We start from the raw sequence: 56,844 nt of genomic DNA on the forward strand, positions 1-56,844 counted from the left end.
GAGCTGGGGGGCTGTAGTGAGCAAAGAGGCTGAGGCTGGGGGGCACCCACCCTCGTTCTCTTGGCCACCGTGGCACAGTAAGGCTGGAAAGGAGAGCTACGGAACGAACGCATGCTTTCTAACGGCCACCTGGTTGACCCTGCAAGGCCCCGGTGCAACGACGCCCCAGGTCCCTGAAGCCTCGGCCTAGCTGCACCGACAGCCCGCGAGCGAGCGAGCCGCAGCGCCGCCGGAAGCCGGCCACCGTCCGGCCGGAAGCGAGGCGCGGTGCACCCCGGGGCGCGGCAAGCCCGGACGCCTCACGGGGATGCGTCGCTTCTCATTGGCCGGCACCGCTGCCAGTCACGGTGAGCTTCGTTCCGCTCGGCCCAATCGGCGCCGGCGCTCAGCCAGCCGTGGGCGGGAACTTCCGGTCAGGTGCCAAGTTGAACGAGGGAGGGGCCGCGAAGAGGAGGAAGAGGCCAGGGCGGCGGCGGCGGCGGCGGCGGTTCTCCCCGGGTGGACGATGGACAGCCAGGGCAGGAAGGTGGTGGTGTGCGACAACGGCACCGGGGTAGGTAACCCCGCGAGGGCGATGCGGCGGGCACCGGGGTGTGCGGGCCCTCGGTTCCCAGGGCAGCTCTTCCGGGCCCTCGGGGCGGCTGGGCGCGAGCACGGGCGGGGAGGATCCGGGGCGCCCCTGACCCTGCCCCCCCAAGGCTGCACCCCACCGGCTTAGGTCCCGTCTGCTGCCCTGCGGGGGGTGGGGGAGTGTCGGCTCTGGGTATGATGATGAGGGTGCGAGGTGGGCCCCCAAAGCGATGGAGCAGGGAAAGACTGGGTCGATGTGGGTCCATGTCCTGGACTCGCTGGTGTGGAGGAGGAGGAAGGCCCGGAAGCCTTCCTCTTCCCTGTAGAGCTGAAGATGCCGAAGGGAGGCAGGAAACAGATTTGCAGAAGGGGGTGGGGGGAAAGGGGAAGTGCTCTCATGCAGTGGGGCCACAGACCTTGCACAGGGTGCTTATCTGCCAATCAGGAGGGCTTGTTGGCTTGCCCTACCTGTTTCTTGGTGGGGAGAAAAAGAGGGTCGACAGCTCATCGTTTTACTTTTTTTTTTTTTTTTTTTCGGGGTAGGGGTTTCGCTTTAGCCCAGGCTGACCTGGAATTCACTATGGAGTCTCAGGGTGGCCTCGAACTCACTGTGATCTCCTACCTCTGCCTCCCGAGTGCTAGAATTAAAGGCGTGTGTCTCCACAACTGGCTTGTCGTTTTACTTGAAAAGAAAATGTTTTATTCACTTATTTATTTGAGAGACAGGGTGATAAAGGCAGATAGAGAGAATGGGCATGCTAAGGCCTCCAGCCACTGCAAAGGAACTCCAGACACCTGTGCCACCTTGTGCATCTTTCTTACGTGGGTACTGGGGGAACCGGACCTGGGTCCTGAGGCTTTGCAGGCATGTGCCTGAGCCGCTAAGACATCTCTGTCCAGCCCTCGTTTTACTTTTGGTTCTATATGCTGGTAGTTTGGCCCAGAAGTAACCCCTCTTAGGACCATTGAGCTCCGTGGGATGATTTGGGCAGATCTAGGAGTTCTCCAAGTGTTACTTTACTGACGTTGGAGGAAAGATAGTTTTTTTTTTTTTTTTAAATCTTTTTGGTTCATTATTTATTTATTTATTTGAGAGCGACAGACATAGAGAGAAAGACAGATAGAGGGAGAGAGAGAGAATGGGCGCGCCAGGGCTTCCAGCCTCTGCAAACGAACTCCAGACGCATGCGCCCCTTGTGCATCTGGCTAACGTGGGACCTGGGGAACCGAGCCTTGAACCGGGGTCCTTAGGCTTCACAGGCGAGCGCTTAACCGCTAAGCCATCTCTCCAGCCCGGAAAGATAGTTTTGCCTCCTCTCGTCTGTGTCCTTTTTATTTTCAAGTGCAGGATAACACATTTCTTTTGAAAATTGTCAGAATCAAGTTGAAGTTCGAAAATTGTCTCTTGCCACCCTTCCTCATTGAAAAATGTATTTTGGAGCTAGGCATGGTGGTGCATGCTTTTAATCTGAGCACTCAGGAGGGAGAGGTGGGTAGAATAAGTTCAAGGCCAACCTGACACTGCATAGTGAATTCCAGGTCAGCCTGGGCTAGAGTGAGATCCTACCTTGAGAAATTTAAAAAAGAAAAAGGAAAAAAAAGGTATTTTGGGATACAAAGTCACAAATTTGAATATAAACATGCTGCAAATGAACTCCAGGCTCATGGGCTACTTTCTGCATCCGACCTATGTGGGTACTGGGGGATTAAACCCGGGCCAGCAAGCTTTTGCAAGCAAGCACTTTAACTGCTAAAACAATCTCTCCAGCCCTATTTTTTTGTTTTTGCTTTTTGTTTTTGATTTTGCTTTTGATTTTGTTTTTTGAGGTAGGGTCTCAGTCTAGCTCAGGCTGACCTGGAATTCACTATGGAATCTCAGGGTGCCTCAAACTCACAGTGATCCTAAAACTTAGCTCTGCCTCCTGAGTGCTGGGATTAAAGGCATGTGACACCACACTTGGCTTGTTTGCTCTTTATTAAAGGTATTAGGTGTTTTCAAACTTCATGTGGGGAATTTTTTTGAACCCAGGACTTCATATGTTCTCCCTTTCTTTCCTGAGAAGTTTATTTCTATAAATCCTCTAGCAGGTCCACAATTGCATATTGTAAGAGTAGGTTCAATCTTTTTTAAAAAATTTCATTTATTTATTTGCAAGCAGAGAGTAAAGACAAGAGATAATGGGGTGCCAGGGCCTCTGGTCACCACAAACTAACTCCAGAGTCATGTGCCACTTTGTGCATCTGGTTTTACATGGGTACTGGGAATTTGAACCCAGGCTACCAGGCTTTGCAAGCAAGCACCTTTAACCACTGAGCCACATCCTCTGTTGATATTTATTTGAGAGAGGAAGAAAGAGTGAGAGAATATGGTGTGCCAGGTCCTCTTGTTGCTGCAAAGGAATTCCAGGTGCATGCATCACTTTGTGCATCTGGCTTTACATGGATCCTGGGGGATGAGACCTGGGTTGTCAGGCTTTGCAGGCAAGTGCCTTAACCACTGAACCATCTCTCCAGCCCAGGCATGTTCTGCTGATTGCATACCACATACTGGTCTTGCTCTGTTTCTTCATTCCCAGATGGACCCATCTAGCCTAGGGGAGGAAATACTGAAATGTGTTTGCTTCTGCTTCTTAACTGTTCTAATTTGCTTTCTGGAAAAGAAGCTACTCAGAGTGGCTGGGTAGGCAAAAGTCTGGCTATCTGTTAAGCTGTAGGCTTTGGTTTCATTCAGATTGGGTCCAGGCCCTGGTCTGTGTATGGTGTCAGCCAACTTTACTGATTTAGTCAACAGTGTGTTTATTAAGCAGCAAAATGAAGATTTCCCTAGTGACTACTGGGTTGCTGGCTCAGAGCTTAATAATGTTTAGTGTCATAAAGAAGCTTGCAGTGCTGAGCGTGGTGATACACGTCTTTAATTCCAATAATGGGGAGGCAGAGGTAGGAGGATCACCGTGAGTTCAAGGCCACCCTGAGACTCCATAGTGAATTCCAGGTCAGCCTGAGCTAGAGTGAGACCCTACCTCGAAAAAAAAAAAACAAAAAAAGGGTGAAGAGATGGCTTAGTGGATAGGCGTTTGCCTGTGAAACCTAAGGACCCTGGTTTGAGGCTTGATTCCTCAGGACCCACGTAAGCCAGGTGCCCAAGGGGCCGCATGCATCTGGAGTTCATTTGCAGTCTCAGGATCAGTAATGCCGGACTGAGAGCAGAAAGACCACAGCTTCAAGGCCAGCTTAGGCACGCTGTGTGTCAGGGTAGTTGGGCTTCTCCCTCCGACCCCTCCTTGAGGAAAGAGTTCCATGGAGTGGCCATAGCAAGGCCTTTCTTCCTTGTTGCTTCAAGGAACACCGTGCCTCTTACCATCCAATGACTCAGTGGGAAGAAAGTTTGCTCAAACCACAGTGCTACCGAGAGGAAAGGAAGCTATATATGGTAAAGTCTTAAATACAGCCGGTTACACCCAATCAGAGAACTATGTTACCAAGTCTTAAAATGATTGACGTGGGGGGGGGATTTTAGGAATTGATACTAAATGAGTCTAGAAAAGAATTTTCTTTGTATTTTGTCACACTGTGGCTTCTTAAAAAAATATTTTATTTTTATTTATTTACTTATTTAACAGAGAAAGAGGGAGAGAGAAGGAGAGAGAGAGAATGGGCGCACCAGGGCCTCTAGCCACTGCAAACAAACTCCAGACGCCTTTGCCCCCTTGTGCATCTGGCTAACGTGGGTTCTGGGGAATCGAACCAGGGTCCTTTGGCCTTGCAGGCAAATGCCTTAACCGTTAAGCCATCCCTCCAGTCCCCCCCCTTTTTTTTTGAAAGAGTGATATGACTCCTTAGTAGTGTGCTTCTGTAGCATGCAGGAGACCCTGAGTTCTGTCCCCAGCACCCCATAACCCTGTGTGAGCACGAATGTCCTAACCTAGCACTTGGGAGGATCAGAAGGGCCTGGTCTTGCTAAGCTACATGGGGCGTTTTGAGACCAACCTCACTCACTACTGAATACCTTGTCTCCAGAAAGAGGAGGGGCACAAAAACACAGCAACAAAAGAAAACCATACTTTAATCCCAGCACTTGGGAGGCTGAAGTAGGATTGCTGTGACTTCAAGGCCAGTTTTAGAGTACATAGTGAATTCCAGGTCAGCCTGAACCAGAACAAGAAGCTACCTCAAAAAACAAATAAAATTAAAAAAAAAAAAGCACCTAAGTTGGACTTCATCAGAATTTAAAAGTGTCTGCTACAAAAGATGACGATGTGAAGCCGGGAGATTGCTGGTAGTTTCAAGGCCCACCTGGGCTACATGATAGAGTCCCATTTTCAAAAAATAATAATAAGCCAGGTGTGGTAGTGCACGCCTTTAATCCCAGCACTTGGGAGGCAGAGGTAGGAGGATCGCCATGAGTTCGAGGCCACCCTGAGACTACATAGTGAATTCCAGGTCAGCCTGGGCCAGAGTGAGACTCTACCTTGAAAAATTGGAAAAAAAAAAATCTATTTATTTGAGAGAGAAGGGACACACCAGGGCCTTGCTACAAACTCCAAATACATGTGCCATGTTGTGCTTCTGGCTTTATGTGGATGCTGGGGAGTCAAACCCAGGCTGGCAGGCTTTGCAAGCAAGTGCCCTTAACTGCCAAGCCGTCTCCCCAGCACCTAATTTTATATTGTTGAAATGGGTTAGTTTTTTATTATTATTATTATTATTATTATTATTATAACAGAATGCATTCACATTTGGAATAGGGTAAATGGTCCGGTTTTCACTGGTTTAGTGGAGTATCTACCACAGAATTCTAAGACAGCATGTGCTTGCCAGCAAGCTACTGCTTGGGCACAGTAAGAGTAAATAGTTTTAGCTTGAGTTGGCTTCTTGTGTGTTTTTTTAAATAGTGTCTCGTGTAGCCCAGGCTGGCCGCAGACTTGCCAGGTAGACAAAGGTACCCTTCAATTCCTGATCCTCCCATCTCTACTTCCCAAGTGATGAAGCTATGGGCGCTTTTCCATACAGCGCCAGGAGCGGAGTCCAGGGCCTGCTAGACAGGCCCTCTGCCACTGCAGCTATAACCCCGGGCCCAAGAGTAGGGTTTTTTTTTTAATTTTTAAGTTTTTATTTGAGAGAGTCAGATAGAGAGAACTGGCATATCAGGGCCTTCAGCCACTGCAACAAATGCCAGATGCATGCACCACCTTGTGCAGCTGGCTTTACGTGGGTACTGGGGAATCGAACTTGGGTCCTTTGCCTTCATAGGCAAGCGCCATAACCACTAAGCCATCTTTCCAGCCCAAGGGTAGTTTTATTAGTAAATAGTTGCATTACTATTTTCTTTTCCTGCTAATAGTAGCTTCAGTTTTTTTATTAATTTTTATTTTTTTAATTTTTATTAGCATTTTCCATGATTATAAAAAAATCCTGTGTTAATTCCCTCCCCCCCCCACTTTCTCCTTTGAAATTCCATTCTCCATCATATTACCTCCCCATAACAATCATTGTACTTACATATATACAATATCAACCTATTAAGTACCCTCCTCCCTTCCTTTCCCTTCCCTTTATGTCTCCTTTTTAACTTACTGGCCTCTGCTACTAAGTATTTTCATTCTCACACATAAGCCCAGTCATCTGTAGCTAGGATCCACATATGAGAGAGAACATGTGGCATTTGGCTTTCTGGGCCTGGGTTACCTGACTTAGTATAATCCTTTCCAGGTCCATCCATTTTTCTGCAAATTTCATAACTTCATTTTTATTTACCGCTGAGTAGAACTCCATTGTATAAATGTGCCACATCTTCATTATCCACTCATCATAGTGGCTTCAGTTTTAAAAGCCTAGGTTTTTTTTTTTTTACCTCCTCCACTTTAGTAAAGCAGTAATAGTGATGCAAGATTTTGGGGGTTCGGGGAGGACTTATGAACTCCAACTTTTGGTCCCTTGTCTATTTTAACAAAACTAAAAAAACAGACTCTGGGAAGGATTAATTATGAATTACTGAGTTTATTTAAGGGAGAATTAAGATATAGGGAGAAGCTAGGCATGGTGGCACACACCTTTAGTCCCAGCACTCGGGAAGCAGAGGTAGGAGGATTGCCGTGAGTTCGAGGTCACCCTGAGACTCCATCATGAAGGGTCACTCTGGGCTAGAGTCAGACCCTACCTCGAAAAAAAAAACAAACAAAAGACCCAGGGAGAAGACTGGCTGAAAAGCTCTAGGCAGGGGAGGATTCTTGTCCTGCTGGAAAGGGAGAGGAGAGAGGACCAAAGACACAGTTCAAGTAAAAGAGCAGAGGGGCTAAGAAACAGTGACGAATGATCAGACAGGGAATGGAAGACAGAAGGGACCCCAGAGCACCGCGCAGAAGTCCAGCAGGAAGTACCGAGCTCGAGAGAAAGCTCTCCTGCCCTCGGGGTTCTCCTAGAGGCTGAGCAGAGGGAGAAACAGCAGGTTCCTGCTGGCCTGGGCGGGGGACGTCTCTGCAGCCATCTTGGATGGGACAGGAGCAGACGCACGTTCCAGCTCTGTCAAGGCCAGCGGGGTGACATCTGGCTCTCTGTGCTCCTGCCCCCGACTTAGCAGCCTGAAAGAATCTAGCTTCCCATCTCCTCCTTTTTTTAAAATTTTTTTAAATGTTTCATTTATTTGAGAACAACTGACAGAGAGAAAGAGACAGGTACATGTATAGAGAGAATGGGCGCGCCAGGGCCTCCAGCCACTTCAGACGAACTCCAGACGCGTGCGCCCCCTTGTGCATCTGGCTAACGTGGGTCCTGGGGAAGTGAGCCTCGAACCGGGGTCCTTAGGCTTCACAGGCAAGCGCTTAACCACTAAGCCATCTCTCCAGCCCTCCCATCTCCTTCAGTGGCAGCTCCTGGTTTTTTTATGGCTTTAGTCATGGCAGATGTTGTTCTGAGGCACTTGGCATGTTTGGAACCTAGAGGGCCACTGAAGGGTTGAAGATGTGAACTGTCGTCTGCACAGCTGTAATTAGAAGACGACGTCGTTTCCCGTTTCACCACATCCGGAGTTGCCACTGTGCGGCTGTGGCTCAACATGACGGGCACCTACCAGCCTGGGGGCCGGCCCAGCTCCTGCCTGCTCTTGTAATAAAGTCACTTACGTACATGGCACAGGCAGAAAATGGTCATTTTAAAGTTTGTAGTTTTGTTCATTTTGATTCCTTTTTCCTTATGTCCCTCCGCCAGTGATAGGGTTTGAGCCTGGGTTTTTGTGCATGCTAGGCAGGTATTCCACCACTGAGCCGTGTCCTCTCTTCAGTTCCTGTGAGAGAATATTTTTTGTGGGCTGGAGAGATGGCTTAGCGGTTAAGCGCTTGCCTGTGAAGCCTAAGGACCCCGGTTCGAGGCTCGGTTCCCCAGGTCCCACGTTAGCCAGATGCACAAGGGGGCGCACGCGTCTGGAGTTCGTTTGCAGTGGCTGGAGGCCCTGGTGCGCCCATTCTCTCTCTCTCTCTTTCTGTCTGTCTCTCTCCCTCTCCTCTTCCCTGTCTGTTGCTCTCAAATAAGTGAATTAAAATTTTTTTTAAAAATATTGTTGCCAGGGATATAGTAGTAGAGAGCTTGCCTAACGTGCACAAAAGCTTGTCTGTAAAAGTAGTGTTGGGTGTGCCCTCCTTGGAGACGTGCTCCATCTGAGTGTGAGTTTGTTATCTGAGATTACTGCATAAATTCTCAAAATATAAAAAGTAGGTGAAAATGACTAGAAGATACTTCTTTTCATATGCTATTAGTCAAAATTTTTCCATTTTTGTAACATGAGGTTGCTTAAGTAAAGTGCCTAAAATAATAGAAAGCCTGCTTTAGATTCAAACCCTTGTTTTGTTCATTTTCTAAGCCCCACCCCCTTTCGAGGCCGGGCTTCAGTCTTGTCCATGCTGACCTAGAGCTCATTCCGTAGCCCAAGCAGGCCTTGAACTCACAGCAGTCCTCCTTCCTCAGCCTCCCGAGTGTGGAGATTAGAGGTGTCAGGCACCGCGCCCAGCTCACACTTCTCGTTTTTAAAATTACTGAGCATTTGTCAAGTGACCATACCCATGCCAGCACTGCCTGAGTGGCCACTGTGTGCTGAGGCCTCTGACAGGCGACAGGCTCCGGTGCGAGCTGCTGTGCCCAGCCCGTGCCAAGTGTGGCTTTCCCTTCAGCAGGCTTCACCAGGAGGTGAACGTGTGTTCTGAAAGTACGTGCTACCATTGGGCAGTGAAAGCAGATGAGTCTACAAAAAGTCGTGTGACTACTCTGGTGGTTTGAAAGCACAAGTTTGTTTTGTTTTGTTTCCCCGAGGTAGGGTCTCACTCTGGCCCAGGCTGACCTGGAATTCACTATGTAGTCTCAGGGTGGCTTCGAACTCTTGGCGATCTTCCTACCTCTGCCTCCTGAGTGCTGGGATTAAAGGCGTGCGCCACCACGCCCGGCTCAGATACTGTTTTTTTTAATATTTTTATTTATTTGACAGAGAAAAAGAAAGAGAGGGAATGGGTGTGCCAGGGCCTCCAGCCACTGCAAATGAACTCCAGATGCTTGGGCCCTCTTGTGCATCAGATACCATTTTTATTGTATTTTATTTTAAAATTTTATTTATTTATTTACGGTTTTTCAAGGTAGGGTATTACTCTGGCCCAGGCTGACCTGGAATTCACTATGTAGTTTCAGGCTGGCCTTGAACTCACAGTAATCCTCCTACCTCTGCCTTCCAAGTGCTGGGATTAAAGGCATGTGCCACCACCCCAGGCCTTATCTTATTTTTTGTTGTTTTTGAGGTAGGGTCTCACTGTACCCCAGGCTGACCTGGAATTCACAATGTAGTCACAGGGTGGCCTCAAACTCATGGCGATCCTCCTACATCTGCCCCCTGAGTTCTGGGATTAAAGGCGTGCACCTGTCCAGCTAGCGTTTTTAAATGACGGTAGTAAATACATGGATACTAACCTACTTTCGCTGTTTTCTTCCAGTTTGTGAAGTGTGGATATGCTGGCTCTAATTTTCCAGAACACATCTTCCCAGCTTTGGTTGGAAGACCTATTATCAGATCAACCACCAAAGTGGGAAACATTGAAATCAAGGTAATGTTTTATTTATTATTAAAATGACCATTGAGGCATGTGAAATTAAGCAGTTTTAAATTACAATGGCAGGAAAAGCAAAAGGGAGGGCCGAATTTCTCATAATTTAATTTGTATTAACACCTCAGCAGAGGCACAAAAACTGAAGGTAATTTCATCTAATGTTTTATGCATGGCTTGATGCCACTGCTATCTGGAGTACAATACTTGAGGTCTTTACACAAATACAGAGTACTGTTTAAGCTAGTGACTTAAGGTCCATTTCATAATTTGAGTTAAAAAATTTCAGAGGTTGGGGTTTAGCCCAGTGGTAGAAGATTTTGGGTTGGCCCCCAGCATGCATGCGTGCGCATACACAAAACCAAAAAGCCATAAAAAGAAATCAGACTAGCAAGTTTATGTCTTTGATATATGTTTCATTATATCTTAGTGGCACTTTGAGACTTTGGACTTTTCCTCCATATTTTTATAGGCCTACTTTTTAATATAGTCAAGTTAGGAAAACGCAGAAATGTAGGTATGGATTTCTCTTTTCCCTGAGAACACTTGATTTCCACAATGTACTGAAAAAAGCCTTCCGAACCATACGGGGAGAGAAGGGAATGTTGTGATCCCTTGCCAGGAGCCAAGCTGTGCTTTTCGTGGGAGAGTCTACATTAACTTTGATAGATTTCTCTCCCACAGGACTAGAAATCAAGCCAGAATTACTTTAGAAGAAAGAAAGAAACCGAACAATTTTAAGAACAGTGATCACCTATGGACTATCAGCCAGACCTCAAATTATACAGAATGCAGTAGAAATAGGCCTTCTGGTGAATAGTTTCTGAATCACTTCCCACTGTTGGTCCTGTGTGGGCAGTGTTGCCAGGCATTTCTTGAGTCATGTGAAGGATGAGGTAGGGTGTACATCTGGGGACACTTGGTGAACTGCCCTGAAAGGTGGTGATAGGTGGTAGAGATTTGCTGCATTAGATCTCATCAGCGACTAGAGAGTTGAGCTACACAAGGCCAACACAAGGGCAAACTGAAACTTGGCTTCTGTGGAAGCTTTATAATGACCAGAGGTAGTGAATTCTGACCTCTTGTTAGGTCAAAAAACGGCCGGGCGTGGTGGCGCACGCCCTTCATCCCAGCACTCGGGAGGCAGAGGTAGGAGGATCGCTGTGAGTTCGAGGCCACCCTGAGACTACATAGTGAATTCCAGGTCAGCCTGGGCTAGAGTGAGACCCTACCTCGAAAAACAACACAAACAAAAAACTACACTGGTACCCTCAGTTTTATGACTTAGATGAGGTCTTTTGGTTTAAAGGAGTTCTTACTTTTTATGAACTTCCATTCTGGTTGAGTCCTGGCTGGAATGTCACCTTGAAATTTAGCTACTAATGTGATTAGGACAAACTGTTGTTTGGAAGGAATGCTTTTTATTTACTACCTGGCTTCTTACTTTAATGGACAATACAATTTTTGCAGTATAGAGAAATACTGTATACAGGCATTTTTACTCTCCAGCATGGACAGTGCTAACAGTATCGCCTCTTTCATTCTCACATTCTTGCCTTTCAAGTCCAAGTAGAAATTGAACTGGTTGGTAACATTAGGCAGTGTTCTCACGGAGGACTACCTCAGTAGCATTGCCACTACTTTGTCCTCTGTTCTAGGGACCCAGTTCTCTGCATTCTGCCCAGTCTTGTAAGTCCTCCCAGTCACAATTGTCTTTCCAGTAGGAAATAGTAAAAAGAGACCAGTGTCAAATTTCACTTGAACCTGAACTAATGTTCTGCCCACTCAGCTAGCTAGACCGTTGCTGTGATAGCATTTCTTTTTCTTAAAGCTCTTAAATCTAATAATGAATTAAAGAATTACTTTTTCAAGTTTCTGTGCTTAGTAAATTGATTTATACTTGTAAGTCTTGTTAGCTAGAATATGATGGTACACTAAAACAATGAAAATTTAGATCATTTAGTTTATTTTTATTCAGGAGTAGTAACTGTCCGTGTTAATTTGGCCCTGATTATTAACTCCATAAAATACAATAATACTGCATCTGACCTCAAGCTAATGTGTCTCTGTTGCTTGTATGTTTAAAACTTTCAGTAAGGATTTTATTTAGGCCTTTTCTGACTCTTCCTTCTCTTTCTTTACCTTTCTTGACCTGTTGAAGTAGAGTAACAAAAAGATGGTAAGTGAGGTCGCACATGCTCTGTTTGTTTTCCACTTTGCTTGGTGGGACAGTAGTTGTTGTTTTGTGTCCCTTTAGTACTGGGGAGGGGGGAGAGTCCATATTTTGATTTTTAAGTACTTTAATTTTTAACCTTTTCCATTGCTTCAGTTTGGTAGCAACTAAGTCCTATGCTTTCCTGATTGCATTCAGTGGGCCAAACAATAACTGATTACTAACATAGTTTTGAATTGCTTTCCTTGTTTTTCTCGTAGATGAATGTTATAACTAAAATGGAATGTGGTGTGCGTAATGTTAGAAATGAAACGAAGTGGCTTTGTGTAGGATGTGTGCGATGCTGAGCGTTGGGGTGAAGATGCTGCATTTGGACGGCTCGCCTCATTGACTAATGACACGCATTGCGCACCTTGCGCCTAGATTTGTGCCTAGTGTGCCTATCTATGTACATTTAGTCAATGTGAGTAAAAACTCAGTATGAACCTGAATCACAAATGGAAAGGGACTGAGAGAATGACTGGCTTCAGTATCATTCTTTCCAGTGAGATAATTTGACATCTGAGAATGAATAAGAAAGAGGTACAGCATGTAATGCTGTCCCACAGACAACAGGCCTCCCCTCCCACAGTAAGTCAGCTTCCTGTGGTACCTTCTTCTTTTTTGCTGCAGGCTTGCCGGGCCTGGCCTAGATATCTGACTCTTAGGTTACATTTTCCTGTGGTAATCTTAAGTGCTGTATGGTAATTTCACTTTTGTTTTTATGTTGTTTCTAAACATCTTGACAGAGGTAAATATCAGGCATTTTAATGATGCATTTTATTAGTAATGGAAATTGTAAAGCTTTGTTATTGATTGATTGATGAATCTTTTTCAAAGTAGGCTCTCTAGCCCCTGGGCTGGCCTGGATCTCACTCTGGTCCCAGGCTGGCCTCAAACTCACGGTGGTCCTCCTACCTCTGCCTCCCTAGTGCTGGATTAAAGGTGTGAGCCACCACGCCTGGTACTTTGTTAAAATATGTTTATTCCCCCTCCTCCCCCACTGATTGCTACTCGCCCAACTCCATGGTGAACACCAGCAGTCCCACTAAGGAGGCCTCCGTGGAGTGGCGACAGGAAGGAGGGAAACAAGATGTGACATGTCCATGCAAAGTTTCTACATGTGTATTTTATTTACCTGAAAGACAGAGAGAAAGAGAGAGAGGGAGAGAGAGAATGGGCACACCAGGGCCTCCTTCCACTTTGTACATTTGGCTTTAAGTGGATACTGGGGAATCAAACTATTTATTTATTTATTTATTTATTTATTTATTATTTTATGAGCAGAAGAGAGAATAGTCACACCACAGCCTCTTGATGCTGTGAGTAAACTTCAGGAGTTTGTTACTTTGTGCATCTGGCTTTATAGAGCCCTGGAACCATCTTCCCAGGCCTACATTTTTCTTAAATAAAAAAGCATTTGTCTTAAAACCCTAAAGACCTGGGCATGGTGGCGCACACCTTTAATCCCAGCACTTGGGAGGCAGAGGTAGGAGGATCGCCATGAGTTCAAGGCCACCCTGAGACTACAGAGTGAATTCCAGGTCAGCCTGGGCTAATGCGAGATCCTACCTCAAAAAAATAAAATAAACCAAAAAAATCCTAAAGAGTTTTTTTTTTTTTTGAAATTTATTTATTTATTTGAGAGCAACAGACACAGAGAGAAAGACAGAGGGAGAGAGAGAGAATGGGTGCGCCAGGGCTTCCAGCCTCTGCAAACGAACTCCAGACGCATGCGCCCCCTTGTGCATCTGGCTAACGTGGGACCTGGGGAACCGAGCCTCGAACCGGGGTCCTTAGGCTTCATAGGCAAGCACTTAACCACTAAGCCATCTCCCCAGCCCAAAAATCCTAAAGAGATTTTAAGAAAGAGTACACTTATAGAGAATAGTATAGGCTTAATTGGAAAGTGGTTTTTGTTTGTTTTGTTTTTGAGACAAGGTCTTATTCTATCCCAGACTGACTGGGACTTACTCTGTAGCCTAAGCTAGCCTTAAACTCCTGCCTCAGCCTCTGGAGTTCTGGCAATATAGACATGAGCCCATACCTAGGTACAAAAGGTATTTTTGTGTTGTTGCTGGGTTTGTTTGTTTGTTTTGTTTTTTTTAGTGGAATTTCCTTCTAGGAATGTAGTTGTGGATTAAAACTTATTTATTTATATATTTATTTTTTGGTTTATTTATTTATTTATTTGAGAGCAACAGACATAGAGAGAAAGACAGATAGAGGGAGAGAGAGAATGGGCGCGCCAGTGCTTCTAGCCTCTGCAAATGAACTCCAGACGCGTGTGCCCCCTTGTACATCTGGCTAACGTGGGACCTGGGGAAGTGAGCCTCGAACCGGGGTCCTTAGGCTTCACAGGCAAGCACTTAACCGCTAAGCCATCTCTCCAGCCCTATTTTTTGGTATTTTCAGGGTAGGGTCTCACTTTAGCCCAGGCTGACCTGGAACTCACTCTGTAGTCTCAGGGTGGCCTTGAATTCGTGGCGATCCTCCTACCTCTGCCTCCCTAGTGCTGGGATTAAATACTCGCCCAGCTATTTGAAGGCATTGTCCAAAATCAACTGTCATCTATACTGCCTGCTTTTTGTAAAGTATAATAAATGCCTTTGAAGCAGTGTCTCGGACAGTTACTGTGATTGCTTTTGTTCTTTCAAGTAATGGGTGATGATTAGGCTTGAAGTACAGTGGTGAAGCAAACGGGAAAAGTAAAATACCTGGCCTGTTCTTTTGCAGTTAGTTCTGAGGGAATAAAGGTAGGTTAGTTAAGATCCTTAGTAGTTTTGACATTTCAAAGGAAAAGGGGGGAGCTAGAAAGATTGCTCAGTGGTTAAAGATACTTGCTTGCAAAGCCTGCCAGCCCAGGTTCAATTCCTAAGCCACCACATAAAAAGCCAGATGCAAGCCAGGTGTGGTGGTGCACGCCTTTAATCCCAGCACTTGGAGGCAGAGCGAGGTGGAACAGTGTGAGTTCAAGGCTATCCTGAGACTACATATTGAACTCCAGGTTAGCCTGGGTAGGGTGTGACCCTACCTCGAAAAAACAAAAAACAACAAACAACAACAACAACAGCAAAAGCCAGATGCAAAATGTGGCCCAAGCGTCTGATGTTCCTTTGCATTGGCAAGAGGACATGTGCCCATACACACAAACCAATGAATAAATACACTTTAAAAATAAAGAAAGGTGGGGCTGGAGAGGTGGCTTAGCAGTGAAGGCGCTTGCCCCCAAAGCCAAAGGACCCAGGTTCGATTCCCCAGGACTCACGTTAGCCAGATGCAGAAGGGGGCGCACACATCTGGAGTGCATTTGCAGTGGCTGGAAGCCCATTTTCTCTCTCTCCCTACCTGCCTATTTCTATAACTCTCTCTCTAAAATAAGTAAATAAAATATTTAAAAAATAAAAACAAAGAAAGGTGAAAGATTCTGGAGAATTTTTATTTTTTTTAATTTATTTATGAGAGAGAGAGAGAGAGAGAAAGAGAATGGGTGTGCCAGGGTCTCCAGCAACTGCAGATGAACTCCAGACACATGCGCCCTCTTGTGCATCTGGCTAATGTGGGTTGTGGGGAATCAAGCCTCGAACCCTGGGGTTCACAGGCAAGCACTTAACCACTGAGCCATTTCTCCAGCCTGAAAATTTAATTTTTAAAATATTTGTTTGAAGAGATACAGAGGACGGAGAAAGAAAATGGGTATGCCAGGGCCTCCTGCCACTACAAATGAACACCACCAGATGCAGGTGCCACTTTGTGCATCTGGCTTCACGTGGGTACTGGGGAAGTGGACCCGGGCCATCAGGCTTTGCCAGCACTGTTGACTGCTGAGCCCTTGCTCCAGCCCCTTAATTTGAAATTTAATTCAGACATACACAAATAGACATTTATGAAATCTGTAATTTAGTTGCCATGTTTATGTGTTACATTAGAGTGATAAAGAATCTTTTTATTTTTGCATCTTTCGTTATCTTTTCCTACTGCCTACATTTCTGTGTCATTCTGCTATTTAGTGCAAAGAAACGTGTTTGCATGCTTTGCGCATTTTCTACAGGGTTATTTCCCAGATGTGCTATTTCACATATCACAGGCTTTATTTTTTGAACATTTGAGCAAAAGAAACAGATGAAAACTCACACAAAAACCTTCCAAAATATGAAAATGTGGGTTTATTTGTGCTGATGCTCTTCTTTTGGGAACATATGTATTAAAGGTAAGGGCAATTTATTGATTTATACCACACAGTACATAAAATTTTATTATCCATCTTTAAAGTTTGCAAGATACTGTTCTTGAAAGGAAAGATTAATTTTGGAATAAAAAATTTTAAGTTCCAGAAAGATTAAAATTTAAATTAAAAAAATTGAATTATTCCCATGTTTCTTGAAGTGTGGTAATATAATTTACTGAAGCTGCTATATATAAAACTTCCGATATCTTAAAGCGACGATATTATGATTTTCTAGGATCTTATGGTTGGTGATGAGGCAAGTGAGCTGCGCTCAATGTTAGAAGTTAATTACCCAATGGAGAATGGCATTGTCCGGAACTGGGATGACATGAAACATCTGTGGGACTATACATTTGGACCAGAGAAACTTAACATAGATACCAGAAACTGCAAAATTTTACTCACAGAACCGCCAATGAACCCAACCAAAAACAGAGAGAAGATTGTAGAGGTAAGTTTTTAGATAGGGTGAATGAAAAGCTATGAAATCAGAAATACCTCTGGTCCCGAGCATTTTAGATAAGGGAAACAAAGTATATATGCTGATGGTTTTAAGTTGGCTGTATCAGCAGACAAAACCCTGTTTGTATTTAGTTAGGTGAGATCAGCCCCCTTCCCCCAGTAGTGAATTTGTCAGATGGTAATGGATGCTAAAGGAATAATTAATGTAAAAATAAGTAAGGTTGGTCTGGAGAGATGGCTTAGCGGTTAAGGTGTTTGCCTGCAAAGCCAAAGGATCCAGGTTCGATTCCCCAGGACCCTCGTAGTCAGATGCACAAGGGGCACGTGCATCTGGAGTTCGTTTGCAGTGGCTGGAGGCCCTGGCATGCCCATTCATTCTCTCTCTCTTTCAAATAAATAAGTTAATTAAAACATAATAAGGTTAAGGAGAGTGGGCTGTTGCTGTCGTACCTAGGATGTGGTATAGTAAGCCTCCATGTGAAAGTGGTACTGGAACAAAGACAGGGCCAGGAGATTTGCCCGCATGGAAAGGAAAAGGGCATTCCGGGCACAGGGGAGTAGTCAGCATAACTCGGACGTCCTGCTGTGTGTTTGAGGGAGCAGTCAGCATAACTCGGACGTCCTGCTGTGTGTTTGAGGGAGCTCTTGGGAAGTGAGTGAGATGGAATGGTGTCCGCTCGAATAGGAAGCTTCGCACTTACTGGGGTGAAATTTGTAGGGCTGCTACAGGGACGAGAGACGGGCAGGTTTAGAGCCCTCTGGGTGCTGCGTTGCACGTTCACCACAGGGGGCAGAGCTGGAGGGACAGCTTGCAGACTTGAGCTGCTCAGGTGAGAGCTGGTGGTGGTCGGACAGCGAGAGTAGTGCCAGTGTGAGGAGTGACCCGACCGCGGGTCTGTCTGAAGGCGGGCCCAACGGGTTGGTTTTCTTACAGTTTGATGGGTGCGTCGTAGAGGGCAGCCAGCCAAGTTTTGTCTGAATAGTTGGAGGAGATACTAACCATTAACTGGGATGGGGAAAACACTGAGAAAAGTAGAAAAGAATTTAAAGGTAGTGATCAGGAATTCTGTTTTGGATGGTAGAAGTTTTCAGATCCTTGCTAAACATTCCAACAGAAATGACAAGAATATTTATATAAGCCAGACGTGGCGGCATACACCTTTAATCCCTGCACTTAGGAGGCAGAGGTAGGAGGATCACCATGAATTTGAGGCCACCCTGAGACTGCATAGTGAATCCCAGGTCAGCCTTAGCTAGACAGAGCAAGACCCTGCCTTAGAAAACTGGAAAAAAAAAAAAAAAAGAATTGAGACGTATGCCAGATGCACAAGCTGGCTCATGCAACTGGAGCTCATTTGCAGCGGCTGCAGGCCCTTCTCTCTCTGACAGCCACTTTCTCTTTCTCTTGAATAAATAAGAGATAGTTTTAATTTTAAAAAGCGAGAAAAGAATATTTATATAAAATCAATTTTAGATAAAAGGCTTAAAAGAAGTGAGAGAGACACATGTGCCACCTTGTGCATCTGGCTTATGTGGGTACCGGGGAATCAAGCCTTGTACTGCGGTCCTTAGGCTTCACAAGCAAGCACTTAACTGCTAAGCCCCCTCCCCTTTTCTAAATGTTTTTATGTATTTACTTGAGAGAAAGAACCAGACAGAGAAAGATAATGGGTATGCCATGGCCTCTAGCCACTGTACATGAACTCCAGACACACACACCTCCTTGTGCATCTGGCTTTACATGGGTTTTGGAGAACTGAACCTGGATTCTTTGGCTTTGCTGCCAAGTGCCTTACCTGCTAAGTCATCTCTGCAGCCGAAAAGTTTTCTTTTATACTAATTAACCACCATGATGGTTAAGTCCTGTCGTGACTGCAACAGGCTCAGAAATCTTTGCTTTGTAGCACATACAAATGCTTGAGGACACATGTGCATGCGTGTTCGTATGAATCTGCCTACGTGCTGGATGTTGTAAAGGCAAGGAGAACTGTTTAGAGCCGAAGACTGCTCAGGACCCTGTTACCTAATCTACTGTTTGACCATGACAAGTGTACAAATACCTTTTACATATCCCCCTCCCCCTTTTTTCTTCCTCTTTGCATTTTCAGGTAATGTTTGAAACGTACCAGTTTTCTGGCGTGTATGTAGCCATCCAGGCAGTTCTGACTTTGTATGCTCAAGGTGGGTAAAGTTTATTAGAAAAAAATGATTCAATAAACACTTAAGTATATTTATTTACTTATGAGAAATTGAATTTGTCACTAAATTGTAAATCCAAGAAAAAGCCCATGATGTATATTATACCACACTTTGAAACTACAATTTCAGTCATTTGTCAAATAAAATACCATACACTTTTTAAAAAATTTTTTTTATCTTTATTTTTTTAATTTTTTAAAATTTATTTATATGAGAGCGACAGACACAGAGAGAAAGACAGACAGAGGGCGAGAGAGAGAATGGGTGCGCCAGAGCTTCCAGCCTCTGCAAACGAACTCCAGACGCGTGCGCCCCCTTGTGCATCTGGCTAACGTGGGGCCTGGGGAGCCGAGCCTCGAACCGGGGTCCTTAGGCTTCACAGGCAAGCGCTTAACTGCTAAGCCATCTCTCCAGCCCAAATACCATACACTTTTAAAAAATGGTTATGAGGGCTGGAGAGATGGCTTAGTGTAATCACAGGCAGGCCTCGAACTCACAGCAGTCCTCCTATGTTTGCCTCCCAAATGCTGGGATTAAAGGCGTGTATCACCATGCCTGGCATGAGAGAATTAACTTTGAAGAGATTTATTCACTACATGTCACATGTTTTGCAGTCTAGTTAGTACAGAAGTAACAGGAAGGCCAGTGTGGTGGTGCACGCCTTTAATCCCAGCACTCAGGAAGCTGAGGTAAAGAGAATCGCCGTGAGTTCGAGGCCACCCTAAGACTATATAGTTCCAGGTCAGCCTGAGCTAGAGTAAGACCCTACCTCGAAAAACAAATGAGAGACTGCAGTATTGAAAAGTGTTAGGATAATAGTATTGATCAAGGAAGATCAAATTGCATTGACTTAAAATGGAGGTTTATATAAATGTATCCAAAGAAAAATGCTAGACACTACAGGGTATGGAAAGGGAGAGAGTGTATTCTGAAAGGAGAAAATAATAGTAAGCTATTAATAATGTATCATCTGGTAAAAAAAAAATCAATTGTTAAAACACATAGTAAAATTCACTTTTTTTTTTTTTTTCCCAAGTGAGCTAGAAAGGGGTTGTTCTGACCCAGGCAGCAGTGGTGGTCCATGGCTTTAATCCCAGCATTCAGGAGGCTGAGGTAGGAGAATTGCCATGAATTTACAGCCAGCCTGGGCTACAAAGAGAGTCCCAGCTCAGTCTAGGATAAGAGACCCTGCCTCAGAAAAAAAAAAACAAACCATAACTGTAATAGGCTCTGAAATCTTTGCTTTATAGCACATTCAAATGCTGTCTGTTTGTTTGGCTTTTGGGGCTTTTTGTTCTGTTTTGTTTTTAGGTTTTTCAAGGTCGGTCTCACTCTGGCCCAGGCTGACCTGGCATTCACTATGTTAATTGAAGGTGGCCTTGAACTCGGTCCTTCTGCCTCTGCCTCTTGAGTGCTGGGATTAAGGAGTGCGCCACCACACACAACCAGTGTCTTTTTTTTTTTTTTTTTGGTTTTTGGGTATTCGAGGTAGGCTTTCACTCTAGCCAGGCTGACCTGGAACTCACTATGTAGTCCTCAGGGTGGCTTCGTACTCATGGCGATCCTCCTACCTCTTCCTGCTGAGTGATGGGATTAAAGGTGTGCGCCACCACGCCCAGCTGTGATTGTTTAATTTTCTACTTTGGCATCTACTGTATTTGAAACTGGAAAGCTTTGATTTTTCTGACCTGCCTTTTTCTGAAACCTTGTGATGCAGGTTTACTGACTGGTGTGGTGGTAGACTCTGGAGATGGTGTGACTCACATCTGCCCAGTATATGAAGGTTTTTCTCTCCCTCATCTTACCAGGAGACTGGATATTGCTGGGAGAGATATTACCAGGTATCTGATCAAGGTAAGTGAAAATAAAATGCCTTTTTTTTTTTTTTTTTTAAATTTTGGTAGCCAGTGGTAAGTCTACATACAACTCTTTAGGAATTCCCCAATTTCTCTCGTTTACATAAAATCCGTACACGAGCTGCACATATACCTAACTGTGAGAATGCATTATTTGCTGCCATTGACTAATGCTAGTTGTGCGTTAAATTGGGTTGCGTTAAGTCTTTACCTTTACATTGGGTTCCTTAATCTCATTTAAAGTAATTGTCAGGCTGGAGAGATGGCTTCGCGGTTAAGGTGCTTGCCTTTGAAGCCTAAGGACCCAGGTTCGATTCTCCAGGTCCCACGTAAGCCTGATGCACGTGGTTTCACATGCGTTTGGAGTCTGCTTTTAGTGGCTAGAGGCCCTGGTGTGCCCATTTTCTCTCTTCCTCTCCCTCTCTCTCTCAAATAAATAAAAATAAAAATGTTTTGGAAAAGTTAAAGTAATTGGCACGTAGAGAGATTAAGTCGATGAAGATTACAGCACTGTCAGCGTAGGCCAGAATTCTGCCTTGCTGGGTTCCTGGTGTCCTCTTTGAGCATGACCGCAAGCACGGGGATTGAGCTAGGGCCTTCACTTCCTAGGCAAGCTTACCACCGAGCTACATCCTCAGAATACTTTCTGCAGTCAAATGTTCTACCACTGAGCTATATATACCCCCTGCATTAAAGTAATATTTTCTTCGTTTATTTGCTCATTCTCTCTCTCTCTTCTCTTCCCCCCTTTCCTCGCCCCCCTCCCCACCCCCCTTAGGGTTTTGCTTTGGTCCAGACTGACTTAGAATTTACTGTGTTTTCTCAGGGTGGCTCGAACTCACAGGATCCTCCTACCTCTGCCTCCTGAGTGATGGGATTAAAGGTGTGCACCACCATGCCCTGCTGCATTTTGTAAAACTTGATAAAAGTGTATTTCAAACTGGACAGTCACCAGAAATGCACAGTTACCAAAAATGTGCACACGTCACCTGTCGTCTCTAGCACCCTTGGCATTTTGTGCCTGGTCTGTTTTCTCTCTGTTTCTTAGGCTGTTTATTTGAGAGAATTAATGTGAGGTAAACAGAGTGAGTAAGGGTATGCCAGGGCCTCCTGCCACTGCAAACAAACTCCAGACACATGTGCTATTTTGCGCATCTGCCTATACATACGTACTGGGGAATCAAGCTGGGGTCTTGAGGCTTTGCGAACAAGTGCCTTTAACTGCTAAGCCATCACTCTCCATGTCCTTTTTCTTTTTCTTTCCTTTTTTTTTTTTTTGGTTTTTCGAGGTAGGGTCTCACTCTGGTCCACACTGACCTGGAATTAACTCTGTCATCTCAGTGGCCTTGAACTCGTGGCAATCCTCCTACCTCTGCCTCCCAAGTGCTGGGATTAAAGGTGTGCGCCACCACGCCCGGCTCCATGTCCTTTTTTTTAAAGTAAGATTCTGCTCTAGCCCAGGCTGACCAGGAACTCACTCTGTGCTCTCAAGGTGGCCTTGAACTCACAGCGATCCTCCTACCTCTGTCTCCGAAGTGTTGCAATAAAAGGCGTGTGCCACCCTGCCCGGCTCCAGGTGATTTCTATGTAAGGCTTGCGCTGTGGCCTGCAGAAGCCCGGTTAGCAGACAGCCTTGCCGGTCACCTCTGTCTTATCCCTGGCTTTGTCTTTTTTAGCACCTTTCGGCTTTTCTTTTGGGCTTGCTGGCAGCAGTGTGGTCATGTTGGCACTGAGTAGGGAGAGCTGGAGTAGGGTTCAGCCCCTTCCCTCACTTGGCGATAGAGTTTGAGACCAGCCTGTTGTGCATAATGAGACCCTGAATCAAACTACAACAAAATGGCTTTTTTTTGTAGTTTGTTTCCCCCATTTGTTAATCATGAACTGTTAATTATGCTATTCTCTGGAAAACTTCTCAGTGAAAATGAAGCATACATCCCCATTGCCCATTGTTTGCTGTTCTGACATTTAAAGAGTGTAGCTCATTTAGATCTATTATAAACTTCCTGCAATTTCCTTTTTGTACCAGCTGCTCCTGTTACGAGGATATGCCTTCAACCATTCTGCTGATTTTGAAACGGTTCGCATGATTAAAGAAAAACTGTGTTATGTGGGATACAATATTGAGCAAGAGCAGAAACTGGCCTTAGAAACCACAGTATTAGTTGAATCTTACACAGTAAGTATACCCAGTGTATAATACAGGATCGGCTTAAAAAAGGACCATTGGTGTTAGCATAAGGGCACCAGTAGACTCCCTCCCTCCCTCTCTCCTTCTTTGTTCTTTCATACATATATTTATTTATTTATTTGAAGGGGGGGGCGGACACAGAGAATGGGCGTGTCAGGACCTCCAGCCACTGCAAACAAACTACAGACACAGGCGCCGCCTTGTGCATCTGGTTTTTGGTGCCTGGCATGGACCCCAGGGTCTTGTGCCTGCTAGGCAGACAGTCTCCCACTGAGCGATCTGTATCGCTCAGCCCTGGAATCCTTAGTTTTGGTTTGGAAATTTCTCTTTGTAGTAGATTCTTCAGATTTTTTTTTTTTTTTTTTTTTTGAGGTAGGGTCTCAGGCTGGCCTTGAACTCACAGGGATCCTCCTTCTTGTGCCCACTGAGTGCTGGGACCAAGGCATGGGCTTCCGCATCTGGCAAGATTCTTTTAACAACAGCTAGAGTTTGATGGGGGGGGTGATAATATGGATTAGGAGCAAGGCAGCTTTCCCCTGGCAGGTAGTTGGCAAGGGTCAAACCCACAGAAACACGGGCGCTGCCTCGCTGCCCTGGCAGGACTAGAACACTCGTCCAACTCGGTGTCACACAGGTGGCTGTGAGTGACAGCTCCAGTGGCATCTTCCCACTTCCGGCTCAGACTCGCTGCCTGCACTCCTGAGTCTGTGACAAGGCTCATCCTGACTGGGCGTTTCATCTGTGTAAATGACCTGAAGCACGCGTGTGAGCCCTCAGCCCCTGGCCCCTTACCCCTTCTTCCTGATGTAAGGGGATCTGCTTGGCCTCCCCTTCCCCCAAGGGGGAGAATTTCTTTTTTGACATGGGCTTTTATTTTTGATTATTTTATGTATTTACGAGAACGAGAGAAAGTCAGAGAGAGAATGGGAACGCCGGAGCCTTCAGCCACTGCAAACAAACTCCAGGCACATGCATCACCTTGTGCATCTGGCTTATATGGGTCCTGTGGAATCAAACCTGGGTCCTTTAGCTTTGCAAGTAAGCACCCTAGCTACTAAGCCATCTCTCCAGCCCGAGTCTGCATTCTTTCTTTTTATTTTATTTTATTTATATGAGAGAGGGAGGGAGAGAAATAGGCAGGTAGAGAGAGAGAGAATGGGCACACCAGGCCTTCCAGCCTCTGCAAACGAACTCCAGAGGCATGTGCCACTTTGTGTATCTGTTTTACGTGAGTCCTGGGGAGTTGAACCTGGGTCCTTTGGCTTTGCAGGCAAGTGCCTTAACCACTAAGCTGTCTCTCCAGCCCCCGAGTCTGCATTCTTAATTCTTTGCTAATGTAGATAAGAACCTGAGACCTGAGCGCCGCCGGTGTGGGAGTCCTCATCCCACAGAGGGCTCTCCTACATCACTGCCACAAACATATTTTTAGTCCCAACACTTGGGACTTGGGGAGGCTGAGGTAGAAGGATGGCTGAGTTTGAGGCCAGCCTAGGGCTAAAGAGTTGATGAGTTCCAGGACAGCCTGGGCTAGAGCAAGACCCTGTCTCAAGAAAACCAAAACAGCCTCGGACTACAGGGTGAATTCCAGGTCACCCTGGGCTTGTATAAGATCCTGTCTTTTTTTTTTTCTTTCTCAATTTTTATTAACATTTTCCATGATTACAAAAAATATCCCATGGTAATACCCCCCCCACACACACACTTTCCCCTTTGAAATTCCATTCTCCTTCAGACCCTGTCTTGAAAAAGAAAACATCAATTCCATATGCATACACCACTTTGTGTATCTGAGTTTATGTGGATACTGGGGAAATCGAACCTGCATCGTCAGCTTTGCAAACAAGTGCTTTTTATACTTTATTTATATGAGAGAGAGAGAGAGGAGGCACTGCAAATGAACTCCAGATGCATGCACCACCTTGTGCGGCTGGCTTATGTGCGTCCTGGGGAATTGAACCTGGGTTTCTAGGCTTCTGTCAGGCAAATACCTTAACTGCTAAGCCATCTCTCCAGTCCAACAGGTACTTTTTTTCTCTTTTTTTTTGAAGGTAGCATCTTTCTGTAGAGCCCAGGCTAACCTAGAATTCACTGTGTGTTCTTAGGCTGGCTTCAGACAGCCGTCTTCCAGCCTCTGTCTCTGGAGTGCTGGAATTGAGTGTGTGCCACCTTGTCTGCTGCAAGCAAGTGCTTTAACCGTTGAGTGATCTCTCCAACCTACTTGTAATAAAAGAGAGACTAATTGAAAGGCGAAGGGGATATGATGGAGAGTAGATACATGAAGCAGAAAGTGGGGAAGGAGAGGGAATTATCATAGTTTATTGTCTGTAAGTATGGAAGGTGTCCAAAAAAAGTTTAAAAAAATACTTGTAAATTTTGTTAAAATTACACTGTTAGAAATGTTCCCGTGAGCCAGGCATGGTAGCACACGTCTTTAATCCCAGCACTCAGGAGGCAGAGATAGGAGGATCGCCATGAATTCAAAGCCACCCTAAGACTACATAGTGAATTCCTGGTCAGCCTGGACTAGAGTGAAACCCTACCTCGATAAAACAAACGAAAGAAAGAAAGGAAGGAAGGAAGAAAGAAAGGAAGGTTGGTTACTGTGGGCCAGGAATTGTGACACATGTTTTTTTAATTCCAGCATTCAGAAAACAGAGGTAGGAGGATCGCTGAGAGTTCAAGGCATCCTAAGACTACTAGTGAATTTCAGGTCAGCCTGAGCCAGAGCAAGGCCCTACCTCAAAAAAAAAAAAAAAAAAGAAAGAAAGAAAGAAAGAAAGAAATGTTAGTGTGGCCAGGCATAGTGGCACATGCCTGTAATCCCAGCACTTGGAAGGCAGAGGTAGAAGGACCACTGCGAATTTGAGGTCAGCCTGGGTGTGTGTGTTTTATTAAAGTTTCTATTTGACATTTCTCATTAATTAAATATAAATCTTAGCGGAGTGTGGTGGCACACACCCATAATCCCAACACGGAAGAGACAGGAAGGACTGTTGTGAGTTCCCGGCAAACGCCTAGATCAGGGCTGCGGAGATGGCTCAGTCATGAAGCACTTGCTGCCCAAACCTGAGCTCCTGAATCCCAGTCCCGGGACCCATGCAAAGCTGGGCGCTGCAGCGGGCATCTGTGACCCAGTCACTTAGGAGACTGCAGAAGCGCAGGGAGACTTCAAGGCAGCTAGTCTGGCAAATGCCAGCTGTGAGTAAGAGACCCTGCCTGCCTCCGTGCGGTGGCGGCAGGGCTGGCAGCCAAGGTCGTCCTGTGACCTCCACCGAGTGCTGCCGAGAAGTCAGAAGACAGAGCAGGGCCGGGCCTCATGGCTGCCCTTGCTGGGGAAGACCGCTGGCCTGGCCCAGTGCCTGCGCCACCCACACGAAAAGCGACCAGCCCGGCACGGTGAGCCACACCCTTAATCTCAGCACCTAGGAAGCAGAGGTAGGAGGGTTCGAGGCCATCCTGGGCAACAGAGTGAGTTCCAGGCCAGCACGGGCTAGAGTAAAACCCTACCTCAAAGGGGGAGAATAAAGGTAAGACAGGCATTTCATTACAGCAGCAAGATACCCCGGCACACACGTGCACACGTTGTTTAACCAAAGGTACCCGGCACACACGTGCACACGTTGTTTAACCAAAGGTACCCGGCACACACGTGCACACGTTGTTTAAGCAGAGTAGTCTTGGCGCGCACATGGAGGTCGGAGGACAACCTCTGTGGCTGGGCTTCACCCTCTGAGACAGGGTCTCCTGCCACTTGCACTCGCCAGTTTTTTTGTTTGTTTGTTTTTCAAGGTAGGGTCTCACTCTGGCCCAGGCTGATCATGAATTAACTTTGTAGTGTCAGGGTGGCCTTGAACTCACGGCGATCCTCCTACCTCTGCCTCCCAAGTGCTGGGGTTCAAGGCGTGCGCCACCACGCCCAGCTTGCACCTGCTGGTTTTGTGTCACTGCCGGCACTCTGTGGGGCTGGGGAATTCGGCAGATTTCGCAAGCGATCACCTTCAACTGCTGACCGCCTGCAGCTCTAACACAACATTTTAAAAACAGACTAGAACATGATAATAAGCCGTCGCCTAAAATTTTAACTGTAGGGTAGGTGTTTGAAAAATACTTGCATTTGGGACTGGGAAGATGGCTGAGGGGTTAAAGACACTTGCCTGTGAAACCTGACGACCTGGTTTGATTTCCCCAGTACCCATGTAAACCCAGATACACAGTGTGGTGCATGCAGCCATCTGGAGTTCATTTTCCAACAGCTGGAGGCCCTGGAGTGCCCATTCTATCTCTCTCTGTCTCTTCTCTCTTCTTGCAAATGAATAATTTTTTAAAGTACTTACACTTGATCCTTTTATTGGTTCGTAAGTGTGATGATTGGCTGTCCACGCACTTGCGTGACATGTGCCTCCCACAGCCTTGTCACAGCGGTGACACGTGACCCACCGACGTTAACGTTCATACTTGGGAGGCAGAGGTAGGAGGATCGCCATGAGTTTGAGGCCAGCCTGGGCTAGACTATGACCCTCCAAAACAAAACAAAAAGTACTGTGTCGTTGGGCTAGGAAGTTGGCTTAGTGGTTAAAGGTGCTTGCTTGCAGAGCCTGCTGGCCTGGATTTGGCCCAGGTTTGATTCCCTAGTGCCCCTGTGAAGCCAGCTGCACAGAGTGGCACATGCATCTGAGTTTGCTTGCAGCTGCCAGGGGCCCTGGGGCACCCCTTCCTTATTCCTTCTGTCTCTCATATTTTCTCTCAAATAATAAAGTTGCTTTCAAAGTCCTGATACTCTACAGCAAACAGAGAAGTTTTGACTTTTGCTGACTAATACCCAATTGTTTTTGTTTCTAGCTCCCAGATGGACGCATTATTAAAGTCGGTGGGGAGAGATTTGAAGCACCAGAAGCTTTGTTTCAGCCTCACCTGATCAATGTTGAAGGAGTTGGTGTTGCAGAATTACTTTTTAACACAATCCAGGCAGCTGACATCGATACCAGGTACATTAGAAGTGTAGTTTCCCAGCTACTTACCAGAAATAAATGGAGCTTAAGTGGGTAGAATAAGCAACTTGTCTATTGCCTTATTTGTGGGTTTTTTTTTTTTTTTTTTTTTTTTATTTATTTGTGGAGGGGGAAGAGAGAGAATGAGAAGGGACGTGTCAGGACCTCCTGCTGCTGCAAACAGGCTCCACATGCATGTACTGCCGTGGGCATCTGGCTTTTTGTGGGCACGGGGGAATTGAAACCTGGCTGGCAGGCATTGCAAGCAAGTTTCTTTAAACTGAACTGTCTCCCCAGCCTTCATTTGAGTTTTTCCCCTTGCCCCTGCCCCTATGGTTTTTTTGTTGTTTGTTTGTTTTGTTTTGTTTTTGAGGTAGGGTCTCACTCTAGCCCAGGCTGACCTAGAATTCACTATGTAGTCTCAGGGTGGCATTAAACTCACAGCAATCCTCCTACCTCTGCCTCCCGAGTGCTGGGATTAAAGGTATGTGCCACCATGCCTGGCATTGTCTTCTTAAAAAAAAAAAAAAAGTTATTTTTGGGCTGGAGAGATGGCTTAGCGGTTAAGCGCTTGCCTGTGAAGCCTAAGGACCCCAGTTTGAGGCTCGGTTCCCCAGGTCCCACTTAGCCAGATGCACAAGGGGGTGCATGCGTCTGGAGTTCGTTTGCAGTGGCTGGAAGCCCTGGCACGCCCATTCTCTCTCTCCCTCTATCTGTCTTTCTCTCTGTGTCTGTCGCTCTCAAATAAATAAATAAATAATGAACAAAAAATATTTTTAAAAAAAAGTTATTTTTGAGAGAGAGAATGGGCGCACCAGGGCCTCTAGCCACTGCAAGTGAACTCCAGACGCGTGCACCACCATGTGCCTCTGGCTTATGTGGGTCCTGGGCAATCGAACCTGAGTCCTTAGGCTGTGCAGGCAAACGCCTTGAGTGCGAAGCCATTTCTTCAGCCCCCATTTCGTGTGTCATGACAGGGTCTGTGTGGAGCACAGGGCGGTTTCTTCAAGTCTTCTGTTAGCCAGGGCTTGTCTGTTTTCTGGGAATTTCGGTTAGACATTTTTGGCCAGAACTACATATGCAGTGTGTCCATGGAATCGCATCCAAGAGGAGCGGTGTTGCTGGCTCTTTTGTTGTTTTTTCAAGGCAGAGTCTCACTCTAGCCCAGGCGGGCCTTGAGTTTGTGGTGATCCTTCTACCTCAGCCTCTCAAGTTTTAGGATTAAAATGGTGGGCCACAAAGCCAGGCGTGGTGGCGCATACCTTTAATCCCAGCACCAGGGAGGCAGAGGTAGGAGGATCACTGTGAGTTCGAGGCCACCCTGAGACTCCATAGTGAATAGTGAGACCCTACCTCAGAAAACCAATAAATAAATGAATAAATACAAAATGGTGGGCCACCATGCCTGGCTTTTTTTTTTTTTTTTTTTTTTTTTTTGAGGTAGAGGCTCACTTTATAGCTCAGGCTGGCCTTAAACTCAGAGCGATCCTCCTCCCTCTGCCTGCTGAGTGCTGGGATCAAAGGTATACACTACCACCTCTGGCACCAAAATAATTTTTTTAAGGAAAAATTAAAAAACGACAGTAGCCCTGAGTTATCCTCTTCCTAACCTGAAACCCCAAATTGCGCATCGTGTCTTCTCAGATCTGAATTCTACAAGCACATCGTGCTTTCTGGGGGCTCTACGATGTACCCCGGCCTGCCGTCGCGCCTGGAGCGAGAACTGAAGCAGCTTTACTTGGAGCGGGTTCTGAAAGGAGACGTGGAAAAACTTTCTGTAAGTTTCTAGTCTTACCATTCTTTTTGGTCTTTTCAAGGTCGGGTCTCACTCTAGCTCAGGCTGACCTGGAAGTCACTCTGTATTCTCAGGGTGGCCTCGGTGCCTCCCTGAGTGCTGGGATCACGCCCAGCTGGTCTTAACATTGCTTTAAGAAACTTGCAAAGTGGCTTGTGAGTCTAAAACCACCAGAGGGAGCAAGACGTTTTGTCAACAGTTCCTTCCCAGGTAAGTAGAGCGTGGAAGAAGGGGGCTTCAGAGAAACTACCCGAATGGTGTTGCTACTGGGCTCCCTCTAGGTCCGAGGCCTCATGTCCTAGGTGACCACCCGGGGCCCCCAGGTGCCTGCAGGTGCTTGGGAAGAACCTGCAGTACTAAGGAGAGACTTTGGGGCCTGGTTTGGTTTTCGAGACCGAGTCTTACTCTGTCTAGCCAAGGCTGACATGGAGTTCTGTAGTGCCAGGCGGGCCTTGAATCCACAGCAGTCCTGCCTCGGCCTTCCAAGTGTTGGAATTGCGGGCATGAACCATCGCGTCTGGTTTATACTTTTTGGGGTGGGGGGGTTGTTGAGTTGTTCATTCTTTTTCTTCTTGCTTTTTGAAGCAAGATCTCATTCTAGCCCAGACTGGCCTCAAACTCACAGCAGTGCTTCTTACCTCAGCCCCCTCTCCTCCCCACCCCTCCAGGTAGTGAGTTCCAGGCCAGCCTCGTAAAACTAAAACAAACAAAAAAGATGCTTGTGAGGGCCTGTATAGAATGCTCAGTGGTTAGAGATACTGATTCTGTGAACCTGCCAACTGGAGTTAGGTTCTCCGCACCCATGCAAAGCTGGACGGGCAGTGGCACCCCCATCTGTAATCCCAGCCCGTATTAGGATGTCATCGTCTTATTTTCCTATTATGCAGGTCTTGTGTAGGTAGTGTCAGCCACGCTAAGGCCATAAATACCCAGGCTATTTCTGTCTGGAAGGCAGCATTACAAAGCATCCTCCCCTTCCTTTGGCTCTTGGTTCTTCCCACCACCTCTTCCACACGGTTCCTGAGCCTTGGAGGATGTGACAGAGATGTCCCACTTAGTGCTGGACACTCGTCACTTCCCAGCACAGTGTTGAATTTCGAGTCACCAACATCTGGGAGGAAAAAGTGTCTGAGCCAGTGTGCTTTTGAGAGCAGAGTTAACAGTGACGAGCCAGCGCGTGAGTTGAGACTGCTGAGCTTGGGGCCAAGTGCTGACTGTGCACGGCCCTGCCGTCCTGCCCCACTGAGTGTGCTGAGAGCCTCAAGTGCACCCAGTTGCTTTTTACGAACCAGAAGCCACTCGTGACATGCTGCCATCCTCTCTTCCCCTTTAGAAATTTAAGATTCGGATCGAGGACCCGCCGCGCCGAAAGCACATGGTGTTCCTGGGGGGCGCGGTGCTGGCGGACATCATGAAAGACAAGGACAACTTCTGGATGACCCGGCAGGAGTACCAGGAGAAGGGGGTCCGAGTGCTTGAGAAGCTGGGGGTGACCGTCCGATAAGCCCCACGCCCCTCCCCTTCATTCCCCAAGCCCTCCTCTCCCCTTCATTGCCAATCTCTGAACTCCTTTCAACTCCACGACTGGAAGAGACCTCCCTGTAGCCTTTGACTCCAAAGGTCAAGTTTTATTCTTGTGTCTTGGGGAAGCTTTGTTGAATTTTTGTCCTTGTGGGTAAATCTGGCTGTTGAACACAATCGCTCCCTGCGAGCAGCCGAGGCGATGGCTGTGGCCTTGTTGCTCTGTGGGCTTCCTCGTCTCTTCACTCTAAGTCAGCACCATGCGGGGTCGGCCTGATTAGCATAAGAAAACCCTTTCCCTGGCCTTTTACTTCTTCCTGGGGGTGTGGGGGGGGGGAGCAAGGGACTGGCGGCAGCCCTGAACCCTAAGGGCGCCCTCTTTGTTGTGTTTGCTTTCTACATTTCCAGCTGCTGCTTCAAGTACATTAAAACCTCCCAGATCACTGTCTTACAGGACTAAGCGCAGAACTGAAGTGTTTGGGGTGCGCTGTGTGTGGTGCAGGGAACGGGTGGCCTTTGGTTGTGATTTTTGAGGTTTTCTGCTTCTGGGCACATAGATGACCCTTATTTGCAGTCCTTTGACGTGGGGGGTTTCTTCTTCCGTCTTCCTAAAACGTTCCATATGATAGAGAAGCAGTGGTATTCCATTACCATGTGGCCTACGGATTTATTATGAACCCATCAGCTGGGACTAGACTTTGTAGACTGTCATAGAGAAGGCAACATGTAAAAATGCCTTTGTTTCATCACAGGTAGAAAAGCGCTTCAGAGCTGGTGTTTCCTAATCCTTTTGTCTATTCCATGGTAACCCGGTGCCCAGTACCAGTCATACAGTTGTTCTCTTCGGTAACTGGCCAGTGCTTTCAAACATGCAGGTTCATGTAAATAATTACTGGCAGTAGGTTGTAATTGTTGGGTTAAAAATAACATTGGAATGTGGGACTTTTACCAGTAATTTTTTGTTTTAAGATTGGAAGTGGAGTAAAATTTAAAATTTGGGCAAGAAAAAAAATCATGTTTTCAGTATATATTGTGCTGAAACATCATAACTGCTTACTTCTCAGCCATCTTTTGTGCTCAAAGGAAAAGTGATTAGAATTTTGGACATGTCAGCATATAACAGGAAACCCTATTTGTGAGTCCTGTTAGCATGTTATATCAGAAATATTAAATAGCATCCAGATGTGAGTTCTTTCTAAATTTGAAAAAGAAAAAAATGAAAAATATATCACACCAAATACAAAAAAGGATTCTGGGGAAAAAATGTTTCTTTTATTCCAAAGCATTCTTCATGGGGTTGGGATGTGCAAGGCCGTGGGTTTGGTCTTCAGCACTGGGGAAAAAAATCACAACATTGTTTGCTTATGATGGATTTGAAGAAAATGGCTTGAAATCAGAGAATGTTGTGTCTTTTTGGAGATGAAGATTAGTTTATGTTTAAAAAAAAAGAGCAGCAAAAGGAAGTCAGTTCTAATTATGCACTGCCTATTAGTATTAAGGTTTTCTTTGTCTGCTTCACTCAACTTGAACAAATCAGAGTCCGTGTGCATGCTGGACTCACCTCGTTACACGTGAGTAGCCCACCAGGAGTGTGCACTGGAGTCTGGGCGTGTCGCTTTGGCATTCTGAAGTGTTCTAGATCATGTTCTTATAGATTCTCGCCTCCTGCGTCCCAGGCTCTTGGCAGGACGTGCGCTGTATGTAAGGCCAGCACACTGAACTGCACTTCAGGTAAATGGATTGACTTGTGTGGCAACTGTGATTTGGCAACATGGGGTAAGAAACAAGGAATGACATGGACCCTTGAGACAGTGAGAGAGCATTTGTCATTTGTACCCTGAATGTAGAATTTGTTTTATTGCATAACTCTGTTAGCAAACATGATTGTGAAAAGGATATTTTATGTATGTAATAACTTAGAAGCTCCATTTGTACAGCTTTCCTACTCCAAGGTGAAATGATGTATTTAATAATTTGGATATAATGTGCTCTGTTGGAATTGTTGGGTATGAGTCTGTTGAAGCTAAAATGAACCTAAAAACACTTTTTTTTTTAAAAGAAATCTGATTTTTAACTCCTGAAGCCTATTGTACTTAGATTTCCAATGCTGGTTCAAATTCTGTTCTTTTTAAATTAAAAGCATGGATGCCTTGGGGATGTTCTTAGAAGATGTGGTTTGGGGTTTTGTTAACTTTACAGTTCTAGCGCTGTTTGTCTCTGGCAAGTATTTTGAAAGATCAGTGGAAAGCTAAACATTCTTAATTTAACGTAAATATACTTCTTTTTGGTTAAGAAAAAATAAAATCAGACTTTTCAAAGAAAATTTGAGTTTGCTCTTGTTTTTCCTTATAATACTTCCCCTCTTTCATTTCATTTATTTTCTTTTTTAATTTTATTTTTTGAGGTAGGGTCTCACTCTAGCTCAGGCCGACCTGAAATTCACTATGTAGACTCAGGGTGGCCTGGAACTCAGCAATCCTCCTACCTCTGCCTCCTTAGTGCTGTGATTAAAGGCGTGCGCCACCATGCCTGGCTCTGAGTCAACCTCTTGAGTGCACCAACCATTCAAGTTTCTCCCCTACACACCTGAGCTTCACCCTAACTGGATGTCTGTCCATGTAGAGAAGTCTCACCTCGTGTGTAAATCCTCTCTTGGTTCCCCTTATTGCTCTGGATCCATCTGGACTTGTGTGTAAGTCCCTCTGTCTCCTCTACCTTTCCCAGTCAGGCTGGGAGAGGGGGCAGGATTTCTTTTTGTCTGGACACTTTCTTGCCTTATTTTTGGAGGTGCTTGCTTTTCTTTCCTTCCTTCCTTTTTTTCCCCCCTTCCTACCTTCATTTCCTTCCATCCTTTTTTTCCTTCCTTCCTTTTTTCTTTCCTTTCTCTTCCTCCCTCCCTCCCTTCTTTCCTTCTTTAAGACACGGGGTGGGGGGGAGAATGGGTATGACAGGACCTCTAGCCACTGAAAATGAACTCCAGATGCATGTGCCACCATGTGCATGTGGTTTACATGGGATCTGGGGAATCGAACCTGGGTCCTCAGGCTTCACAGACAAGTTCCTCAACTGCTAAGCCATCTCTCCAGCCCTGCAGGTGCTTTTTTGCTTTACTACGTGTGTGATCTCAAGTTCTGGGTCCTTCACTGTCTCTCAGTCTCCCCTCACCCAGTGCCCACGCAGAGCCAGACAGAGCACATGTGTCTGGAGTTCATTTATAGCTGCCGGAGGCTTTGGCGCACCCATTTTCTCTCTCCCTCTCTCTGCATGCAAGTAAATATTTCTTCTCAGTTCTTTTCTTTAAATTTTTATTTATCATTTATTAATTAGAGAGAAAGAGAATGGGCATGCCAGGGCCTTCAACCACTGCAAATGAACTCCAGACGTGTGCACCCCCATGAGCATCTGGCCTCGTGGGTTCTGGGGAGCCAAACCTCCCTAGCATACCCGTTCTCTCTCCCTATCTGCCTCTCTCTCAAATAAATAAAATTTAATTTAATTTTAAGAAGTTAGGGCTGGAGAGATGGCTTCACGGTTAAGGCGTTTGCCTGTGAAGCCAAAGGACCCAAGTTCGATTCCCCAGGACCCACGTAAGCCAGATGCACAAGATGGCACATGTGTCTGGAGTTCATTTGCAGAGACTGAAGGCCCTGCCCATTCTCTCTCTGTCTATCTCTATCTCCCCCTTTCTACCTCTCAAATAGATCAAATAAAAAATTTGAGCCAAGTGTGGTGGTGCACGCCTTTAATCCCAGCACTCAGGAGGCAGAGGTAGGATCGCCATGAGTTCGAGGCCACCCTGAGACTCCATAGTGAATTCCAGGTCAGCCTGAGCTAGAGTGAGACCCTAAAGTTCTGAGGATTGGAGAGGTGGCTCAACAGTTAAGGCATTTGTCTGTGAAGCCTAAGGACCCAGGTTCAATTCCCCAGGACCCAGGTAAGCCAGATGCACAAGGTAGCTCATGCTTCTGGAGTTCATTTGCAGTGGCTAGAGGCCCTGGCATGCCCATTCTCCCTCTCTAACTGCCTCTGTCTCTCTCTCAAATACATACTTTTGTTTATTTGTTTTGAGGTAGGGTCTCACTCTAGCTCAGTCTGACCTGGAATTCACGATGTAGTCTCAGGGTGGCCTTGAACTCACGGGGATCCTCCTACCTCTGCCTCCCAAGTGCTGGGATTAAAAGCGTGTGCCACCACCCCCGGCTAAAATAATTTTTTTAAAAATAAGGTTTGAAAAAATGGATTCCAAGAAGGGTAAATTATGAATTAGGGGGTTTATTTAGGGAAGAGTTGGTATCCAAAGGAGGGCTAAAAAGACTCTCAAGCCAGAGGAATTCCCCTCCTTGCCTGTCTGGAAGGGTAGGGGAGCATGGGGAGAGGAAACCTGCGGGGGGAAGCCTGTGGACGGTGCAGACACGCGCACATGCACACACACTTGTGGAAGGTACAGCAGGAAAGTGCAAGCTCTCACCTTCACATCGAAGACAGCCAGCAGACTGGACAGCAAGCGCTCAGCGCACCGTAGGAAGTCATACCTGTACGTAAGTAAGCCAGAGTCAAGGCAGGAAAGGCCCCAAACGAGAAGAAATGTCCTTTCCCTATTCAGCCAGGCTAGGAAGGGAGAAAGCTTACCAAGTCAGGAATCAGGAGAACATAGCTGAGAGAGACTCCATATGGGGCAGACATCCAATCAGAATGAGCCTTGGCACCATGGGTTCTGGGGAGTTGAACCTGGGTCCTTAAACTTCACAGACAAGCCATCTCTACAACACCCAAATAATATTTAAAGAAAAAAAAATTCTCGGGATGGAGGGATGGCTTACCGGTTAAGGTGTTTGCCTGCAAAGCCAAAGGGCCCAGGTTCTATTCCAGATGCACAAGGTGACACACGTGTCTGGAGTTTGTTTGCAGTGGCTGGAGGCCCTGGTGTGCCCATTCTCTCTCTCTCCTCTTTCTCTGTCAAATAAATAATTAAAAAAATATATTTCAGTTGGGCATGGTGGCGCACGCCTTTAATCCCAGCACTTGTGAGGCAGAGGTAGGAAGATCGCCATGAATTCAAGGCCACCCTGAAACTACAGAGTGAATGCCAGGTCAGCCTGGGCTAGAGTGAGACTCTACCTCGAGAAACCAAATATACATACATACATATATATATATATATATATATATATATATTTCTCCTAGGCTGGAGTGATGGCTTAGTGGTTAAGGTGCTTGCCTGGGAAGTTTAATGACCCAAGTTCAGTTCCCCAGTCCCCATGTAAGATGCACAGGATGGTACACACTTCTGGACTTTTCAGTGGCTCGAGGTCCTAGCACCCCCATTCTCTCTACCTCTCTCTCCCAAACAAACAAATATATTTAAAAAGGGCTGGAGAGATGGCCCAGCAATTAAGGCGCTTCACTGCAAAACCAAAGGACCCAGGTTTGACACCCCAGGACCCATGTAAGCCAGATGTGTAAGGGGCACATGCATCTGGAGTTCTTTTGCAGTGGCTGGAGGCCCTGGCATGCCCATTCTCTCTCTCTCCCTGCTGATTACTGTATCTCTCTCAAATAAATAAATGTTTTTTTTTTCATTTTTATTTATTTGAGAGTGGCAGAGACAGAAAGAGGCAGATAGAGAGAGAGAGGAGAGAATGGGCACGCCAGGGCTTCCAGCCACTGCAAACAAACTCCAGATGCGTGTGCCCCCTTGTGCATCTGGCTAACATGGGTCCTGGAGAACTGAGCCTCGAACCGGGGTCCTTAGGCTTCACAGGCAAGCGCTTAACCGCTAAGCCATCTCTCCAGCCCAAATAAATGTTTTTTAAAAAGATATTTAAAAAATTTCTCTGAGAGGCTGGAGAGACGGCCCAGCAGTTAAGCCACTTGCCAACAAAGCCTTATTAATAACCAAGGTTTGATTCCCCAGCATCCCTGTAAAGCCAGGTGCACAAGTTCCTTTAGAGAGGCTGGAGGTCCTGGCATGCCCATTCTCTCTCTCTCTCTTTCTCTCTCCACTTGCAAATAAATAAAAAGCATTTAAATTCTCTATATATAGCTGGGTATGGTGGCACACGCCTTTAATTCCCAGAACACTTGGGAGGCAGAGGTAGGAGGGCGTTGTCATGAGTTCAAGGCCAGTCTGAGATTACATAGTGAATCCCAGGTTAGCCTGCTAGAGTGAGACTCTCGGAAAACCAATATATATATATATGTCTGTAGCTCCCAAGTCCAACAACTCTAGTCAGTGACATGTCTCCAAATCCAATAATTCTAACCACTGGCAAGTTTTTGGAGTTCAGTTGTGCCCCTCCAGCTAGGCTACTCACAGACCTGGGAAAGCTCACCTGGTGCTGGCGGCTCTCCTTAGCCATCCTGTGCTCCTGGCATCTCCCCTGCAACCCACGGCGGCTCCATTGGGTTTCCATGCAGGCAGTCCTTAGCCGACCTGCCTCACACTGCCCGTGGCCATTTCCAGCCATACATGTGTGTTGCCAATCCAATGACCCTCTCTTTCCTGTATATCTTATACTCTGTGAAAGCAGGTGGACTACCAATTTGTTAATCCTTGGGGGGAATAAAACAGAGTTTGAAGAACAAGACACTCCTTCAGCACTCAGGCCCCTTCAAAAAGAGTCTACATTCTTCCTGTTGTCCCAATGCAGGTCAGCTGACCCAGACTAAATGGTTGTAATCTCTCAAATAATTGCAGCTGAATGGGCAGCAGTTTCGAACCAAAGATTTCCTTTCCCTCCCTCCCTCCCTCCCTCCCTCCCTTCCTTCCTTCCTTCCTCCCTCCCTTCCTCCCTCCCTTCCTTCTTTCCTCTCTCCCTCTCTCCTTTCTTCTTTTCTTGGCCATATCCCTCTGCTCATACCAATTCATTTCTATGCAAAGCAACCCTGCACAATTTCTCAGGACCCAGGCATAAAAGCACCCAGGCATAAAAGCAAGCTTTTCACACAAACTCCTAGCCCAGTCAGGCAAAGCTCTTTCTCACCCTCATAAGCCAAACCTCACAGTCCATAGTTCTTACTGCATTCAGGTCTTTCAACTCTCACCAGAATAGTCCATCAAGCTGTACTTACAGCACTGCAAGGCATCTCTTAGGCCAAGGTTTCAAGTCCTTCCACTGCAAATCAGTTCCAAAAAGCCAAAAGCCAGAGAGTCAGTTTTCTAGTAGTAACAATCCCACTCCTTTGGTACCCATTTACTGTTACAGTCAAGTTCGCATTGCTGGCAGAAAACACGTGACCACAAACAGATTGTGGGGAGAAAAAGGGGTTTATTTTGGCTTACAGACTCAAGGGGAAGTTCCATGATGGCAGAGGAAAACGATGGCATGAGCAGAGGGTGGACATCACCTCCTGGTCAACATCAGATGGACAACAGCAACAAGAGAGTGTGCCAAACACTGGCAATAGGAAGCTAGCTCTAACACTCATTAAGGCCACCAACAACAACTGCCTCCAGGAAGATTTAATTCCCAAATTGCCATCAGCTGGGGACCTAGCAGTCAGAATGCTAAAAGGAGACACCTGAATCAAACCACCACATGGGGGTGCTAGGGAATGGAACCCAGGTCATCAGGCTTACCGAACAGGTGCGTCTAACCACTGAACCATCTCTCTGCTCATGCTATCATTTCCCCTGCCATCATGGAGCTTCCTCTTGAGTCTGTAAGCCAAATCTCTCCACACAAGCTGCTTGTGGTCACGTGTTTTCTGCCAGCAATGCAAACCTGACTGCAACAGTAAAATGGGTACCAAAGGAGTGGGATTGTTACTGCTAGAAAACCACCTCTTAGTCATTTTATTTGTTTATTTATTTATTTACTTCAGACAGGGTGTCTAGCCTAGGCTGGCTTCAGATTCACTATGCACCAAGGATGCTCTAATCATCCAGCTTCTACCTTTTGAATGCTGGGGTGACACACGACTCCAAACCCAGCTTTTTCCTGTGCTGGGGATTGAACTCAGGGCTTCATACTTGCTAGGCAAACACTTGTTTGTTTGTTTTTTTCTTTTTATTTACTTTTAAAGGAGGAAGACAGAGAAAAAGAGAAAGAAAGAATGAGCATGCCAGGGCTTCTAGCCACTGCAAACAAATTCCAGATGCATGTGCCACTTTGTGCATCTGGCTTTACATTGGTACTGGGGAATCAAACCTGGGTTGTTAGGCTTTACAGGCAAGTGCCTTAACTGCTGAGCCATCTCTCCAACCTCCAGCAAACACTTATTAACTGAGTTATAGCTTTCTCTCTCTCTCTTTTGGTGGTAGGGTTTCACTCTAGTCCAGGGTGACCTGGAATTCACTACATAGTCTCAGGCTGGCCTCCAACTCATGGTGATCCTCCTACCTCTGCTGGGACTAAAGTTGTATGCCACCATGCCCAGCCTATCCTTAGCCTTCTCTTACTAATTTTGGAAACTAATTTTAGAAATCAAAGAGGGTATCCTGTATTGTGTGCTGGTGCAGTCCTATAGTCCCAGCGCTTAGGAAGCTGAGGCAGGATCATCAGAAGCTCAAGGCCAGCCTAGGCTACATAATACGGTCCCATCTCAAAAAGTCCACCTATTTTGAATATGTCAGTTTGTTGTCCTCAAATGTCAAATAGGGTTAAGTAGAGTACAAGCCTTCCAGTTCAAGTTCAATTCCCCAGCACCCATGCAAAGCCAGATACACAAACTAGCAGGCACATGCAGTGGCAGGAGGCCCTGGTGAGTCTTCTCTCTCTCCCTCCTCCCTTCCTCCCTCCCTTCTTTCTCTCTCCCTTCTTCTCTTCCTTCCCTCCCTTCTCTCTCTCTCCCTCCTCCCTTCCTCTCCCACCCTTCTCTCTCTCTCTCTCTCCCTTCCCTCCCTTCCCTCCCTTTCCCCTTCTCTTTCTCCCTTCTTCCTTCCCTTCCTTCTCTCTCCCTTCCTCCCTCCCTCCCTTCCTTCTCTCTCTCTCTCTTTCTCTGTCAAGTAAATAAATAAAAATATTTTGAAAAAATAGAAATACAAAAAAAAAGAAAGAAAGAAAGAATAAGAAAGAGAGAGAGAAAAGCTGGGTATGGTGGCATACACCTTTAATCCCAACACTTGGGAGACAGAAGTAGGAGGATCACTGTGAGTTCGAGGCCACTCTAAGACTACATAGTCTATTCCAGGTCAGCCTGGGCTAGAGCGAGACCTTACCTTGAAAAACAAAACAAAAAATAGAAATAACTTCACATATATTGTCCATAAATTACTTGAAGCAGCCAGGCATGGTGACGCACGCCTCTAATCCTGACACTGAGAGGCAGAGGTAGGAGGATAGCCGTGAGTTCGAGGCCACCCTGAGACTACATAATCAATTCCAGGTCAGCCTGGCTAGAGTGAGACCCTACCTCCAAAAACAAAATCAAACAAACAAAAATCTTAAAGAAAAGAATAGTTTTGAGAGCTGGAGAGATGGTTTAGCGGTTAAGATGCTTGCCTGTGAAGCCTAAGGACCAATATTCGCCTCTCCAGATCCCATGTAAGCCAGACACAAAAGGCAATACAAGCGCCCAAGGCCACACATACACACACGCATCTGGAGTTCAACGGCAGTGGCTGGAGGCCCTGGCATGCCAATTTTGCCCTCCCCCTGCTTTCTCTCATAAAAAAAAAAATTTACCCAAAAAATAGTTTTGAGGCAGAATAGAAAGATGGGGGAAATCATGGGGACATGGAAAGGAAAGGAGCCTTTCACCTGGAATCTCTTGCCAGCTGAGAAACAAGAATTCCAGCACCATGAACTGCCTGCCAGGCCTGGTGGCACACGCCTTTAATCTTAGCACTCATTTGGGAGGCAGAAGTAGGAGGATCATTGTGAGTTCAAGACCAGCCTGAGACTACATAGTGAATTCCTGACCAGCTTGGGCTAGAGTGAGACCCTACCTCGAAAATAATAATAATAATAATAATGACACTTTTTGTTGTGCTGAGAAAGTGGCTCAGTATATAGTGCTTGCTTAGTGGCTGGCACCCTGAAGGCCATTTGAAAAGCACTTTAAGGGCTGGAGAGATGGCTTAGCGGTTAAGCGCTTGCCTGTGAAGCCTAAGGACCCCGGTTCGAGGCTCGGTTCCCCAGGTCCCACGTTAGCCAGATGCACAAGGGGGCGCACGCGTCTGGAGTTCGTTTATAGTGGCTGGAGGCCCTGGCACGCCCATTCTCTCTGTCTCTCTGTCTCTCTCTCTCTTGCTCCCTCAGATAAATAAATAAAACATATTAAAAAAAAAAAAAAAAAGAACTATTTCCCTGGCAGGAGATGGTTGGAAGCCACATGCGTAAGGAGCCTCAACTGTGTGAAATTCCCTTTCCAAGAGAAAGATGAAACTGGGTGGTGGAGCCAGGTGGGGCGCCACAATCTCAATGGACCACTGGAGGGGAACCCCAGGTCACCTTGAGGAAGGCCCCAGTGACCTGCCACATGGGAGGTCTGTCCTCTCCGGTGTGCGGCTCTTGCACAGAGCACATCACCATCTCTGGGGGCACTGCTGCCACGTTAAGGAAGTGCTCAGCTGTAAAGGGCACACATCAGGTAATTGAATCTGTGCCAGACACGTCCTGACTCAGTCTTTGCTGCCTCCACGGGCAGGAGGAGCCTCTTGGCCGGTGGGCATACTCTGTGCCAACCCAGCTTTACCTTCTTCCCCGACGACGTCAACCCCACCTCCAGCTGCTGAGGCAGTGTGGGGAAGTCACATGGAGAAGCACACTCTTTAAGAAGGCTTTGGGGACTGTTAATAGCCAGCTAAGCAGGGCACAGGAAGAGATTACAAAAGTCTTTTTTTCCACAGGAGGCAGCCAGGTGATAAAATATTGAAACGGACACCGGCAGTTCAGAGAACAGACTTAATGATTCCGTCAGATATCTAGGCCAGCGGTCAAATGCTTTGGGCTTTATCAAAAATAGCTTAATGGGTGCCATGAATGGATGCCAAGAGTGCTCAGAAGGTGCCAGGCTTGACTCTCACAGGCCAGCTGTAATCTCCACAGCAACCCAACAAGGCAGGTACCCTAACTCTACCTATTGACAGGCAGGGTCTCATCCTAGCACGGGCTGATCTGGAATTCACTTTGTAGTCTCAGGGTGGCCTTGAACTCAGGGCGATTCTCCTACCTCTGCCTCTCCAGTGCTGGGATTAAAGGTGATCTTCCTTTTTTAAAAAAAGTATTTTTAGCCAGGCATGAGGGCAAACGCCTTTAATCCCAGCACTGGGCAGGCAGAGGTAGGAGGATCACCATGAGTTTGAGGCAATAGTAAATTCCAGGTTAGCCTGAACTAGAGTGAGACCCTGCCTCGAACCCACCACCCCCCACAAAAAAATAAAAAAAATATATAAATAAAATTTTTTTAAATGTATTTGAATGGGCTCACCAGAGCATCTTGCCGCCACAAACAAACTCCAGATGTACACGACATGTTTTGCACCTAGCTTTATGTGGTGCTGCAGAATTGAAGCTGCCGGGTGTGGTGACGCACGCCTTTGATCCCAGCACTCGGGAGGCAGAGGTAGGAGGATCGCTGTGAGTTAGAGGCCACCCTGAGACTACATAGTGGATTCCAGGTCAGACTGGACCAGAGAGAGACTCTACCTTGAAGAAACAAAAAGGAAGAAGAAAAAGAAAACAGATCATGGGGTATACGAGGGCCTAAACCTACCATACTGTCTATCAAAAAAGTAACTGTTATCTCAATTTTCCGGGTGCTAACTTAGTCTCCGTTGGAGAATCTGCTTCTCTTTTCCAGATAGATGCAGATCCTAAGAAGAGAGCTGCCCCAACATACCTCAAAAGGGGCCCAACTGAAACTAAGGACAACTGGCAAAATAAGCAAGGGTGATGTCTTCCTGTGAACCGGATACCAGCACAAAGGGGAAGGAGATCAACGCAGAGAAAAATCAACTCCTACCAAATCAGAGAGCCAGAGCCTCAGAGGCCCCCAACACCTCAGCACTGAAGCAGACCAAAAATGAACCCAACATGGCTCAGGGAAATTTTGCGGAAGAGGGGGCGGAAAGAATGTCAGAGTCACATGTTGGGTCATGATATGCAGAGACATTTATCCTACCAATAACTGGGGGCTAACTCCACAATGCACGACCCATTTTCATTAACAAGGAGGGTCTAATGGGAGGGGGTAGATCACAGATGAGCCTAAATAATGGTACCAAACTGCCTGTATTTACCGAAAAGAAAACTAATAAATTAAATTTAAAAAAAGAAAAAGAAAACAGAATTGAACCTAAGTGAGCAGGCTTTGCAAGCAAGTGCCTCTAAGCACTGAGCACCTCACCAGCCCTTAAGCTGTGGGTCCTCCTGCCTCTGCTTCAAAGTGCTGGGGTTGCAGATATGCACCACCATGCTTGGTGTCCTCATGCAGCACAGGATCATTCTCCTTAGTGGTTTATTTTTATTTCTTCATTTGCAAGAACAGAGAGAGAGAATAAGAACAAGGGCACCAAGGCCTCCCGACACTGCAAATGGATTCCAGACACGTGTGCCACTTTGTGCATCCGGCTTTATGTGGGTACCGGGGGATTGAACCTAGGTGGTCAGGCTTTGCAAGCAAGTACCTTAACTGCTAAGCCATCTTTCCAGATCTCTTTAGCGGGTTTGACTGCTGTGATGGTTGGATTTCAGGTGTCCCCCATAAACTTAGATGCTCTGAAAGCTAGATCCCTAGCTGGTGGTAATTTGGGAATTGGAGCCTCCTGGAGAAAGTGTATTGTTGGGGACGGGCTTATGGGAGTTATAGCCAGCTTCCCCTTGCCAGTGTTTGGCGCACTGTCCTGCTGCTGTGGTCCACCTGATGCTGGCCAGGAGGTAATGCCCAGCTTCTGCTCATGCCATCATTTCCCCCTGCCATCATGGAGCTTCCCCTTGAGTCTGTAAGCCAAAATAAACCCTTTCCTCCCACATCTGCTCTTGGTCAGGTGTTTTCTGAGAGCAACATGAAGTTGACTGCAACAGTAAGTTGGTACCCGGAGTGAGGTTATCACTGCTAGGAATCTCACTCTGTGACTTTGGCCTTTTGGAACTGACTCGCAGGAGGAAGGTGGGCAGATTTGAAACCTTGGCCTAAGAGACACCTTGAAGTGCTGTAAGTACAGCTTGATGGACTGTACTGGTCAGAGTTGAAAGACCTGAATGCAGTAAGAAGTACAGACTGAGAGGTTTGGCTTATGCAGGGACTAATCTAGAAGCAGCTGATGTGAGAGGCTCGCTGCATTCTGCCTGCCTGTCCTGAGAACTTGTACAGGGTTGAATTGTATAGAAATGGACTGATGTGAGCAGAGGGATATGGCACAGAAATTAAATCTTTGGGCTGAAACTTCTGCTCATTTGGCTGTAATTGTTTAAGAGATTATAACCATGGAGATTGGGCCACCTGACCTGTATTGGGACAACAGGAACAGTGCAGACTCTTGGGGGTGCCTGAGTGCCGAGGGAGTGTCCTGCTCCTCAACGTCTGCTTTATTCCTCCCTGTCTTATCAAATTGGCACCCCACCTGGTACTATGGAGTATAACAAATGCAGGAAAAGAGAGGGTCATCGAATTTGCAGCATGGTTTGTTTTATGGAAGTGGCCATGGGCAGTGTGAAGCAGGTTTATTGCATTACCTGCGTGGAGACCCAAATGGAGCCATGAGGATGAACCGTGTCTTGCAGTACAGACATGGAGATGCCAGGACTACGGGATGGCTGCCAAGGAGAGCTGATGGCACCAGATGAAATTTTCCAGGAATATAAGTAGCCTAGCTGGAGGAGTGGAATTGGAACTCCAGACTCGTCATTAATTAGAATTGTTGAACTTGGGCTGCGGTGGGGTAAGGGGTCAGTCGCCCAGTCACAGGCCCAGAGAATCTGCTTGTAGCATTGTCAGCAGACTGGGGACAGCACCACGGATCACTCAGGCCCTGAGCTTTAGGGCGTCCCATCCAGACAATAGCCTAGTCTCGACAGTAAAGGGTCACAGCACCACCTGGCATCCCAGGGAGGTAACTGTCTGGACACAAGCCAGAACCTGGGGAGCGGGGACCCTCACGGGAGATGCTGCCATATCACAATACACTTCAGGAATGGAAAAGGTGGTGGCGTACGCCTTTAATTCCAGCAGGGGCAGGAGGATCGCCATGAGTTCGAGGCCACCCTCAGAATACATAGTGAATTCCGGGTCAGCCTGGCTGGAGTGAGACCCTACCTTGAAAAATAAGCAAACAAACAAAACAGGTCATAAGTTGGGCCTGCTGGCTGGGCAGGTCTCCACCTCCTGCTGTGTCTGGGTCTCCCAAGGAGGAATAGGCTGAAGTCTAGAGTGGTGAAGATGTAATCTAGGACCAGACAATAGCGAGGCGGGTGGGACAGGTCTGGCCATTCTTCCCCTTGTGCTCTGCCCACCCATGCCCCACAGGCTGCAGCAGGTCTGTTCACCAGCTGTTTGCCTCTGTCTAGTGGGTCCAGCGCTCCTGGGCCACTTCTGGGCCCAGAGGTTTCAGGTAACTGCCGCCGTCCTTGGGAGTCGTGATGCCTAAACTTTTTTCTTTCTTTTCTTTTACTTATTTATTTATTTTGGTTTTTCGAGGTAGGGTCTCACTTTGGTCCAGGCTGACCTGGAATTAACTATGTAGTCTCAGGGTGGCCTCGAACTCTCGATAATCCTCCCACCTCTGCCTCCCAAGTGCTGGGATTAAAGGTGTGTGCCACCACACCCGGTTTTTACTTATTTATTTTGTCTTTCCATCATCAGGGAGAACCAGCCTTTTTGTCTGTCTAATAAAGTTGATTTTTAAAAATATTATTTATTTATTTACTTCAGAAAGAAAGAGGGATAGAGTGTGTGTGTGTGTGAGAGAGAGAGAGAGAGAGAGAGAGAGAGAAGGCACACCAGGGCCTCCAGCCACTGCAAACGAGCACCATATGCATGCGCCCCCTTGTGCCTCTGGTTTACATGGGTCCTTGGGAATCGAACCTGGGTCGTTTGGCTTTGCAGGCAAGCGCCTTACCTACTAAATCGTCTCTCCAGCCTGCAGAGGATGTTTTCTTTCCTTAGTCATCTACTGTACAATAGAACACGCCCAGAAAACCCCCAAGACAATGCAGAACCAAAGCTGGGTAAATGATCACAACACAAACACTTTTACAACTGTCTCCCAGACAAAGAAGTGGAACTTAACAGAAGACCTAAGGGTTCCAGTTGTTAGATGCAGAGCACTCTAGCTGCCAAGCTTGGGCCTAACCCAGCTTTGGAAAAGGGAAGTTTCGATTTTCAGAGGTACGGGCCTGTGGGTGAGTACTCTCCACAGTGTGTGGGCTTCCTGCACAAGCGTGACAGCTTGACAGGACCCACTCCCATGGCACATGGCTAGGTGTGACCATGAACACCTGCGACTTTGGTCCTGCAAAGAAGTGGAGAGCCGAGAACCTTCAGAGCCCCACATGCTCTGGAATTAATAAAAGGAAACTCTGGCTCAAAACAAAAGCAGGGGGCTGGAGAAATGGCTTAGTGGTTAAGGCGCTTGCCTATGAAACCTAAGGACCCAGGTTCGATTCCCCAGGACCCACGTAAACCATATACACAAGGTGAAATATACATCTGGTGTTCACTTGCAGTGGCTGGAGGCCCTGGTGCACCCAGTCTCTCATTCTAATAAATAAATATATTTTTAAAATCACACAGGTGGAAGATCCATAGGGCTTTTAAAAAATATATCTTTTTAGATATATTTTATTTATTTATTTGAGAAAGAAAGGGAGAGAGAGAGAATGAGAATGGGCACACCAGGCCAGGCCTCCAGCCACTGCAAACGAACTCCAGACACATGCGGCCCCATATGCATCTGGCTTACATGGGTCCTGGAGAATCGAACTGGGATCCTTTGGCTTTGCAGGCAAAGGCCTTAACTGCTCAGCTATCTGTCCAGCTCCTAGGAGCTTTTTTTTTAAAAATATGTTTTGTTCATTTTTTATTTATTTATATTTATTTGAGAGCGACAGACACAGAGAGAAAGACAGATAGAGGGAGAGAGAGAAAATGGGTGCGCCAGGGCTTCCAGCCATTGCAAACGAACTCCAGATGCGTGCGCCCCCTTGTGCATCTGGCTAACATGGGACCTGGGGAACCAAGCCTCGAACCGGGATCCACAGGCTTCACAGGCGAGCGCTTAACCGCTAATCCATCTCTCCAGACCTCCTAGGAGCTTTTGAACAGATATTCCACTCAAGTGTCTGTAGGCCAATGACCCTGCCGCAGGCGAGCCTATGGGCCACCACAAGGACACATGTACACACAGTCACACGTCATGCCTCACACAAGGCAAAATTCAAAGTAAATAAGTAAAAAGGATTTCAGAAGCACAGTGATTCTGCAGTTTGTTTTTTGTTTTGAGACAGGCATTCGTTACTAAACCTAGAAAGGCAGTGAGCATACAGTATAAACCATGATGCCTGTTACCTGCACCTACACCCCAGGTGGGGCCTCACACTAGCCCAGGCTCCTACCTCGGCCTCCCCAGTGCTGGGACTAAAGGTGTGTGCCGCTACACCCTACTCTGGTTGCCTTTTTTTTTTTTTTTTTTTTTAAAGTTTATTTGCACTTGGGAGGCAGAGGTAGGAGGATCACCGTGAGTTCGAAGCCACCCTGAGACGACATAGTGAATTCCAGGTCAGCCTTGGCTAGAGGGAGACCCTACCTCAAAAGACCAAAAATAATAATAATAATAATAAAAAAAAATAAAAGTTTATTTGCAAAGAGAGAGAGAATGAGAATGGGCATGCCAGGGCCTCTAGATGCTGCAAACAAACTCAGATGCATGTGCCATTTTGTGCAGCCGGTTCTAGGTGGGTATTGGGAACCTGGGCAGTTATGCTTGGCAAGCAAGTGCCTTAACCACTGAGATATCTCTCCAGCCTCTGTGCTCCGTTTTTTGAGCTTTTTTTTTGTTGTTGTTTTTGTTTTGTTTTTTCAAGGTAGGGTCTCACTCTGGCTCAGGCTGACCTGAAATTCACACTGTAGTCGCAGGGTGGCCTAGAACTCACAGCGATCCTCCTACCTCTGCCTTCGAGTGCTGGGATTAAAGGTGTGCGCCACCACGCCCGGCTTGTGCTCCACTTGTCAATTTGTTTTTACTGACAACTTCTATAATTATAGGCAATGAACCATGATAATCCCCACTTTCCCTTTGCAACTCCATTCCCCACAATACCTCTTCCCCCTCGCAATCCGTCTCTTTTATTTTGATGTCATCATCTTTTCCTCCTCTTATGATGGTCTTGTGCAAGTAGTGCCAGGCACTGTGAGGTCATGGATATTCAGGCCATTTTGTGTCTAGAGAAGCACATTGTAAGGAGTCTTTCCTTTGGCTCTTTCTGCCACTTCTTCTGCCATGGGCCCTGAGCCTTGGAAGGTGTGATCGAGATATTTTAGGACTGAGAACTCCTGTCACTTCTCAGCACTGTGGTGCTTTTTGAGTCATCCCAGAGGTCACTGCCTCTGAAAAGAGAAGATTCTCTAACCAAAAGTGAGAGTAGCATTAATATAAGGATATGAACATTAAGAGAAGTGTGTACTGGGCAGTTTGGTGAGCATAGTATATACATTTAGGCAGACATCACATCTCTAGGACTCATGACTATCCCCAACATATGTTTTCAGTATCACGGATGTATTCCCTCCTGTGGAGAGGGTTTCCAGTCCAATTAGAGGGCAGTTGGTGTCTCCCATAACAAATATGCCATTATTGTGCCCATTGGCTCATTTGGCCTGGCTGGCCACTGCTGAATATTTTCACTGGTGATTTCTCTCTCTCCCATTGAACTGCATGCAGCATAGCTTTTTCCAGCTTTCTGTCAGTTGGTCTACATGGAGGTTTTCAGCTCAGCTCCGGCAAGAGTTCTCAGTGACCTTGCAGCCCAAGTCTGTGGCGTCTTCAGCAACAGGGTCTACTTAATGCTCCACTTTTACACACCCATAATTGTTACAATACATAGCCTTATGTGCAGCTTGGACATTATAAGTGTTTAAGAAACATACCCTGTAAAAGTTGGGAGAAGAGCGGGGGGTGGTGGCGCACGCCTTTAATCCCAGCACCCGGGAGGCAAAGGTAGGAGGATCGCCGTGAGTTCAAGGCCACCCTGAGACTACAGAGTGAATTCCAGGTCAGCCTGGGCCAGAGGGAGACCTTACCTCAGAAACCCAAACAAGGAAAAACAAAAAGCTGGGAGAAGAAACATTGTCTTCCACATTAGTAACATGTTGCAACACTTGAGTACTTAAGCCACTGTTGAAATACACACGGCTTTACTATATAGACCCAAAGGGATTTCACTTTCAAGGCCCCAGAGTCTCATTTATTGCATAAGGTAAAAAAAAACTGGGAAGTTGCCGGGCGTGGTGGCACACGCCTTTAATCCCAGCACTCTTGAGGCAGAGGTAGGAGGATCGCCGTGAGTTCAAGGCCACCCTGAGACTACAGAGTGAAGTCCAAGTCAGCCTGGGCCAGAGTGATACTCTACCTCAAAAAAAAAAACAAAAAAACCCTGAGTCTATGGAGGCCATTTACAGTCAAACCACAGTCAACACAAGGGTCTCTCGTGAGTGCTCAGAGCTGCTTCTGCTAAGACGGTGGTGGTTTTCCTCGGGCACAAAGTCACGCTGCACCGAAGGAACGTGACAAGTCTGAGGCAGAGGTAATTATTATCCCGTGGACAAAGACGAGATCGGGCCCGGTCAGTGTGGAATGGCCGTGGCCTCCACTGGCAAAGAAAGAAACTGTACAAGGTGTGCTGAGCTACGAAGAGCAGCTCCACGGATGCCAGCTGAGTGTGGGTGCAGAGCACATGCCCCCGACACTGCCTGGCACGTCCATGCAAGCTGGCCACACCTGTCCGCTCCAAGGTGAGGCCTCAACTGAAGCCCGTTCACCTTCACTGACCGCACTGTCCCACAGGGCCATGTAAGGAGAGTGCGCAGGTTTTGTGCTATTCATGTTACCCCTTTTTGTGAAGTTGGGCGTGGTGGCACACGCCTTTAATCCCAGCACTCGGGAGGCAGATGTAGGAGGATCAATGGGAGTTTGAGGCCAGTCTGAGACTGCATAGTGAATTCCAGGCCAGCCTTGGCTAGAGTGAGACCCCATCTCCAAGAAAAAAAAGCCAGGCATGGTGGTGGTCCCTACCTTGAAAAACCAAAAAATAGTAACAACAACAACAAAACCCAAAAATCTTATTTTAGGAGAAAAGAGTCACTAACATATATTTTGCAAACCGCATCAACAGAAGACAGCTTGATTTGAGGTAGGTCTCACTCTAACCCAGGCTGACCTGGAATTGACTATGTAGTGCTCAGGGTGGCCTCGAACTCACAGCGATCCTCCTACCTCTGCCTCCTGAGTGCTGGGATTAAAGGTGTGAGCCACCATGCCTAGCAAAATATTATTTATTTGCAAAGAGGGTTGGAGAGATGGCTTAGTGGTTAAGGCACTTACTTGCGAAGCCAAAGAACCCAGGTTTGATTCCCCAGGACCCAAGTTCTCTCTCCCACTCTTTTTCTCTTTTAAATAAATAAATAAATAAAATATTTATTTGCAAGGAGAGATAAGAGATAGAGAATGAGAGCTCCAGGGCCTCCTGCCACTGCAAACAAACTGCAGATTCGTGCACCCCCTTGTGCATCTGACTTTTTATGTGGGTACTGGGGAACTGAACCCAGGTTCTTTAGGCTTTGCAGGCAAGTGTCTTAACAGCTGAGCCATCTCTCCAGCCCCCCTTTTAAATAAACTTTTATTTATTGATTGCTTTTTTAAAATTAATTTCTTGGGCTGGAGAGATGGCTTAGCGGTTAAGCACTTGCCTGTGAAGCCTAAGGACCCTGGTTCAAGGCTCGGTTCCCCAGGTCCCACGTTAGCCAGATGCACAAGGGGGCGCACGCGTCTGGAGTTTGTTTGCAGAGGCTGGAAGCCCTGGTGCGCCCATTCTCTCTCTCCCTCTGTCTTTCTCTCTGTGTCTGTCACTCTCAAATAAATAAATAAATAAAAATACTTTAAAATTAATTTCTTTATTGGAAATATAGAGATTGAGAGAAAGAGGCAGAACGAGAAAAGGGGATGCCAGGGCCTCTAGCCACTGCAAATGAACTCGAGACACATGTGCTACCTTGTGCATGTGGCTTTATGTGGGTACTGGGGTAGGAGGTTCCCTGAGCTTTGGAGGGCGTGATAGATGCCTCACGTAGTGTTGAACACTCTGCTCTCACTCCTCAGCACTTTGGTGAGTTCTGAGTCACTCTACTGGTCATTGTCATCTAAAAAAAGAAGCTTCTCTAGAATGGAGTTTCAAAGGGGAAAGTGCGGGGGGGGGAGGACATTCTCATGGGATATTGTTTACAATCATGGAAGTTAATAAAAAATTTAAAAAAAGAAGCTTCTCTAACCAAAAGTGAAAGTAGCATTAATATATGGGCATAAACATAAGTATTTAGAGGGCAGTATGGTGTACGTCATATATCCATTTAGCCAGACAACAGCAGTAGTTTCCTCCCTAAGGCTTATGACCTCCCCAGCAACAAGCTTTTCATTAGATTGTCAGTACCAGGCAGGAATTCCCTCCCGTGGAGCAGGCCTCAAATCCAATTAGAGAGCAGTTGGTTTCCCCCATACCAGACATGCCACCATTGCATTGCTTGGTACATTTGGCCTGGCTGCCCGCCGTAAAGCTTGCAGGGTCCACTGCTGGTTAACATCACTGATGACTTTTCTCCTCTAGTTGGCTGCATAAGTCTTTCCAGCATCCTGACAGCTAGAAAGAAAGAAAAGAGAATCCCGCCCCCCAAATGACTAGCATGTACAAGGCCCTGGGTTTGACCCCACAAACACTAGAAAAAAAACCTAACCAAGTGTGATATATTGAACCACATCATTCTACAAATCAGAAAATCCAACAGTCCTGCAGTGAAAATACCTACCATAGAAAGAAGGCACTTTCCCAAGCTCAGACACCCACTTACAAGAGAGCCTGTGGCTGCGTGCATCAGAGGATAAAACCACAAACTGCCCTTCTACATACACCTCCGGCCTGGGAAGTAGGCCCGTTTTCTAAGGCGAGGAGTGCGGGCACACTAGGGGTCTATCAGGGAAGAGGAACACAGGTCTGCTATATTTATTTATTTTTTGTTTTTCAAATGTAGGGTTTCGTTCTAGCTCAGGATTCACTGTGTACTCACTCTTAGGCTGGCCTCTAACTCACGGAGATCCTCCTACCTCTGCCTCCCGAGTGCTGGGATTAAGGGCGTGCGCCGCCACGCCTGGCTTGAGGAACACAGGTCTGACTTGCAGGAGAGGACCCCACGGTCTACACAAGCGTCCTGGGTTCCAGCGGGTAGTGCCCCGGAAATACTGTGCCCCAGCCCTCTCCACTGAGCTGCAGGGATAGAAAACACTCTTTCCACTTGCAGGCTACTATCTGCCCAGAATCCAGCACTTCTGCAACCATCACCGGGCCATCAACACCCCTGGAGGGGTCAGGTGTGATGGCGCACGCCTTTAATCCCAGCACTCGGGAGGCAGAGGAGGAAGGAGGATCGCCGTGAGTTCGAGGCCACCCCGAGACTCCATAGTGAATTCCAGGTCAGTCTGGGCTAGAGTGAGACCCTTCCTCAAAAAACAAAAACATACCTGGAATCACCAGCTTCCAAGGAAGTGGGACCAAATTAGCAGGTGTGGCTCTAACTACAAAACACCCACCATGTTCTTTTTTTTTTTTTTTTTTTTTTTGGTTTTTCGAGGTAGGGTCTCACTCTAGTCCAGGCTGACCTGGAATTAACTCTATAGTCTCAGGGTGGCCTTGAACTCATGGCGATCCTCCTACCTCTGCTTCCCGAGTGCTGGGATTAAAGGCGTGCGCCACAACGCCTGGCTACCCACCATGTTCTTTAGCCTCTTGTGACTCAAAACAAGCAAGGAACCAAAGAAGGAACCCGCCTCCTGTAGGGCAGGGGCACTGCCCTCTTGCCTGACGCCCTCGCTCACCTCACCCTCCCTTGTCTTCCACAGCAACCAGGTGGAGGTTTGTTTCCTTTCTTTATGGCAACGTCCAGCTGCTGCTGCATGTGGGGAACCCCAAACCCCCCAAAACCAAAACAAAACAAGACAAAAGAGAAGTCTGAGGCAACAAAGACCTCTGTTCCTGAGATTTGCAGAACTGGAAGCAGCTTGTGACTGATTGGGAGCCAATGACTGTCTTTGGGTCACAAACCTCCGCCTGTGAGAAGACACCCACGAGTCTGCGATCCCCCCACCCCCAAGACCCTCTTTTCTGTATATAAGCCTCCTGGAGATCAGCCTCCTGAAAGAGAAAAGAACAGGGCCTTTGAACATGAGGGTCTTGTTTTTCTCCTTTTTCTTTTCTTTTTGGTTTTTCGAGGTAGGGTCTCTAGCCCAGGCTGACCTGGAATTCACTCTGTATTCTCGGAAGCGCTGGGATTACAGGCTTTTTTTTTTTTTTTTTTTGAGGCAGGTGTCACTCTAGCCCATCTGGCTTCAAACTCATAGCAACCCTCCTACCTCAGCCTCTGAAGTACTGGGATAAAGCTGTCGATCATGACACCCACGCCCAGATTTCATTCTTTTTTTTAAAGATGTTTCTTGGCCTGGCCTGGTGGCACACACTTGGGTAGCAGGGGTGGGAGGATCGCCGTGAGTTCAAGGCCACCCGGGACTACAGAGTCAATTGCAGGTCAGCTTGAGCTAGAGCGAGACCGTACCTCAAAAAACAAAAACATGTTTCTTGTGTGTGTGTGTGTGTGTGTGTGTGAGAGAGAGAGAGAGAGAGAGAGAGAGAGAGAGAGAGAGAGAGAGGGAGGGAGGGAGGGAGGGAGGAAGAGGGAGGGAGGGAGGGAGGGAGGGAGGGAGAGGGAGGGAGGGAGGGAGGGAGGGAGGGAGGGAGAGAGAGAGAGAGAGAGAGAGAGAGAGAGGCTGCCACTACAAATGAACTTCACATGCATGAGCCACTTTGTGCATCTGGCTACACATGGGTGCTGGGGAATCAAACTTGGACTGGCAGGTTTTGCAAGCAAGTACTTTTAACCATTTAGACATCTCCCTGGGCACCACCCTCTTTCCTTTAGACAGGTTTCTCTGCATCCAGGCTGTTCTGCACTGTGTGGGCCAAGCTGGCCTTATGCACATGGCCATCCGCTTGTCACAGACTCCTGGCTTCAGGTGAGGGCCACCAAGCCTGCCTTTGCACCTTGATCTGTTTTTTTTTTTTTTAAAATATTTTATTGGGCTGGAGAAATGGCTTAGCGGTTAAGCACTTGCCTGTGAAGCCTAAGGACCCCGGTTTGAGGCTCGATTCCCCAGGACCCACGTTAGCCAGATGCACAAGGGGGTGCACGCGTCTGGAGTTCGTTTGCAGTGGCTGGAGGCCCTGGCGCGCCCATTCCTCTACCCCCCTCTCTCTGTTGCTCTCAATTAAATAATAAATAAAAAAACCAAAAAATATTTTATTTATTTATTTGAGAAAGAGGCAGATGGAGAGGGGGAAGAGAGAGAAAGAATGCCCCAGCCTGCAGTCACTGCAAATGAACTCCAGGCGCACGCGCTCACCACGTGCATCTGCCTTACATGGGTCCTGGGGAATCGATCCTGGCTTCTCAGGCAAGAGCCTTAACCACTAAACCATACCTCCAGCCCCTCATTCACCCCCTTTTTTTCTCTTTCACCTTTCCTTCTATTTTCATTCTTCAGCCCAGGTTGGTCTTAATCTTGCAGCAATTCTGTTTTAGCCTTCAGCGTGCTGGCATTACAGGCATACCACACCCTGCTTAAGATGTTTATTTTGAATCATGTGATCTTCCTGCTTCAAAACTTTTGTCTCTCAAAAAGCCCAGGTGTGCCGGGCATGGTGGAGCACGCCTTTAATCCCAGCACTCGGGAGGCAGAGGGAGAAGGATCACCATGAATTAGAGGCCACCCTGAGATTGCATAGTGAATTCCAGGTCAGCCTGGGCTAGAGAGAGACCCTACCTCGAAAAACCAAAAAAAAGAAAAAAACGAAACCCCACAAAACCTTGTCTCTCAATTGGTCTGTTGGGTAGCAGGTAATCTCCTTTTTGGGCTCGATAGCATTTACACCCGAGGAAACTAAGAACGGTTAAACTCTTTGAACACTAAAGGCTTCATGTCCAACAAGCTGGATCAAACACATCATTTCTTTCTTACGGTGTGAAAGGGGCATGAGACCTCCATCTTTTGGAGGGTTAAAAATGAAATACCTGGCTACTTACGGAAGCCTGCTATGCCCAAGGCAGTTGGGCTGCTCACTGTTCATGAAGGGAGAGGGGAGAGCCGTGTGCAGACAGTAAGGCCCTTTAAAGGATTGGGGTTCTGCCGTCAGGCACCCTGACTCAGACTTTTGCCTCAGGTCACCTTAGTTCCCCATTCTATGTTCTGGTTCCTTGACTGTGGGACAGACAGTGGGGAAGATGCAGAGGGTCCAGTAAGATCTCAGGACACCTTCCCGTCAGCTGCTGGGGAATCCTGTAGACGCCCCTCTCACTCCCAGTGTCTCTATGCTCCTCTGCCAGTGGCTTGGAAGTGTCTCCCGCAGAAGAGTTAAAGACAGGGGACCTTAGTACACCTCTTTTTTTTTTAAAGATTTTATTTTCATTTATTTATTTGAGGCAGAGAGAGGTGGAGAGAGAGAGAGACAGAATGGGCACACCAGGGCCTCTAGACACTGCAAAGGAATTCCAGATGCATACACCATCTTGTGCAATCTGGCCTACGTGAGACCTACAGAATCGAACCTGGGTCCGTATAGGCTTCACAGGCATGCACCTTAACCGCTAAGCCATCTCTCCAGAACCTTTTTATTTTTTTATTTTCCACAAGGATCTAGGTTCTCTAGACAAGGAACTACCTTCCTTCTGGGAGCCTGAAAAGAACTCGTTTTATTTCCTCCGGGGGGGCCTGACATCATAGCTTCTGAGCAACCAAGAGATCCGTTTGGAAAGTGGTCCAGGAGCTGCTTTGAGGAGACCAAGGGTTGTGCGGTTTCAACAAGTGCCTTCTGAGAGTTGTCTACACACACACGCACGTGCACACACACACACACACACACGAGAGGTTCAGCAGGAGCCAGCGGAAAACTTTGTGAAGCACTTGTGGGGAAGTCTGGTCTGGGAAGGGGTGTCCCTGAGAAGGCAGCAGGTGACACACAGCATTCCACAGGTGAGAAGGACATCACAAAAACAGGCCCACGTCCGCCTGTCATTCTATGTGAGGACTCCAGGGCCAAGTGCCACCCTGTGTCCAGCTAGAAAAATACCCCAAAGCCAATGATCTGATAGGATGTGTTTATATGTACATGGTACATTTTAAAGCAATGGCTACATTGGTCATACATATTAGAAACCATAAAAAAAGTTAAGAACTAAAATTTACATCATACACTTGTATATATATATTTTTTACAGAGGTAAAAAGGCTTATTATAAAAAAATCAACACGACAGGGGTTTTAGTATACAGGTCAAGGGGGATTCTGCTTTAGGCACTTTAATTTGTTAATGTGAGCAAACAGCTTGGGGGTGGATCAGGGACGCTTCTGAACAGAAGATCTTTTGGTTAATGTTTTGTTACCATGGATAGAAAAATAAAATCTCAGTAATTTCTCTCATGATCTGACATCGGTGTGGCAAAGCTGGCCGGGAAAATACGACACACTGTTCAGCTGCAGTGTGGCAGTTGAGACGTAT

General features: G+C 46.7%; 1 protein-coding gene and 1 non-coding gene across 2 annotated transcripts; both read left to right on the forward strand.

Annotated features, from left to right (window-relative positions):
- The first annotated feature begins 425 nt into the window (after window positions 1-425).
- On the forward strand, window positions 426-33,419 carry Actr2 (actin related protein 2). Its single transcript, XM_004660077.2, has 9 exons — window positions 426-553; window positions 9,537-9,647; window positions 16,323-16,538; window positions 18,658-18,730; window positions 20,466-20,602; window positions 22,631-22,780; window positions 27,632-27,777; window positions 29,425-29,557; window positions 30,909-33,419. The coding sequence occupies exons 1-9, from the start codon at window positions 506-508 to the stop codon at window positions 31,077-31,079; spliced, it is 1,185 nt and encodes a 394-aa protein (XP_004660134.1). The 5' UTR covers window positions 426-505; the 3' UTR covers window positions 31,080-33,419.
- Window positions 27,132-27,234, forward strand: LOC123455902. Its single transcript, XR_006634205.1, has one exon. It is a non-coding gene; the product is annotated as a small nucleolar RNA U13 (small nucleolar RNA).
- Window positions 33,420-56,844: the final 23,425 nt, after the last annotated feature.

Source organism: Jaculus jaculus, chromosome 18 (assembly GCF_020740685.1).
Source record: "Jaculus jaculus isolate mJacJac1 chromosome 18, mJacJac1.mat.Y.cur, whole genome shotgun sequence".
NCBI lineage: Eukaryota > Metazoa > Chordata > Mammalia > Rodentia > Dipodidae > Jaculus > Jaculus jaculus.

What these genes read in the sequence shown, in the direction of transcription:
- Actr2 (XM_004660077.2), top strand. Translation starts at nt 506, where the DNA reads ATGGACAGCCAGGGCAGGAAGGTGGTGGTGTGCGACAACGGCACCGGG. An exon ending in TATTAGTTGAATCTTACACA is followed by an intron (nt 22,781 to 27,631) that starts GTAAGTATACCC and finishes TTTTGTTTCTAG; the next exon opens with CTCCCAGATGGACGCATTAT. An exon ending in GAGACGTGGAAAAACTTTCT is followed by an intron (nt 29,558 to 30,908) that starts GTAAGTTTCTAG and finishes CTTCCCCTTTAG; the next exon opens with AAATTTAAGATTCGGATCGA.